This window comes from Trachypithecus francoisi, unplaced genomic scaffold (genome assembly GCF_009764315.1).
Source record: "Trachypithecus francoisi isolate TF-2019V2 unplaced genomic scaffold, Tfra_2.0 Lachesis_group18, whole genome shotgun sequence".
In the NCBI taxonomy this organism is placed as follows: domain Eukaryota; kingdom Metazoa; phylum Chordata; class Mammalia; order Primates; family Cercopithecidae; genus Trachypithecus; species Trachypithecus francoisi.
In genome coordinates this window covers 30807400-30879488 of record NW_022681463.1, presented here as the reverse complement: position 1 = coordinate 30879488, position 72089 = coordinate 30807400, and the positions used below count along the sequence as shown (strand labels likewise).

Below are 72089 nucleotides of genomic sequence, written 5' to 3'. Positions count from 1 at the left end.
CCCCACTGATCTAAAAAGAGAAAATACTGGGAAATATTTTTATTATGTCACTTGAAATTTTCTTGCTTAGTAATGGGGTCACCAGAATGCAAAAGCACGTGATCTATTGTCTTTAATAGCCTCTGTAGTCAAAACACAAAGTCATATATATAGAGATATTTTTAAAAATTATTTGATACATATATTTTTCCTTCAAAGTTCCTGAAAATTGTTATAGTTCCTTCTGCTCCTGCAGTGTAATGAAAAGGAAGAAAAGCCTCTCTCAGTTATTTAGTGCTTGCAGGCAGCCCTTTGCCCAAATCTAAGTAGTGGAGTGTGAAAATATTTAACACCTAGCTTTGCAACAGCAAAGCAACACCAAGTTTTGAAAACAGTAACTGAGGCGATAGATAGTGGCGCAAAGAAACCTTTATGCTCTAAAATTTTGTCAATTTCAAAAAAAAAAAGGCAAATTAAATTCTTATGAGAATGGATAGAGAATAGTTTAGAAACATGACAGAGAAAGAAGTAGGCCTTTGCAAGAAAAAAAATCATGTTAGAAGATTTGCATTATGATGATAATTATCACAATTTTTAATTTTACATTTTGCTATGAATAGTCGTAGGGTAAAATCAATACCACAAATTAATATAACATAATTATTTTATTCGTACATCATACAAATATAGTAAGTTGTTTCCAGGATTTTAGAATAAAAAAAATGAACATTCTCTTATATTTATCCCTGTGAGCAAGTGCAAAAATTTTCCTAGGGTAACAGTTACCAAACTTTTTGATTGGCAATTTTACAGTCTTAAAAATTATTAAGGACTGCAAAGAGATTTTGTTTGTATGGCTTACATTTATTATACTTGCCATATTAGAAACTAAATTTGAAACATTACTGAACAATTTATTTTATAATAATAATAATGACAAAATTAAACCCATTATGTTGATATGTTTTATTGAATATCACAATATCATCCAAAACAATTAGTGAGAAGAACGCCACTATTTTACATCTCAGTAGAAAAGAGCTGGGTTCACATTTCTTGTTTCTTTCTTTTTCTTTTTCTTTTTTTTTTTTGACATGGAGTTTCACGCTTATCACCCAGGCTGCAGTGCAGTGGCGCAATCTTGGCTCACTGCAACTTCCACCTCCAAGGTTCAAGTGATTCTTCTGCCTCAGCCTCCCGAGTAGCTTTCTGTATTCAATCTGTTGTGATAATGTTGTTTTGCTTGAAGCATATAAAGGAAGCTAACCTCACACATCAACGACATGAGAAAAATTGAGAAGTATTTTGGTAATACCTTTTAGATAATTGTGGCTACTTTTGATACTATATTCAAACCTGACAAGTGGTAGTTTCTTAAAGATTAGTTGCAATGTGGAATCTGATATCGTATCAATGAATTTTTCATACACTGGTATAGTAAAATTCACTAGGTTACCATGCACCTCGAATGGATATTTTATTCATGTATGATTATAACACCACACGTTATTTGGAAAATATTTGTTCATGACACATTTTATTAGCCAATATTGAAATAATAAAAACAATAAGTTGCATTTGTTAATACTGCCACATATCTCATCAGAAAAGCTTTAATTAATGAAATGTTGTAAAGCATTTAGAGATGGATGCAAGTTTCTCTAATTCTAATACTTGCTTGATACTGACTTTTTAAACTGTCATTGCATAACCATGAAGGGAATGTTACTATCTGTAAGGTTAGGTTTCTCCATCTTGATTTGTGCTAAGGCACCAGGAGTTTTAATCACTATTGTTTTGCACCAACAGTGCAAATGTCCATACAATTATTCCAGGGTAAATAATATCACGCAGAAGGATTATTTGGCACCCAGCATATTTTAGCACTCCTCATGTTTATTGCTAAGCATTTGTATAAATTATCTTCTATGATAATTAATTTGTGCTTATTCTGGACCAATACATGAAAACAGAAAGTGTAGCTACATGTTGTCAAGCATATATCCTGAACTGAGTATTTGTGTTTTCAGTTTGATATTTAATTTGAAGATTTACACATTGACATGATTTCTTTTATTAACTTTTCATTTGGCAGACGCTCACCAATGGCAAAGGTTCAAGCCTTTATCAGTTTCTCAACTATCACATACAGTTACCCAACCAATGAAATACAATTTACCGTGTATGAGATTCCACGATTTTTTCATTTCTAGTTTGAAAGATGCCAAAAAAGACTTTCAACTTTAAAAGAACTCATCCTGTTTACTTTTAAAATATCCAAATCCTTTTTTTCTTTAAACTTTGAGTGACTGCTTTCAAAAGGATGCTACATTTTAACTGACATATAATACCATTCAAAAATGTTCTATGGTATAAGACACAATGAGTCAAATTGTTAACATCACATAAAACTGAGAGAAAGATAGTCTTTGTCATATTTTCCTTTCTTAGTTACATTTGGCCCAGTTTCTTCACATTAGTTTCCTTTTTCCATGAGTCAGAATACCAACTGAAATGTCAGATTTATGTTTTTCGGCATCTATAATAACAGAGGATGAAGCTGTGAATTGAGAAAGCAGGTTGCAGTATCATCCTTACTAGGCCAACGTTCTGGCAGTAACTATAAGAAAAATATAATGTGGGCCGGTCGCGGTGGCTCAAGCCTGTAATCCCAACACTTTGGGAGGCCGAGACGGGCGGATCACGAGGTCAGGAGATCGAGACCATCCTGGCTAACACGGTGAAACCCCGTCTCTACTAAAAATACAAAAAAAAAAAAAAAAAAAAAAACTAGCCGGGCGAAGTGGCGGGCGCCTGTAGTCCCAGCTACTCCGGAGGCTGAGGCAGGAGAATGGTGTAAACTCGGGAGGCGGAGCTTGCAGTGAGCTGAGATCCGGCCACTGCACTCCAGCCCGGGCGACAGAGCAAGACTCCGTCTCAAAAAAAAAAAAAAAAAAGAAAAATATAATGTGAATAATTTTTTCTTTCATTTAAAAATAACATTTTATTATAAAATAATAACTATTTCAGAGGAAATTTAAGCATTGGGAAAACTTTTTGAGTAACGTTTAAAAAAAGACATGCAAAACAAGAATACAAAATTTACTTAGTTCTTGTTGTGTTTCCACGTATTTACATTCTCATTTATAATAATTACTCATGTATTTGGAGAAATTTCCACTTTCTGACTAGTTGCATTCTCTGTTGCTCTTTTTCTGATTCTATTTTACATTTTCTATATTGCTTTCTTTGACACGATTAAGTTATTTTGTTGTTTTATCTTCCCACTTTGTGTTAGTTTATTATTTGTTTTTATATGCTGCAAAGATTTACTCAGTTTGGGTAAAGGACACATTTGACTCCATAAAACATACTCCCTCAAGGATTTTATTTAAATACAAAGTTGAGCTTTGGGACAAAAGAACTAGAGTCCAGGCAAGCATTGGTAGGACAGAAAAGTTATGAAAGCTCTCGGGAAAGTCTTTAAGTCCCTTAGCCATATAATAAGTCTAGGTTTATGAAACCAGTTAGGCCAGTACCAAACCATCCATGGTGAGTCTGGTCACCAGATGATATTTCGACCTTAAATAGCACATTCATAAATCCTGCTCTCCTCACCTTGGCCAATAGCTAAAGACTAGACCTATCGGCATCCTCAGATAAATACAGAACCTTATTCATCCGTTTGTGAATCATCACTATCTTTCCGTATGGTTTGTTTTAATGCTTTAAAAGTTAACATAATGACTTTATCCTTCTCATTTAATAATATCAAAGTTTATTACTTTCCTCTTGAAAATATATTTTTGTTTTCATTTGAAAAATTGTATTGTAGCCTTTTTTCCCCAAAATTCAATGCTATTATTGCTCTTTTATTGGATATAATTATTAATATTTTGCTTAATATAATATTAACTATTTTACAGTATACTCATTTCAATAAATTATTTTTACAAAATTATTTTTTCTTTATTAGAAAAAATGCTGAAAACACAACCTAAAAAGCTGACACCACATGAGCAGTTGCATGCACACAACTTTCATTACCAGAAGCATGAAATTTAAAAATAATTTTAGAGAATAATGGCTAAATAAGAATGTATCTACTCTACTGTACCCTACATTACATCATTGTCTATATTAAAATGTGGTTGCAAAAAGCCATAAATGCCGTCATTTCTCCTATTAGTATATGTTGGTGGTTTCTGACTTGTAAATACCCATTCTTTTTTGCTTGATGTCAATAAACTGCCATTTAAAGATCCAAAATTACTTTTTATTTTTCCTATTTGTTAGCTTGGTTAGGAATCTGCATTCATGCTTGAAGCTTTTTACATTTCAATTAATAATATTTTCCACTTTATTGTCTTTTATTATATTTTCTGGATTGATATATATTAGTTTTATATAAAATATTTTGTTTCAGTTATTTACTCATGTATGCATCAAACTTGACTATATTTACCTCAGTCAACTAGCTACTTTTTATGTCTTTATTACTGGTTACTTATTTTTTAGGTGATTGTATAACTAAAACCACTCAGAAATTTGCATTTGAAATTTTATTTATCATAGAGAGATGGTACATAATTCAAAGTATTATGATTTTCCAAGACCAACCTTAAAGATATCAAAATTATCAAGTGGCTACAACTTTGTGCTATAAGTGCCAAAGCAGAATGCTTATGCTATCTTTCTCTACATTATTTGCAGATATCAATAAACCACAAAGCATGGCATCACCTGAAGATATCTTAGTTGGTAGTGGGATGTGGGCAGTAGACAACTTCATATATAAGCTCCCTACTTTCTCCTTTCTCAGGCTGCATTTAAGAGATAAATAGTGAATCTGTAGGGACCTATCTTGGATGGTTTAAGTGGGTCCGAACATGCAGTACTTCTCTAAAATTATATGCTCGGGTAAGTTAAATGTCAACCATTAAAATGTGTACAAAATTTAAAAATCAAGATTAATTTCACAAAATGAGTTGTTGCCTAAAACTCTGTGGAACAAAAACACATGTTGGATTGCTGATTAGTCTAAAGACTGAAGTGACACTAAAAACTGGAAATTGGAGAGAACATTTGATACTAGCTGTATGAAAAGTATAGATCATGGTAGGATAAGAATCTAGACTTAGTTTCTTTTTAAAATCTTTGGACAATATCAATCACAAGGTATTTTGACTTTTCAAGTTATGGAATACACTGACTATGTATGATTAATTTAACAAATATGTATTATTCAGCTCTGAGTCAGGTCAAGTTTTATAGTTAATACTGAAGTGAATGCAAATATAATTTATTTTTCTAAAAATAAACTTGAAACATTATTTCATGCCCCTAGTCTACAGAACCCAGTGATACAATTTAATCACTTGAAAAAATATTCATGAATTCACTAATTTTTTCAGTCATATGCTGTTGTATCCTAATACATCCAAGGTTCTATATAGCTTTCATAAATTGTCTTCCATGTGGCTTCTCAGTTCCAGGTGACATAGTGTCTTATGTAGCATCCAGATTTCAGTAGGTAATAGATAATAGGAAATTATTTGCCCTATTCATCTGTAAACATTTTCAAAAACCTACTTCATCTTGTATTGCTATTCAATGCAAGTTTCTGCATTTGTTGCATCTGATGAGAAGTCCTTAGATTTACCAATCTTCTAGTCACCTAGTTAATTTAGATTATTTCTAGTACTCTAGTAGTGTGCATTTTTCTGAACTGCTTGCATCTTATCAGATATTTCTTTACATATAGATAGAGCTGAAGGGATAATTCAAACTGAAATGTTATCCAAATTTCTTTCTTATGCTGATCCTAAGAGACTTAGTAAGGGAAGGTTCTTAGTCTTTAAGCTGAGACCTATTCATACCAACATTTCTATGCTTAAGCTGCTTTGCCATTCTCAAATGGTGGATTTCTTTATGTGTTTCAATGAGCTTAACCCCATCAAAGGCAAACACACTGGGTTGTCTTATCTAAGGTCTTGGGGCAGGTAGTGCGGTTCTTCTCTGTCCCTGTTCCCATCACTTCTTTACGGCAAACATATTAAGCTTGACTTCCTTCAAAGCCTAGTCTTTGACTCTTTAAAGCAGCAGACTCTTGAAAATGAAAAGCCTTTCATTTCAAGGTTATTGTCCCTGCTTTCAGCATAAAAATCTAATTTGGAACACAAAACCAATCATTCTCTTCTATTTGAATAAATTTTGGACTTTACTTCATGTTCTGAAAGCAATGAATATTGTTGATCCAATTGCAGGAGATGGAAGGTGGAGGAGGGAAATAAATACATTTTTGAGTGAAAACTTGGTTTATAGGCCTAAATTTTAATACAACACACCATTATTTGCACAATTCTGTATCTCTCTCTCTCTCTCTCTCTCTCTCTCTCTCTCTCTGTCTCTCTCTCTGTGATTAAAACATAATCACATGCAGAGAGCTTTGCAAATTTAGGGGCAGGCATTATTAAACAATTGAGAAAACGGAACATATCCAGCATGCCAAAATCTGCCTGCATGCTCAAAGTTATGTCCAACTATGATGATTTCTAATGGATTAGTCCACAGAGTAGTGTTGCTTTTATACACATTTTAAATTTAAAATTTTTTAAAATATAGATTTAGGGGATACAAGTGCAGATTTCTCACATGCAATTGCATAATAGTGAAATCTGAGCTTCTAGTGTACCCATCAGCTGAATAGTGAACATTATACCCAACAGGAAACTTTTCAGTCCTCACCCCTCTTCCAAGCTCCCACCTTTTACGTTTCCAGTGTCTGTTATTGCACTCTGTATGTCTCTTTGTACTCACTGCTTAGCTCCCACTTATAAATGAGAACATTTGGTATTTGACTCTGTTTCTGAGGTATTTCACTTAGGATAATGGCCTCCAGCTCCACCAATGTTGCTGTAAAAGACATCATTTCATTCATTTTTATGGCTGAATAGTATTCCATGGTATGTGTGTATCATATATATATATATATACACACACACACACATATACACATTTTCTTTTTCTAATCTTCCACTGATGGATGCTAACATTGATTCAATATATTTGCTATTGTGAATAGTATGGTAATAAACACACAAGTACAGATATCTTTGTGATAGAATGATTTCCTTCTCTTTGGGTTATATACTCAGTAGTGGTATTGCTGAATCTAAGGATATTTCAATGTTTAGTTCTTTGAGAAATCTCCCTACTGTTTTCCATAAGGTTGTATTAATTCACATTCTCATCAACAGTGCATATGTATTCCTGTTTCTCTGAATCCTTGCCAACACTGTTGTGTTTTGACTGTTTAGTCAAACTGTTTAGGGTGAAAGGTGGTATCACTTTGTGCTTGTATCTGCATTTTTCTGAGATTAGTGATATTGAGTATTTTTCTTACATTTCTTGGCCTCTTGTCTGTTGTTCTTTTCACACTTTTTAATGGGGCTATTTTGTGGTTGTTGTTATTTGAGTTCCTTATAGATTGTGGATATTAGTCCTTTGTTGGATGCATAGTTCGCAAATTGTTTTTTGCCATGGTGTAGGTTATCTGTTTACACTCTTGTTTCTTTTGCTGTGCAGAAACATTTATTTTTCTAGTTCCATTTGTCTATTTTTGTTTTCACTGGCATTTGCTTTTAAAGACTTGGTCATAAGTTTCTTGCCTAGGCAAATATCCAGAAGAGTATTTCCTGAAACATTTATAGTTTCATGTTTTTTATTTACATTTTTAATCCATCTTTTGTTAATTTTTGTATATTGAGAGAGGTGTACCTGCAGTTTTATTCTTCTGCATGTATCTATCCAATTTTTCCAGCACCGTTAATTGTTGTTTCCACAGTATATATTTTTTGTTGACTTTGTCAATGATTAGTTGGCTATTGGTATGTGGCTTTATTTCTGGGTTCTCTATTCTGTTCTATTGATCTTTGTGTCTATCTTTATACCAGTACCATGTTGTTTTTGGCTACTATAGTCTTATAGTATAATTTGAAGTCAGGCAACGTGAAGCCTTTGGCTTTTTAATTTTTGCTTAGGATTGCTTTGACTTTTAGGCTCCTTTTTTAGTTCCATATGAATTTTACAACTTTTTTTCTAATTCTGTGAAAAATGGCATCGATAATTTGGTAGAAATTCCACTGAACCTGTAGTATCATGATTTCAATGATATCGATTCTTCCCATCCATGAGTATCTCAAGATGTTCTTTTATTTGTTTGTGTCATCTACAATTCCTTTCATCTTGTTTTGTAGTTCTCCTTATAAAGATTTTTCACCTCCATAGTTAAGTATATTTCTAGTGTTTTTATTTTGCTTTGTTTTGTTTTGTTTTGTAGCATTGTTCATGGGATCTTCTTGATTTGGTACTCAGCAAGATCATTATTTGTATACAAAAATTCTAACTTTTGTACATCAATTTTGTATCCTGAAACTTTCCTGAATGCATTTATCAAATCTAAGATTTTTTTTTTCAATGGAGTCTTTGGAGTTTTCTAGGTATAAGATCTTATCATCAGTAAACAAGAATAATTGAATTTCTAGTTTTCCATTTTGAAGCCTTTCATTTTGTCCTCTTACCTGATTGTTCTGGCAAAGACTTCAGTACTCTTATAGGTTGAGTAGGAGTGCAAAAGTGGGCATCCTTGTCTTGTGCCTGTTCTTAGAGGGAATTTCACACCAATGAATTATATTAAATGTAGCCTTTCGGGTTTTGCTTCATTTGTTCAACATTATGTTTGTAAGATTTGTAAGATTCACTTATGTTGGTGACTGTAGCTCTAGTTATGCCATTTTGATTTCTGTACATTATTCTGTTGAGGAAACATACCCTGATTAACAACTTTGGACCAATATTTCAGCTTCTGGGTTTGAATCTTTTACAAATAATGTTGCTATCAATATTGTCATATATATCTCTTGCTACGTATGTGCATACAATTTGATTTGGAAATTGTTTCATTTTTATTTTTATTTTTTTAGAGTTGTTGTTTCACTCTGTCACCCAGACTGGAGTGCAGTGGTATGATCATAGGTCACTGCACCTCTACCTCCTGGGCTCAAGTTATCCTCCCACTCAGCCTCTGGATTAGTTAGGGCTGAATTCCCATGCCACCATACCTAGCTTTCTTGTTTTCAATGCACCAAATGATTCCAAACAATTTCCCAAAAAGGCTGTACCAATTTACTCCTCCTCAATAAATGTGCAACTACTACATCCTTGCCGACATTTGATATTGCCAGATTTTGTTTTGTTTTTTTGATAGCCATTCTTGGACGGAATCTTCTTCAAATAGATGAAAAGCAACTGTGAAACTCTTACAACTAACACTCTATTTAGTAGTACAGTACTGAATATTTTCCACCTAAGATCAGGGTACAATCAAGGATTTCAGTATGCCATTTCTCTTCAACATTTTACAGAAGCAATATTTAGCAAGGGCAGTAAGTCAAAGAAAATAAATGAAAGACATTATGAGAAAAGAAAAATTGTCCTATTTTGTAGAAAAGATTATAGAATTTATCAAAAAAGCTACCAGAATTAAGTGAGGTTAGCAATCTCGCAGGAAATAAGGTCAATATCCAAAAATGCCTAGGGGTTCATGGGGCTCACCTACATTCTCTCTCTCGCTCTTTCGCTCTTTTTTTTTTTAATTCTTAGAGATTGTATCTCACTCTGTTTTCCAGGCTGGAGTGCAGTGGTACAATCAGGGCTCACTGCAGCCATGAGCCCCTGGCCTCAAGCAATCCTCCCTCCTCAGTCTCCCAAGTAGCTAGGACTACAGGCACATGCAATGATCCTTGGGTACTTTTTAATATTTTTTAGAGATGAGCCTTCACTGTGTTGCCAAGGCAAGTGTCAAACTCCAGGCTTAAAGAAATTCTTCCACGTCATGCTCCCAAAGTGTTGGGATTATAGGCAGGAGCCACTGCAAACGATAGACTTTCTTTCTTTAAAGAGTACTTTTACAGAGCATAGAATTTTAAATTGACACGAATTATTCATCAGTTCTATGAAACTGTGGGGAGAGTGAAAATAGTTAACTCAGGCAGGAAGACATGTTTTATCATTGACAATTTTTAGAATTTCCAGGGTATGGTGATAATAAAAAGCAGACTGGCTTTTATTCAGTTTTGTGATAGCTTTAAATTCATTACAGACAGTGAACACAGTTATTGCCTGTACTTGGGCAGACTGTCCTCACCACCTTCTCTTGGCATTCTATTACTATGAATTTATCATTCAATCACCTTCAGCTTCCAAAAGTTTTGTGTAACACTCAACTCTCATTCTCAATTATAAAATGTGATTGTTTCTTTGAATATAAACTATATGCCTTCTCCCATCTTGCTGGCTAGTTTATAAAACACTCTTTGTTTTTGTTTCATAATACATGTGAATTCAATTTTATATTTGTATTTTCCTGAGGTTTGAGGGGATTTTGAATATGTGTAATTTATGTAGTTCATAATTTTAAAACAATTATCAGTAGTTATCTGTTTAAATAACACCACAGTCCCATTCTCTTTTTATTCTGATTTAAATAGATTTTAGGTGTTTTCTCATCTTTATTTTTTATTCCTTCTCCCCTGTCTTCAATTCACCAATTTCTCATTACTTATCTAATCTGGTGTTTCATCTACTCATTGAGTTGTAAACTGTAATACTTGTACTTTTCAGTTCTAGAATTTGAATGTAGTTATTTTTCAGACCTGGCATGCAATATTTGATTATTTCTTATTCCCACTTGAGGTATTCAATCTTGTATTTTCTTTCCTCCATCATATAAATCTTAATTATTTAAAAAATATGAGTCTTGCAGTAACACAACTGACCTAGAGAAGCCTCTGAGAGTCTTGGGAAGAGTTTTTTCTCCTTGCAAAGGGCAGGGAGCCCTGGAATGGGTTTGCCCTGAAAGGGGTCTGTGAAAAAGTATATGTATGTATATATATATATACACACTTACATATAAAAATGTCTCTGTATGTCTTTTTTTTTTTTTCTTTCTTGAGACGGAGTCTCGCTCTGTCGCCCAGGCTGGAGTGCAGTGGCCAAATCTCGGCTCACTGTAAGCTCCGCCTCCCGGGTTCCCGGAGTTCAGCCATTCTCCTGCCTCAGCCTCCCAAGTAGCTGGGACTACAGGTTCCTGCCACCTCACCCGGCTAGTTTTTTGTATTTTTTAGTAGAGACGGGGTTTCACCGGGTTAGCCAGTATGGTCTCGATCTCCCGACCTGGTGATCTGCTCTTCTCGGCCTCCCAAAGTGCTGGGATTACAGGCTTGAGCCACCGTGCTTGGCCTGTAAGTCCTCTTGTGTTTATTAGTTGTAATATCTCGTTCTCAAGCATGTATGCACACACACACATACCTATATTATACCATTATATGAATGAAAACAAAAATGATTATATTAAAAAAATACATTGAGAGCACTCTTATTAAGAAACAAGGTAAATGTAGTTAACATTAACTAGAGGACCGAGAAAGCATATTGAATGGTGCAGAATTTAATATACAGCCTTTTAGAATGTGTTTAATTTCAATAAAATCTTAAACAAAGGTTATGGTAGCTGAAGTAAACAGTTAAATAAAACACAGAGGGAGAGCTGTTGCATGGAGACCTGGGAAAAAGATTTTTAATTTAAAAGATTGAGAATCTGTGGAAGGGTCTCGTTTCTTTCTTAAACTTTGCTTTGTAGCAGGTTTCTATCTCTTTATAGAGGAACAAAGTGAAATCCTTTCTTCTCTTTTAGCGAGACTGAGCCTGACACTGAGAGTACTCTAAGGTAGTTGTCAAGCTGCCAACTCTCAAGGTGGCCGATTAGGACAAAAGCCAAACTGAAAATAACAATCAAGTCATGATGCAAATACTGCAATAATGCAGGCAAAAGGCAAAGAGAAAGAAAAGTGTCGTTCTCTAATGTTTTATTTTTTCTAATGGAAAGATATCAGGCTAGAGTCAGTCAGGTAACATTTGATAAAGGTGGGAAAGCATCTCACTAAGCAGCAGTGAACAAGAAGCTCCTGTCATCTTATGGAGACCTGTGGGGCCAAGGAGAGGGAATGGGTACAAGGTAGGAGCAAACTCAGTCAAAGCAGAGGGCAAGCTCTTGGTCACTATAGTTTTCTACTCCTCTTGTCATAGGAGATTCTCAAATGGGGCGCCAGATAAGGCATACAGAAGGAGAATCCTGGGCTAGGGATGAAAATATATGTATGGACATGGCCAGTCAAGGTGGGAGTAGAGTGGGACAGTGGGGAGGGAGAAAAGAGAAAGTGATATCTTTGGCTGCTTACCCCTTTGAGACTGCAAGTCTGGTGTTGGGAAGACAGCTCTCTCCCACGAGGACTGACAAGTAAAGCCTTTGTCACTGCCTATGGTCAGGCCTGAAAGATCACACAGGATTTTGGCCCCTAGATAAGCCCCTATATACTGTAGGGGCTGCATGGCCATCCACATCCTCAATTTCGTAGAAAGGCACTCTCCATGCAGAGAGAGTTGTGGTCATGGGTGTGGTTTATTACAGTAAAATGATACACAGTAGAGTCATCAAAGGAAAAGACACATCAGACGGAATATGGAGAAATCCAGGTGCAGACTTCCAAAATTCACCCTCTCATGAGGGATGAGGGAGTGGACTTGCACAAAATGCTCTCCATTTCCAGGCAGTGAAATGCAGCAACATGTTTCCAGTGCTTCTGCTGAGGGGGACTCACTTGAAATTCAAAGTCCAGGTGTTTTTTTTGTTTGTTTTTGAGGAACTGATTACATAGGGATTGTTTTCTGCACATATATGAATGGTTATCAAAATTCCAGACCCCCAAAATAAAATCAGATTGTGTGTGTTAAATTGTGTCCTACGAAAAGACCTCTTACCTTCCTAACTGCAGGTATCTCAGATTGTGAACTTGTATTGGAATAGGGTCGTTGCAGACTAAGTTCAGTTAAGTTCAGGTGAAGTTAAGTTCAGATGAAGTGGTATTGTAGTGAAGTGGGTCTAATCTAATATGATTTGTGTCCTAAAAAGAAGAAAGATATTTGAACACAGATGGAGAGAGAAGATGACTATGTGAACAGAGGTAGGGTTTGGAGTTAAACTGCCAGGAACCAAAGAAAACCCAGGACCACCAAAAGCCAGATGAGACATGGAGGGTTCCTCCCTTCTAGGAGGAAATGGGTAATTGCCAATTCAATTTCACACTTCTAGCCTCGGGAACTGTAAGATAATACATTTCTATTGGTTTAAGCAGCATGTGTGTTATGATAGCCCCAAGACATAAATAGATTTTGCTGATGGGATTGGGGTGTTGCTACAATGAATTAAATAATGTGACAATGGCTCTGGAATTGGGTAATGGGTAAAGGCTGGGTTTTGAGGCTCTTGATTTAAAAAAGAAAATATGCATAGATGCACTTGAAGAGATTGTTGGCAGAAATAATGCTCATTAAAGAACATTCTAGTGAAAAATCAGAGATAAGTTAGGAGAACTACATAGAAATTTCTTATCATGTTAGAAAGTATTACCATAAATATGAACAGTAAGGCTACTTCTGGTGAGGTCTGAGGTGAACATGAGGAACATAATATTAGAAACTGAAGAAAAGGCAATCCTTTTTATAAAGTGACAGACGACTTTGCTGAATTATTTTGTACTATTTTGAGGAAGGTAAATTTGTAAATGATAAACTTCAATATTTAGTGAGGATATATCTGAGCAAAGTGTGGAAGATAGGGTCTTTTTTTTGTTGTTTTTTTTTTGTTTGTTTGTTTGCTGCTTATAGTAAAATGCAAGAGGAAATGTACAAGTTGAAGAATACACTGTTAAACAAAAAGGAAACAGTACTTGATGACTTGGAAACTTCTCATCCTATCCTGATAGCAGGGTATAGAAACAGGACCAAGAGTCTGCCTAGACAACCATGTGCTGAAGAAATTGAGTACATCACTGTGATGGTTAATATTAAGTCTCAACTCGATTGGATTGAATGATGCAAAGTATGGTTTCTGGGTGTGTCTGCGAGGGTGTTGCCAGAGGATATTAACGTTGTGAATCAGTGAACTGGGAGAGGAAGACCCAGCCTCAATGTGGGCGAGCACCTCCAATCTGCCGCCAGCCTGGCTAGAAGCAGCAGGTGGAAGAAAGTGGAATAAGCTGGCTTACTGAGTCTCCCAGCCTCTGTCTTTCTCCTGTGCTGGATGCCTTTTGCCCTCAAACATCCAACTCCAATTCCAGCCTTTGGACTCTTGGACTTACACCAGTGGTTTTCCATGGGTTCTCAGGCCTTTGGCCACAAACCGATGGCTGCACTGTCAGCTTCCCTACTTTTGAAGCTTTGGGACTTGGACTGAGCCGCTGCTGATTTCCTTGCTCCTTGGCTTGCAGAGGGTCTATCATGGGACCTTACTTTGTCATTGTGTTAATCAGTTATCCTCAATAAACTCCCTTTCCTATATACATATATTCTATTATTTCTGTCCCTCTGTAGAATTCTGATTAGTACAATTACTCATGTATCCAACCAAATCACTCAGCAAGATAGAAGAAAAGAGATGTGATTTTCCAGAAAGGATATATAGATCTTCTTGATTAATATTTAGATTCCCGTGAATTACTCAGGAGACTGTAAAGGTTCTTTAGGAATTATACCAGCAGAAACATTCCCAGCTTGTGAAGCAGGGTATTTGCCTGACCCCTTTGCTGGACTCACAACAGCAGTGTCTTGTTTACTCAGCCTGCTGCTCTCAACCCTTGATGGGAGAGAACACACAAGCAAATGAGGCAGGAACTGGAGTACATGAACACTGGAACTAGCTGCCCATTTTGGTGCCTGTGGGATCAAACTCTACTCATTCGGACTGCTGCATTCCACCCCTTGCAGGAGGGAGCATGCAGGTGAGTGGGTGCAGGAGCCCGAGCGAGCACTTTTGGGCACTGACAGGAGCAAACTCCATGCAGGCCCTGTTCAGGCAGCGTGCCTGTGACTCCCAAAGCCCCAGAGGGTGTGTTACAGTACTCTTTTAGCTCTGCCATCCATGAACGGTTTAAGTGTTAACATCTCAGTGGGTCCTTTGCATCTATGCTCATGACTACCAAGCTCTTGTCTGATGTCCAGGAAAAATGAGACTGCTCAAACGAATTGAATAATGGTAAATGTGGGAGATTTTATTGCCAATGAAAGTGATTCTCAGCTGGAAGGGGAGCTGAAAAGGGGATGGGGCAGAAAGGTAATCTTTCCCTGAAGCCCAGCCTTCTCTAGCTGGATCCTTCTCCAAAGTTATGCTGTCAAGCTGTCCCTCTGAAGTCAAGCTGCTTTTCTCCAATGTCCAACCGTAGTCCCTACATCCAGCTGCTTTTCTTCTTTACTGACTGAGTCTGGGGTCTTTATAAACACAGGATGAGGTGAGACAGGGCCATGAGTGGTTTAGGAAAAGGCAACATTCAAGCAGGAAAACAGGGATATAAGTTCTCACTTTGGGCTGCAGTTTCAGGCTTTTCAGCTTGAGGGTGGGGTTTTCACCAAGGACCCATCTCTTTTCTGCCTAAAATTCATCTGGCTCCTGTCCCTATCATTTGGACTGAGGGTGATAGAGATGGGATGAAATTAATGAAGAATGATTCTGATGGCAGGGCCATGGATGCAGAAGCCTGAACTGATAGAACATCCTTGGGCAGGAGGCTACAGTTGCCTCTCAGGTGGCCCAAGAGGGACAAGGGGACAAAGCACTGGGCCACAGAGGCTTAGTCTGAAGCCTTGGAATTTAATGAAGTTTGCCCTGCTGGTTTTTGGACTTGCTTGGGACGTGAGACCCCTTTTTCTTCTATTTTTCAATTATGAAATGGGAAGGTCCATCCTATGACTTTGCCACCATTGCATTGTGTAAGCATATTACTTGTTTTCTGATTACACAGACCCACAGCTTTAAAAGATTGTTGCTGCAGGATAAACCATAACCAAAGTCTCACCTATAACTGATTTAGATGATTCGATGATAAGATTTGGGACTTTTTTAGCTGATTATACGTAAGTGATATTTGGACTTAGAGTTGATGCTGGAGTGGGTTAAAACTTTTGGGGATGTCAAGATGGGGTGAACATATTTTCCATGTGGGAAGGACATGAATTTTGTGGGGCCAGAGAGCGGACTGTTATGGATTAAATTATGTTCCCATAAAAGATATATTGAAACCCTAAGATTAAAATACACTCATGTACAAGCAGAAAGTCTGGCACAATTACTCTCTGCAAAATTGTTGTTTATAAATTTTAAAATATTTGACTACCAGGCATAGTAAGTGACAAAGCAGAATTTGTTTTCTAATATGAATCTAATTGGTACAGAAAATTGTTCATGTCATTCTGTTTATAAAATATTTTCCTCCCACAATAATCAGTGATTATAATAAGGTAATATCATTAATTAAGATGATTTATTGAAATAAATATAATTTATTAAAATATTAACATAGTTTATTAATATAACTATTAATATAACTAACATTATTTGTTAACATAACTATTAATTTTGATCATCACAGCAAATATACATTAGTTGAAATTTTAAAACAATTATAATTAGAAGGACAGTTTTACTCAAAACCACTGAGATGTTTCTGGCATGTGTTCCATCTGCAAAAATTATAATTCAAACAAATCTGCAAAGGTGGGTATAGGCAGAAACCAAAGCCTTAAAGTCTATTTGAATATTTAGCAATGGAGTTCATCCAGTTACCTCCTTGAAATGGATGTGAATGTATTTTTACTATTGTCCATTTTATGGATGGCCAAAATTCTCTGCCAAATGGCAACTATATTAATAGAGAAAATGAAACAAAATAAATCAAACAAACAAACAAAAACAACAATCACCATTCTAGGCTTTGTATTTTCAACTTAGGCTGTTATCAACACCTTTATCCAGAGATAGAAATACCCATTTTACAGAGAGATTTCAGTCCAATAGCTGTTCATGATACTGCTCAGTATCCAGAACTCTATTACATTCACCATACTCTATCAAACATGGAAAATAAAATGATAAACAAAGGTTGAAAAATTACTTGAAGGGTTAACTGTCATGACCTAGATATTATCCTTTGCTGCCTTGGCTATCAGAAATTCACTTCCTGGAAATCAAAGGTTATCATTCTATAAGCCGTTAGCCAGTGAGGCTAACATTTACACCTCCAGTAACCGATTGTCATCTCAGGTTTATTGCAATATACAAAACAAAAAGTTTGTAACCAACAGACCCAGGCAGTTTTACCAAAGGAAAACCACAGAAACAACATTGGAAGCAACCTACAAATGCTCTTGAACCTAACTGTAATTAACTATATTAGTTACTACTAATTTCATATTTATGTCTAAAAGCACAGATTTCTGCATTTACCTTTTGAAATTCATAAAGCATCACACTCCCATGACTTCAGTGTACTAAATGGAGATATAAAACTGAGACTCTTATAATTCTTTAGAAGCAGACAGCATTATAAAGAATTCAGTGTTTCCAAGAAACTTGGATCAAATATCAGATTTTTTAGACTTCTGAGATTTCCAGACCTAGAGGCTGAATGCCAGGAGTCACTGATTATTTCATCCTTTGTTATCTCTTTCTTCTCTCTTTTCTTCCCATCCTTTTAAAATTGCCATCTTTAGTCATTTTCTAAATATTATAATACATTTTTAATTACCAAAAATGAAAAAAAGAGACATTTATCCTTGTTTCCATTGTTTTTGTTTCTAAAAGCTAATCCTTGTTAATAAGATAAAACAGAAAGATAAGTAAACTTGGAAACTGGCCACTGTGCCACTTTGCAAATTGAGAAGTTGAGATGGAAGGTTTTTTTCAGGCTAGAGTTAAAAAAAGTCAGTGTTGGTGAAGAGAATACATCAAGGCCTATTAATAATCTACTTCTTGTGTTTCTTGACATTACAGTTCTACATTGTATCTTGTCTAGAGTCAAAGTGCTTCTATATAGCCACTACCTAACGAATGAATTTACCAGAAAACAAAACAAAGTAAAGCAAAAGTCACCAGAAACTGATGATCCACCTGAAACTCAAGGATTTCCTATAATCATGGACCTATTTTGATTTGGAAACCTGGATAAAGATGATAATTTGAACTCTTGACATTAGGCATGGTGATATTTTCACAGAGGTGAATTCTGGTAAAGAGCAATGAATGTAAAACACCCTGAAAGACTAAAAATATTTCACTGTGACCCTTGAAAAATTGTCTCCAACTCTTCCTCCTCACCAAAACTTTGCGAAACCTAAGTTGATCAACCAATAGCTGATACACTGCTATTGTATCATTTTTCTACTCTAACATCCTGCTGTGTAATTAATGTAACATGTATCCAAAGTTTACCAGAAAATTTCCTTAGTGAACATTATTGGAAGAAAACTAAATGTTGACTTATTTTCTATCTGTCACATAATAAAATTAAGCATACTTCTCTCATTAACATTCATTTCAAAATTTTTTCTCATTTTGCAACATTTTAACATAAGCTTGAGCAAATGATTTAACTTGTTTTTCTTCTTCCACAATATGTAATGGACATTTAAGTTGGTCACCAGGAAACAAATATTTAAATGAACAAGAAACAAGAATGTGATGTATACAACAAGCAAACATATCATTGCCAATTTTCCAAAGAAGATACTCTAATAATAAGTAAGTCCAAAGAGCACTGTCTGTTTCTTTAAGTTTAACAGGGTAATCAAACATATGTACACTTAAGCAAAAGTAAGAGAGTTCATTGAGTCATTTGAGGTTTACCATACCTAACTTGTGTCAGGAGTTTGGGTTTGGTTGGTGTAAGGGTGGCAAAATATATACTTGTATTAATTTATTTACAGATCAAAACAATGAGAAAATATAATGGTAGATAAAATACTAATAGAAAAATATAGTGATGTTAAGGATTATAAATTTTATCTCATAGTCAGTTGAACACACTAAGCTTTTTTAAGGGATAAAACTTAACTAACTTCTGTTATAGATATAATTTTAGAAAGAATGTAAATGATGGTTTGGAAATATATTGGAAGAAGACAGTTTAAGGAATGATGAGGGGCACACACTTAGGGTAGTGTTTCAATGAACTGAAAGTTTCTTTTACTCTAAATGTGGGAGCTAATAAAAGTCAGAAAACAAGTTCCCCAGAATCATGGATAGAAATAGTCCATTTCCTTTACAAGACAGCTTACTTCTGTTAAGAAATACAATGAAGTTCTCATTTCAGAGAGTATTTGTTGGGTTTCTTGGGTAAAATGCAATTCCAGCCCTCATCCTCACACTATGTAGACTTTTTTTTTTTTTTTTTGAGACGGAGTCTTGCTCTGTCGCCCAGGCTGGAGTGCAATGGCCGGATCTCAGCTCACTGCAACCTCCGCCTCCCGGGTTCACGCCATTCTCCTGCCTCAGCCTCCCGAGCAGCTGGGACTACAGGCGCCCGCCACCTCGCCCGGCTAGTTTTTTGTATTTTTCAGTAGAGACGGGGTTTCACCGTGTTAGCCAGGATGGTCTCGATCTCCTGACCTCGTGATCCGCCCGTCTCGGCCTCCCAAAGTGCTGGGATTACAGGCTTGAGCCACCGCGCCCGGCCACACTATGTAGACTTATAGAGGGGTTTTTTCAGAACATGTCAAGGAATCAGAAGTGAATTTTGGCTTTGGGCAATTCTTTACTACATATCCAACTGGAAAACTGGAAAATGTATTTCTATTTTAGCACTTATTGTCACTTCTTTCTCCCAAATTTCTACTCTGTTTAGTCGCCCTCTTTAGGTTCACCATGGCCTTCCACTACTGCTTCATTGACTGAGGTCCATCAGTCTTCAGCAATGCCTGTTTAGCGAGCGTCTGTGGCTTAAAACTGTTCCTCCTCTTTTTTTCTTCTTTCTATTGAAACAGATCCTACTTGTGATTTATTTCCTGGGTGTTATACATGACTTAAGATAGAATATGGAATATAGTTTGTCTGAAAAAAATCTGTTTTATTTGTTAATGTACTAGCTTTTAGAAAATACTTAAGTCTAACTTCAAAGCACTACTTCTTAATCATGTGTAGGTTATGCATGCAACAGTCAGCTTTAGTTTTTGTTCTAGGATTACACATGCTACCTTTGAGATCAGAGTCAGTGAGTGGCTAATATACCTGAGTTGGTTTCATCATTTATAAAATGGGAAAGATATGATATGTGTGTATTCATGTGCTTTATGTAAATGTGGTTATAGATGCTAAAGTAATGTTTAAATGATTTACTATGTATTTTAATATGTCTATCATGCTCACTTAAAGAAAGCATTAGAACTAAGATATGAAAGTACTATGATCTCTAAATGGAGAAAAATCCATGTGTTCAGCTTTGAGGAATTTTTTTTATTATATCCTATATTGGAATTAGAAACAAGAGATTACTCATATTAAGAAAAGAATAAGTGTATTAACATTTGTTCAAACTACTCTTTAAATACAAATTTTTAATTTGGATTTGGAGGGTTTTTTAAATTTAGGGTATATTCTATCTTCATATGCATAACATTTTTACAATATCAATTTTATACATATGCAGCCACCATCTGTATTTTTCTCAGTTCTCAAAATATTACTGACATATGTTTCAAAGTCACTATCTTCATGACTACTTGAAAATACATTCTGCTTCTTTCTGCCTTTAGTTATTGTTTTACACACAAAACACCCACTGAAAAATTGAGGTCTTAGTGCTCTGCACTGATTCTCTATGAATTTCATCCTGTAATACTGTCTTTATAGGTAAGCCAGGCACAGTGGCTCACACCTGTAATCCCAGCACTTTGAGAAGCCTAGGCTGGCGAATCACCTGAGGTAGGGAGTTTGAAACCAGCCTGATCAACATGGAGAAACCCCATCTCTACTAAACATACAAAAAAAAAAAAAAAAATTAACCGGGCATGGTAGTGCATGCCTGTAATGCCAGCTACTAGGGAGACTGAGGCAGGAGAATTGCTTGAACCTGGGAGGCAGAGGTTGCGGTGAGCCAAGACCACACCATTGCACTCCAACCTGGGCAACAAGAGTGAAACTCCGTCTCAAAATAAATAAATAAATAAAAATAAATAAATTGTAGTTAAAACACATGATAAAAATGCTAACAGCAATGAGCCATTAATTTATTCAAGAAGGATCATACTTAAACAGAATAATAAAAGGAAAACATTATTAACCTGGATCACATTATTTAAATGAAGTTTTATACACATAAAAAAGAACATAACATGTCCATGCATTGTTTAATGAATAATCATAATGTGAACACCTGTTTAAATACTGCCCTGATCAAGAAATAACAAAGTATCACCTGTAACTTATAGTCCTTTCCCACATCTCATGTTTTCCCCAGTCACAAGCTTCTCTATTGTAATCATCACTATACTGACTTCCATGATATTTGTTTTCTTACTATTTTGTATTTTTATGTACACATTTGTAAACACTATAATTTAGTTTTGTCTGATATTGAACATTACACATATAGAAAGTCTTTTTTCAGGGGAAGAAGCCAAGATAGCTGACTAGAAGCAGCTGCCGCTGGCAGCTCCCATTGAGAAGAACAAAAATGGCAAGTGAATCCTGTACCTCCAGCCAAGGTATCCAGGTTCTAGGCACTTGGAGCAACCCAAGAAAGACAAGGAAAAATAGGGTAGAGCGAAAGCCCACCAGGGAGTGACATGGGGCAAGGGGAGCTACCACCACCAACCAAGAGAGGCAGTGAGTGATTGTGCCACCCTGCCCAGGAAACCATGTTTTCTCCACACATCTGTGCAACCTGTGAATCAGTAGATTCCCTTGTGAGCCCAAGCCACCAGGGCCATGGATCCCAAGTGCAGAGCTGTGAGACTTGGCAGCTGCTCAGGTTGCAACCAGTAGCAGAAGACTGGAGACTGTCTAAGATGACCATGTTCCTGGGAGGAGAAGCAGCTGCCATCACTGTGGCTCCAGTTGGCCATTTTCCCCTGCCAGTGCTGGGGAGACAAGGCAGTATGGACAGGGAGGGATTTCTCTTAGTGCAGCACAGTGGCTGTGGCAGAGTATGGCCAGACTGCTTCTTAGATGTGACCTAGATCTATTCCCCCTCACAGAGCGGGGCTGGAGCAACTCCAGTGAGGGGTTTATGGACAGAACTCTTAACTCCCTGGGACAGAGCCCCACTACTCAGCAAACTTAGTCTTAGTCTTTCCTGCCTGTTGGCCCTAAAGAGACCAGGCAGTCCAGATGAGTGGGATTCCCCACAGTTCAGTGCACATGCTCCACCAAGGGGCAGTCAGAGTACTTTGTTAAGTGGGTCCCTGAGGCTGTGCCTCTTAACTAGGTGAGACCCTTCCAACAGGGGTTGCCAAACACCTTGTACAGGAGCATTTCCACCAGTATCTGGCCAGGGCCTCTCTGGGATGGAGCTCACAGAAGAACGAGCAGGCAGACATCTTTGCTGTTCTGCAGCCTCCTCTGGTGACACCTCCAGCTGCAATAGAAACCCAGGCAAATAGGGTCTGGAGTGGACCCCAGCAAACTGCAGCATCCTTACAGAAGAAGGTCCTAACTGTTAAAAGAAAAACCAACAGAAAGCAACAACAAAGACCCTACATCATACCCACCCAAATGTCAACAGCTTCAAAGATTGAAGCTCACAAAGATGAGAAAGAATCAGCACAAAAATGGTGAAAACTCAAAAAGCCAGGGTGCCTCTCCTCCAAATGATTGCAACACCTCTCTAGCAAGGGCATAGAACTGAGCTGAGGCTGAGATGGATTAAGTAACAGCAGTAGGTTTCAGAAGGTGAGTAATAATGAACTCCACTGATCCAATGCAAAGAAACTAAGAATCATGATAAAACCTTACAGGAGTGGTTAACCAGAATAACTAATTTGGAGAGGAATACAAATAACCTGATGGAGCTGAAAAACACAACACAAGAGCTTAACAATGCAACCACAAGTATCAATAGCTGAATAGCCCAAACAGAGAAAGAAATCTGAGAGCTTGAAGCTATCTTGCTGAAATATAAGACAGACAGATAAGATTGGAGAAAAAACAAAACAAAAAAACGAATGAACAAAACCTCTGATAACTATGGGATTATGCAAAAACAAAAACAAAAACAAAAAACAAAGCTACAACTGATGAGGGGCATCCAAAATAGATGGGGAGCATGGAGTCAAGTTGGAAAACATACTTCAGGATATTATCCAGGAGAACTTCTACACTCTAGCAAGACAGGCAAACATTCAAATTCAGGAAATTCAGAGAACCCCAGTAAAATACTCTATGAGAAGATCAACCCAAAGACACATTATTATCAGATTCTCTAAAGTCGAGATGAAGGAAAAAAATATTAAGGGCAGCTATGGAGAAAGGCCAGGTCACCTACAAAGGGAAGCCCATCAGACTAACAGCGGATCTCTCAGCAGAGGCCCTTCAATCCAGAAGAGATTGGGGACCAATATTCAGCATTCTTAAAGAAAATAATTTCCAACCTAGAATTTCATATTTGCAAAACTACACTTCATAAGCAAAGGAGAAATACATTTTTTTCAGATAAGCAAATGTTGAGAGAATTCATTACCACCAGGCCTGCCTTGCAAGAGCTCCTGAAAGAAGCATTAAAATGGAAAGAAAAAACTTACCAGCCACCACAAAAACACACTGAAGTATACAGACCAATGACACTATGAAGCAACGACATTAACAAGTCTGCAAAATAACCAGCTAACATCCTGATGACAGGATCAAATTCACACACAATATCACCCTTAAATGTAAATGGGCTAAATGTCCCCATCAAAACACAGAACAGGGCCAGGCGAGGTGGCTCATGCCTGTAATCTCAGCACATTGGGAGACTGAGGAGGGTGGATCATGAAGTCAGGAGATCGAGACCATTCTGGCCAATATGGTGAAATCCCATCTCTATTAAAAAATATATATATATATATAAAATTAGCTGGGTGAGGTGGCGCATGCCTGTAGTCCCAGCTACTCAGGAGGCTGAGGGAGGGGAATTGCTTGAATTCCAGAGGTGGAGGTTTCAGTGAGCCGAGATCACGCCATTGCACTGCAGCCTGGTGACAGAGTAAGGCTCCATCTCAAGGGGAAAAAAAAAAAGATAAGACACAGGACAGCAAGCTGGATAACGAATCAAGACCCATTGGTATGCTGTATTAAAGAGACCCATCTCATGTGCAAAGACACACATAGGCTTAAAATAAAGGGATGGAGGAAAATTTACTAAGCAAATGGAAAGCAGGGGTTGCAATCAACGTTTATGACAACAGACTTTAAATCAACTAAGATCAAAAAATACAAAGAAGGCCATTACATAATGGTAAAATTCAGTTCAACAAGAAGAGCTAGCTATCCTAAATATGCACCTAATACAGGAGCACCCAGATTCATGAAAGAAGTTCTTAGAGACCTACGAAGAAACTTAGACTTCCACATAATAATATTGGGAGACTTTAACGCCCCACTGTCAATATTATATAGATTATCAAGACAGAAAATTAACAAAGATATTAAGGATCTGATCTCAGCTGTGGATCAAGTGGACCTGATAGATATTTACAAAACTGTCCACCCAAAAACAACAGGATATAAATTCTTATTGGTGCCACATGGTATTTACTCCAAACTGATCACATAATTGGAAGTAATACGCTCTTCAACAAAAACAAAAGAACTGAAATCATAGCAAACAGTCTCTCAGACCACAGCACAATAAAATTAGAACTCAAGATTAAGAAACTCACTCAAAACCACACAACTACATGGAAATTGAACAACCTGCTTCTGAAGAACTCCTGGGTAAATAATGAAATTAAGGCAGAAATCAATAAGTTCTTTGAAACTAATGAGAATGAAGAGACAATGTGCCAGAATCTCTGGGACACAGCTAACGTCATGTTAAGAGGGAAATTTATAACAGTAAATGTACACATCTAAAAGGTAGGAAGATCACAAATCAACATCCTAACATCTCAACTAAAAGAACTAGAAAACCAAGAGCAAAAAAATCCCCAGAGCTAGCAAAAGACAAGAAATAACCAAGATCAGAGCAGAACTGAAGGAGATTAAAGACATGAAAAACCCTTAAATAAATCAACATATCCAGAGCTGTTTTTTGAAAAAAATAATAAAATAAATAGACTACTAGCTGGACAAATAAAGAAGAAAAGAGAGAAGAATCAAATAGACAATTAAAAATGATAAAGGGGATATCACCACTTACCTCACTGATACACAAACAACCATCAGAGAATACTATGAACACCAAAAATAGACTAGAAAATCTAGAAGCAATGGATAAATTCCTGACACATACACCTTCCCAAGACTGAACCAGAAAGAAGGTGAATCCCTGAATAGACCAATAATGAATTCTGAAATCGAGGCAGTAATAAATAGCCTACCAATCAACCAAAAAAAAAAAAAAAATCCCAGAATCAGAAGGATTTACAGATTAATTCTACTAGAGGTACAAAGAGTAGCTAGTACCATTTCTTCTGAAACTATTCCAATCAATTTAAAAGGAGGGATTCCTCCCTAACTCATATTATGAGGCCAGCATCATCCCGATGCCAAAATCTGAAAGAGATACAACAAAAAAAGAAAACTTCAGGCCACAAACTCTCATGAATATCGATGTAAAAATCCTCAATTAAATACTGGCAAACTGAAGCCAGCAGTGTATCCAAAAGCTTATCCACCACAATCAAGTTGGCTTCATCCCCAGGTTGCAAGGTTGCTTCAATATTTGCAAGTCAATAAAGGTAATTCATTACATAAACAGAACTGAAGACAAAACCACAATTATCTCAATAGACATACAAAAAGCCTTCAATAAAATTCAACATACTTTCATGTGAAAAACTCTTAATAAAGTAGGTACTGAAGCAACACAGCCTTAAAATAATAAGAGCCATATATGACAAACCTACAGTCAATAACATACTAAATGGGCAAAAGCTGGAAAACATTCGGCTTGAAAACTGGCACAAGGATGCCCTCTCTGACCACTCCTATTCAACATAGTATCAGAAGTACTGACTGGGGCAATCAGGCAAGAGAAAGAAAGAAAGGACATTCAAATAGGAAGAGAGGAAGCCAAATTGTCTTTGTTTGCAGATGACATGATCGTATATTTAGAAAACCCCATTGTCTCAGCCCAAAAGTTTTGTAAGCTGATAAGCACCTTCAGCAAAGTTTCAGAATACAAAATCGATGTTCAAAAATCACAAGCATTCCTATACACCAACAACAGAGAAGCAGAGAACCAAATCATGAATTAACTCCTATTCACAATTGCTACAAAGAGAATAAAATACCTAGGAATACAGCTAACAAGGGAAGTGAAGGACCTCTTCAAGGGGAGCTACAAACCACTGCCCAAGGACATCAGGAAGGACACAGACAAATGGGAAAACATTCCATCCTCATGTATAGAAATAATCAATATTATGAAAATGGCCATATTGCCCAAAGTAATTTATAGATTCAATGCTATTACCATGAAACTACTATTGACATTCTTCACAGAATTCAGAAATCTATCTAAAAATTCATATGGAACCAAAAAAGAGCCCAAATAGCCAAGACAATCTTAAGCACAAAGAACAAAGCTGAAGGCATCAGACTACTGGACTTCAAACTATAATACAAGACTACAGTAACCAAAACAGCATGGTATTGGTACAAAACAGACACATAGACCAATGGAACAGAATAGAGAACTCATAAATAAGACCACACATCTCAGCCATCTGATCTTTGACGAAAACAAGCAATGGAGGAAGGATTCTCTATATGATTAATGGTGCTGGGAGAACTAGCTAGCCACATGCAGAAAATTGAAACTATACTCTTTCCTTACAACTTAAACAAAAATTAACTCAAGATGGATTAAAGACTTAAATGTAAGACTCAAAACTATAAAAATCCTAGAAGAAAATCTAGGCAATACCATTCAGGTCATAGGCATAGGCAAAGATTTCATGATGAAAATGTCAATAGGAATTGCAACAAAAGCAAAACTTGACAAATATGATCTATTTTAACTAAAGAGCTTCTGTACATCAAAAGAAACTATCATCAGAGTGAACAGACAACCTACAGAATGGGAGAAAATTTTTGCAATCTGTCCATGTGGCAAAGATCGAACATCCACAATCTACAAGGAACTTAAATTTACAAGAAAAAACTAACAAGCCCAATAAAAAGTGGGCAAAGGACATAAACAGACACTTCTTAAAACAAGACATTTATGTGACCAACAGAAATTTTTTTAAAAAAGCTCAACATCACTGATCATTAGAGAAATGTAAATCAAAACCACAAAGAGGTACCATCTCACCCCAGTTAAGAATGGGGATTATTGACTGGGTGCAGTGGCTCAAGCACTGTGGGAGGTTGAGGTGAGTGAATCACCTGAGTTTGGGAGTTTGAGACCAGCCTGACCAACATGGAGAAATCCCATCTCTAATAAAAATACAAAATTAGCTGGGTGTGCTGGCACATGCCTGTAATCCCAGCTACTCGGGAGGCTGAGGCAGGAGAACACTTGAACCCAGGAGGCAGAGCTTGTGGTGAGCCGAGATCATGCCATTGCACTCCAGCCTGGGCAACAAGAGTGAAACTCTGTCTCAAAAAAAAAAAAAAAAAGAATGGTGATTATTAAAAAGTTAAGAAACAACAGATATTGGTGAGGCTGTGGAGAAATAGGAACAATATTACACCGTTGGTGGGAATTTAAATTAGTTCAACCATTGTGGAAGACAGTGCGGTGATTCCTCAAAGACCTAAAACCAGAAATATCATTTGACTCAGCAGTCCCATTACTGGGTATACCCAGTATGGGTATACAAAGGAATAAAAATCATTCTATTTCTATATAATCATTCTATTATAAAGATACATACACATATATGTTCAATGCAGCACTCTTCACAATAGCAAAGACATGGGATCAACCCAAATACCCATCAATGATAGACTAGAAAAAGAAAATGTGGTATATATACACCATGGAATACCATGCAGCCATAAAAAGGAACAAGACCATGTCCTTTGCAGGGACATGGATGGAGCTGGAATCCATTATCCTCAGTAAACTAATGCAGGAACAGAAAACCAAATACCACATCTTCTCATGTATAAGTGGTAGCTGAACAATGTGAACACATAGACACAGGGTGGGGAACAACACACAATAGAGTCTGTCAGAGTGGATGAGGGGAGAGAGAGCATCAGAAAAAATATCTAATGCATGCTGGGCTTAATACCTAGGTGATGGGTTGATAGGTGCAGCAAAACACCATGGCACACATTTACCTATATAACAAAACTTGCACACCCTACACATGTACCCCAAAACTTAAAATAAAAAAGTCTTTCTTTTTTTGTTCTTTCACCTAGCAATGTGTTTTTAATCTTTTCTTGTTGTTTTCTGTAACTGTAGTTTATTTACATTAAAATATAGTATTTTGTTTTTGCTTTAATGGTCTTGATTTTTATGAATTTACCATAGTTCATTTGTTTGTTTTACTAATTTATTCTGTTATTGAGAATCCTCCACGTTTCTCATCTTGTTCTTTAAGGTGTGTTGATTAAAATTGTCCTTGCTTATTTCCATATAAATTTAGAACCAGTTTAACAACTTTCACTCATATACCCAGAAAATGTTATTTAGATTAGAAATGCTTTTTAAAAAATTTACTTTTGCCTTATGCTTTTATCTCCGAGGCTGGAAATGCTTTGAATCTATAAATAATCTGAGGAGAATGAGATATTTATAGAATTGTCTTTTATTTCATGTAACATGTCATACATCATCATCTATTTAGATCAGGTAAAGTCACAGGGTCTAGAGTTGTTCATTATTGTCTTTGCACACTTTTGATTATTCATTTATCTCTTGTAATAATTTTAGAATTTTAAGATTTTATAATATATATTTTTTTTGTTGCTACATATTTGTAGGTATTTCTCTATTAGACCTATTTTTTTTTTTTTTTTTTTTTGAGATGGAGTCTCACTTTTTCACCCAGGCTGGAGTGCAGTGGTGTAATCATGGCTCATGGCTCACTGTAACCTCTGCCTCCCAGGTTCAAGAGATTCTTCTGCCTCAGCCTTGGACTACAGGCGCACACCACCGTGCCTCACTAATCTTTTTTTTTTTATTTTTATTTTTAGTAGATACGGGGTTTCACCATGTTGGCCAGGCTGGTCTCGAACTCCCGATCTCGTGATCTGCCTCCTCAGCCTCCCAAAGTGCTGGGATTACAGGCGTGAGCCACTGTGCCCAGCCAAATTTTGAGGTATAGATCTGTCCATTTATCCTCTTGTGTTTTTATGTTTTTAGGATTCTTAGCAACATTTTCTGTTTGTTTGTTGTTTTTCTTGATCAGAAGTACCCAGGATTTATGAGATTTGTGATTTCAAAATGATCAATATTGACTTTGTTTATATGTTTCATGTTTCAATTTTATTAATAAATGCTTTTATCATTTTAAATTTTGTTGTACAGTAGTTTATTTTTCTGTTCTTTCATTGTGTTTCTTAAGATAAATATTTATCTCATTAAATTTTAGACTTTTTTCTCATTTATGATTTTCTAACTCTAGGTTTAACTGTATTCTATATCCTTTTATATATTTTGTGATTGCCATTTTTGCCTAATATTTTTCCATTTTCTCTGATATTAATACATTTATGCCATCTTTATTTTGGTTAATTTTTATGTACTATACTTCTTCCGTATTCCTAGTTTTTAACCTTTTGTATTCTTAAATATTTTGTGTGTCTCTTATTGAAAAACAAACATTTCCATCTAGTCTAACAATCAACACATTTTAACTGGAATGTTTATTCTATGACGATATGATATAGGAACTCATATATTTACCAATGTGAGACCACTTTTAAATTCACTAGGACTAAAATGCTGTATTGCTTTATTCATTTTTTGTTCCACCTTCTTGATATTCTATAATTTCTTCTTTTTCCTACATTCTCCTTCCCATTTTAACTGAGTAGTATTTATTATGTTTTATGTTACCCTCCTCCCATTTAGACATGCTTTCAAAAATTATTTCAATGATTATTCTAACCAGAATAAGATATCAAAGATTGAAGTAATGTAATATGAGTGACTTAGGATATTGTATTTTCATGTATCTTATTCTAATAGAATTACATGTTTCTGGTATGTTTTATACTTTTATATTTTTAACCACATAAAGCCTTATTATTAAAGTTCTATACAGCAGCAGTCGCAGCAGTCCCCAACCTTTTTGCCACCAGGGACCAGTTTCATGGAAGAAAATTTTCCATGCACCAGCAGGGATGCTTTGGGGTAATTCAAGCATATTACATTTGTGTGCACTTTATTTCTATTATTTTTACTTTGTAATACATAATGAAATAATTATACAACTCACCATAATATAGAATCAGTGGGAATCCTGAGCTTGTTTTCCTGCAACTAAACAGTCCCATCTGGGATTGATGAGAGACAGTAGCAGATCATCAGGCATTAGATTCTCATAAGGAGTGCGCAACCTAGATCCCTTGCATGTGAGGTTCACAATAGGGTTTGTGATCCCATGAGAATCTAATAAGGGTGCTGATCTGAGAGGATGTGGAGCTCAGGCAGTAATGCGAGTGATGAGCAGCGGCTACAAATGTAGATGAAGCTTCTCTCATTTGCCACGCTGGCCACCTCCTGCTGTGCAGCCAGGTTCCTGACAGGCAACAGACTGGTATCAGTCAGTTGGCAGTTGGGGACCGCCGCTATACCAGTCAGCATTTACTTGCATTTCTCCAAATAATACTAATATTCTCTTCTCAATCTTTAGCTTTTATTTCTGCATTTTCATCTTGGATTATTTTTCTTCTTCTAAAACATCATCATTATTATTATTATTCTTTTTGGTATGACTTGTTTGTAACAAAATGCTACCTGGAAGGATAATTGCCAGCCCTGAGAGTGGTTATTCCTGTGATGAAATAATCTAATTAGAAAAGATGGTTCAAAATTTATCCCTTAATTACTTTATCTCAAGTTATGAATTGCACCAGTTAGGTCTTTGAAAGTATTCATTTTGACTTCAAATCACTGACCAGGGTTTTTGTTTTGTTTTGTTTTGTCTTTTCAAACGAAGTCTCACATTGTCACCCAGGCTGGAGTGCAGTGGTGTGATCTCAGCCCACTGCAATCTCTTTCTCCCAGGTTCAAAGGATTATCCTGCCTCAGTCTCCCAGGTAGCTGGGATTACAAATACCAAACCAGTGTGTAGAACCGAAGAAATCTTAGATAATTTAAAAGACAATGGTCACTGCTTTGAATTAATTTTTGTTCTGAAAGAGTAAAAGGTAGAACCGGCTCTCAAAAGAAGTAAGCAAACAATGTAATCCTGAAGAATTAGGTGAAATAAATAGAAATAATAAGGAAAATAAACAAATAAACAAAAACCCTGAAAAGGCAGATCTAAGAGACACAGTGTGTGAATAAAAGGAATTCCACAAAAGAGATAAGGATAATTGAGTAACACTTCGCACAAGGATTTTAACTGGCAGCTGAATGGATTAACCCAGTCTGTGGCAAATTTAATAAAAATTAAATGCAAATATATACATTTGTCCTTTGAAATTCCCAATATAGAGAAAAATAGGAAAAAAAGTATTTCCAAACTCTGTGTGTATGTGTGTGTGCGCGCGAGTGTGTGTGCGCCACGCGCGCGCGTGTTGGAGTGGAAAGAAAAGCAGCCTTCTCTAATCAACGTAGACATTTGTAATCAAGGACGAGAGAAGGCAGTGGAACAATGTTTAAAGATAAATGTAATAGACTTTTGAGTGATCATACAAATTAAAGTCTAAAATGTACAGATTCATAGCATAGTTTAACACTCGTTTCTGATCTAAGGACGATGCTTGTAATATGCTGAACAAAAGACAATTGAAAGAGAGAAGACATTCCAGAGAGGAAAAACCAAAAACTTCCTGAAGCAGGAAACAATAGTGAGTACTGATTGTAGATGACTTTTTCTGTTAATGAGAATACACACACACATAGAAACACACACATCGGGGCACACACACGTTATTCTTGATACAACATAAGAGAATTTTTTTTGATTAACCTAAAATTAATTAAGCCTTAAAAATTATGACGATACGGCCGGACACAGTGGTTCACGCCTGTAATCTTAGCACTTTGGTAGGCTGAGGCAGACGGATCACGAGGTCAAGAGATCGAGACCACCCTGGCCAACATGGTGAAACCCTGTCTCTACTAAAAATACAAATATTAGCCGGGCGTGGCGGCACGCTCCTGTAGTCCCAGCGACTCAGGACGCTGAGGCAGAATAATCGCTTGAACTCAGGAGGCGGAGGTTTCAGTGAGCCGAGATCCTGCTACCGCAGTCCAGCCTGGTAACAGAGCAAGACTCTGTCTAAAAAAAAAAAAAAAAAACTATGATAACACAAGCTAGAATTTTATTACTAGTTAGAGTATAGGGAGAAAAAAAAATCTAAACTCTCTGGCCCAGCAACTGCTTCATAGAAGATTCCCAATAAATTATAGCTATGAAAAAAGCAATCACAATGGAGCGCCTCTGTGTGGCAAAGACAGATATCGTCTTCTGGGTAAAGTAGGTGACTAAAGTGTATAGGAAAGACAGAGGGACCGCTCTAATTTCTTTTATCTTAGGAGCAGTGGTCTCTGTGGGTATAACCTTGTGGCTTGCCCTTGGGAATGTCTGACATTTTAGATAATTTTGACAGGGATCTTCAAATTTTATGATACCCATATTGTGTAAAATAAAGTTCTAATCCCAACCATTAAGGGCAGCAAAAATATATCAATAGGCAATGAGAAATGTAGATTTTTAAAAAATCAGTTTCAGGCTGAATATTCAGAAAGGTATTTTTATAACCTATAGATAGCTAAATGTTACATTGACCAAAGTCTTGCCTTGTATATATATATATATATATATATATATACATTTATATACACATACATAGCTTACAAATCTTACAATCATATATTTATTTAGCTTACATATCTTACAATTATATATTAAATATACTATGTATTATATAATATAATATATTATAGTACAATATATATTTGTATATAGTACTATATATGTATAGTATATAAAATATATATAATCTATACTAATATATAATTATGTATATTATATTGTATATAACTAGATATAATTATATATAACATGTATATAACATAATATAATATGTTATATATAATTATATCTAGTTATATACAGTATATTATATAATAATTATATTTATAATTTATAATAGTTATAAAAATACAAATAATTATGTATAATATATAACTAGATATAATTATATAGTATATAATATATAATATATTATATATTATTATATGTATATTACATATAATAATATATAATTGTAAGATTTGTAGGCTATGTATGTGTATATACATGTATATGCAATCACACATACTACAGGTATACCCATAAATGTAGGTTTTTAGATATGATTTATAAATTAAATATAACATATAAAACTATTGAGTTTAAATATATATATATATTTACTTACATGTATTTTAATTCTACAATAAGGGTTATTCTAAATTTAATTCTAAATTAAATTTACCTAAGGTCACACAGGTAATAAGAGGCAGGATTTGAACCCTTGCATTTGGCCCCAGAGTCCCTGCTATTAACCATTGTACTGTAATGCCCCAATTATAACAATAAAAATAATATTAAACATTTATTGAGTGGTACTTATAGGTCAAGTACTATTCTAAGGATTTTTAAAGCTTATTTAATTCTTACAACACTCTCATGAAGGAGATATTGTGATTATCAACATTTTTCAATTGGGGAAATGGGGAAATTTTGGTTATATTTAAAAATTTGTGTTATTTAAGCTTTGAATTTAGATCCAGCTAGACTCATACATATCTCTATTATATGGAACCAGATCAAGGTTACTGATTAGAGTTCTGAATAATAACGTTCCAGAATAATGTCTTATTCTTGCTGGATGTGTTACTTTTACAAAATAATATGAGCAAACACACATTATAGGATAAGTAAAATGGATAAAGAAAAGAGCAGAAAATGCAACAGTCTTTTCTATGATTCAGTTTAGAGACAGAGATTCATTAGCAAATGATCAAGCCCATATCTCCCAGTAAGTACAATTCAGATACACTGTCACTAAAAACGTTCCAGCCCTATCTTTTTATTCTCATACCTAGAAATAAGCTAAAGCCTTGAATTGCTCCCCAATGGCCACTTTAGAGAAGAGCAGAGGAATCCACTTACATACTAACAGTCTCTTGAAAAGTCAGGATGTTTAATTAATCGATTTAATCTATTCTGTGATTCCTCTGAGCCCATTTTGATTAAGGTTGAATGCAAATAAATTATTATGAAAAGAAGCTCAGCTTGTTAATGCCAAATATATAGTCAGTATTATTAGGGGAAAAGTTGAAGCTGTAAATTAAAGGTAGAATTGAAAAATGCACTGAGTGACCTTGGAAAACAACATTAATCAATCACTATGCTTAGTTTCATTGAACAAAAAAAAACCAAAATGATTCTCAAGATTGTGCTTTTGGAGATCACTAATTGACAGGAGCTGGCCATGAGATTAAACCCATTTGCCATCCTGATTATATTATTGTGTCCTTGATTTGGCACTGTTTTTAAATGTGTCACTCATTATTTACTTATATACTCAACTATTGATTCATTGTAAACTTCAAAGGTACTGAGAATTAAAAGCAATGCAAAGGTGTTTCTTTTTTTTATTTAAGTGGACCATGTAAAACAAAATCTCTTAATGTTTTTATCTGCACGGTCTCTTATCCTAAATACATTTTCCCCCATTTCAGCATGCCAAAATCCAACCACTCGTTCAAAACTCTCTTTTATAGTAGAATTTCTTAAAGCTTTTTAGGCTCCTCCTGTTTTATATCACAGTGGTAGTGCTCAACTTTAGAGCTAAAACAAACTTACTCTACTTAGTCTTTGATGATGTATTTAGATTTTCATTATGCAATATCATTTATATTTCTTCATGCATTTATTTACTTATTTGTGAAACTATATATATATATATATATATATATATATATCAGACATCAGGCTTTGAGAAAAAATTTCATAAATAACTTATATTTTTATGTATCAACCTATGTTTATTATGGTGCCTTTCAAAAATAAGATGTTTATTAATATTGACTGAATGGTATAGAAACTCTTTGAAAAGAGTAAGTTTCTCCTATTGACCCACTATGTAGCTGGACTCTGTTCAGTGAAAATGTCTTGAACAATTCCTACCTAATGAACCCAGATAATGAACAAAATTTAAGGTTCAAGAGAATTCAAGTCAAATACTCAAATAATTTGTGGCAGCAACAATAGCCTTGGTATTACAATGATTCTATAGATAATGTTACAATATAGCAAAATTCAGCCAAAAATATTACTTGAGATAGTTACTGAAATTTAGTAATTAGAAGAGTATCTGATCAGTTCTGCAAATAACTGTCATTAAAAAATACTTTCATATCAGGCCCGGCACGGTGGCTCACGCCTGTAATCCCAGCACTTTGGGAGGCCGAGGCAGGTGGATCACGAGGTCAGGAGATCGAGACCATCCTGGCTAACACGGTGAAACCCCATCTCTACTAAAAATGCAAAAAATTAGCCAGGTGTGGCGGCGGGCGCCTGTAGTCCCAGCTACTTGGGAGGCTGAGGCAGGAGAATGGCGTGAACCCAGGAGGCAGAGCTTGCATGAGCGGAGATCGTGCCACTGCCCTCCAGCCTGGGCGACTGAGTGAGACTACGTCTCAAAAAAACAAACAAACCAACCCCCCCCCAAAAAAAAACCTTTCATATCAAAGTTAAGAATTAAATTAATTACTGAGATATATGCTTTAATTGTTATGTGAATATATTCTGTCATTTTCTTTGTTCAGCCGTATGTCTATGGTTTGGTTTCTGATAAATATTCACATTTTAAATAAGATGACTCTATGAAAATTTTACATTATATTTTATTCTATGTATACGTAAAATATTAAAAGCAAAAGCAAAATTGGTTAAAAATAATAAAGTCTTCATAACTGTTATCTTCCCTATAAATATAACACTTGATACACCAATAAAATTGCATTACACATATTATTATAGACATTACTTACTTTTTCAGTAAAAGCATATATATTTCTCTGCTTTCTCAATCATTTTCATCCTACCTGACCCCATTACACACTGCAACAGACCTAAGCATAAAGGGATAAAAAAATTTGTGTTGATTTGGAAAACCTATATATCCACAAGGGGACAGAATAAGTGAGGTTTCTGTAGTTTTAAATATGTTTTCTTATTGAATTTGCACCTGCTTAAAACTCTACCAAATTATGGTACATGGACCAGTTCTATTTTCCATTTTCTTTGTGAATTAAAAGTAAAATAAATGCTCAGTTGAGCCTAGACAACAGATGGTCTGCAATAGGTATAAACATATTGTACCATATGTCTGAATGGCACTTTCAGGAAGTACTTGGCACTGCTAAAATATTTCACTTGCAATACCTATGAATACGCATATAGTACTTCAATTAAACATAGAGTGACTGATTTACTCCTTACCATTTGTGAGATGTATAGTTTGGAAATAGATTGTGTACTCCATCAGGAAAACAGCCAAGTTTCACTGAAGGACCCCTGATGAGACAGAGATAAGTAAAGACAATATACAAAGATAAGTGTGTGGAAAATTTTGTCCTTGGATAGACCATAAATAAATATGCACAAATGAAGCTTGCTGTGGTTTCCAAACTGCCTCTGGGGTAGCTAGATATCTTGAGAAGAAATCTGATTGTACCTGAAGCTCTTTATACTTTTCTCCACTGTCATTGTCCTCCTTTCTATCCAATTCCCAGACACTTTTTATTCCTCACTGCAAAATGGAAAAAATAAGGACACTTTGTAATTCACAATTTAAACACTTTAACAGAGCAAAAATTCTTGCATTTTGGAAATATTACCTTGTAGCCAGGTGCAGTGGCTCACGCCTGTAATCCCAACACTTTGGGAGGCTGAGGGAGATCACTTAAGGCCAGGAGTAAGAGACCAGCCTGGACAACATGGTTGAAATCCCGCCTCTACTGAAGATACAAAAATTAACTGGGCATAGTGATGTGTGCCTGTAATCCCAGCTACTTGGGAGGCTGAGCAAGGAGAATCACTTGAGCCCTGGAGGTGGAGGTTGCAGTGAGCTGAGATCATGCACTGCACTCCAGCCTGGGTGACAGAGCGAGTGTCTCAAAAAAAAAAAGAAGAGAAAAAAATCTTCTTTTACTCATATGTCATATTACAGCAGCCTATAATTGGTCCAGGTTTTTAACTTTGTATCTGGCAAGATACAGGTGCTATGCATATACTTTTTTAGATTCATATAGCTCATCTGTATATGCGTGTTTAATTTTGTTCTTTTAGAGGATAAATGGATGTGTAGATATGGGTTTCTTCATTTTTTTGTACTTTTCCCCTCAATGAGTTTAAACCAATTAAGTAGCTTCAGATGTCACCTCTATGCAATTATCACACATCTAAGCTGCAGATTGAAACTCCAACAAACAGGTAAAATGTATGCATGATTGTTGCTTCAGCACATCTTACTAAACCAATGAAACAACACCACGTGTTTTACTACCATGGGACCCCCATCAGACTTATTCCAATTTAGGCTTCCACGGAACAGATTCTGGATTCAGTATGTGCAGAAATCACGAGTAAAATTTCCATCATCTTTGTCACTTAACCTCTTTTCCAACTGTCCTGTTCAATTTATGGCTCTTCCTTCTTATTTTATTTTATTGGCTCTCTAATATTCATATTATTTTGTACTCCCACCATCCTAATTTAGGGTATTTCCATCTCTTTCTACTCTGGAATATTGAAATAACTAAATAACTTCCTTAACATTTAGTGATTTTTTTACATCCTATTGTTTTTGATCATTTAGATTTTAATTGTTTCAAAACGGTATAAATATAACATATTTATTGATTTAAAATATAACATGATTTAAAATATAAGAAAATGTACAGTGAATCATTATTGTTTATTTTTTCAGGTCTTTTAATCATACTTGGTAGAACTAAGTAGAATCAAGTTACAACTATGTATTATGTAATGATCTTAATTAAATTATGATTATATTGTAGATATTTTTAGACTATATAATATGTTTGGAGTATGAGGTGTACATTCTTTAGTGACAAAAATATTGAACACATATTAATACAGACCTAGTTTACCTTTTTTTTAAAATAAAAGTGCTTGATCAGTGGAGCTTCTGGACATTGGTGAAGAAATCCTATTAGACCACTCATTCTACAGGTAAAACCTATACATTCCTGTAAACAAAAAGGTATCTAAATGTACCAAAAAAAAAAAAAAAAAAAAAAAAAAAAAAAAACCCAAAGCACTTAGATATTGGTAAATGGAAGAAAAGATGGAATTGAGCAGTATTACTTCCAAATTTATTTCTTAAAGTTTGATCCTAGTCTTCTCATCAGAAACAGAATAATACTAAGAACCCACAAGCTTAAATTCTTAAAAAACAGAAGACAGAGTTTACTCTGCCAGAGTCACTGACAGCGAGAGGAAAAAAAATTATTGGATAGGGTAGCACTCAAAAGGAATAGAACCAGATCTGTTTGTAAACTTTGCAAGAGTTTGTGAGCGATCCCTAAATTTTGAAGTTTTGTGGTATACCTCAACCCCAGTACCATAGATAAGGCCAGAAAGAATGAACTGATATTTGAGCTTTTGTCAACACAGCAGAGATAAAGCTGCATCTTGGGTAAATTGAATGTTTGTTTAACAACAAAATCAATATTTATAGAAAGTGCATACATGCCAGAACCTAGAGATTCCATCAAATATCAATCCCTCATTGTCCAAGATAGAAGTTAAAATTAGTCAGCGACGGAAGACAAAGGAAAATATGACTATCCAGAAAATAAGAAACCCAATAAAGACAGAATTTAGATGACCCAGTCAGAAAATTACAGCACAGTAATAGAAATTTTACAAAGAATCCAATTGCAATTTTGGAATTTAAAAAATGCAATATGTGGAAAGAAAAAAGCCAGAATTCTTCACTGCATGAATGTAATAAGAATGGAGAGAACAGAACAGAGTTTCAGTGAATTTAGCATAAGGTCAATAGAAATTTTTTTTTCCTAAAAAAAAAAAGACAGAAAAAAATATTTTGAAAAGTTAAGTAAATTCTTCTGAAGTAAACACAAGACAATATATAATGGACTGATTTTTTTCTCCTCAAAATTTGTATGTTGAATCTCTGACCCCCAATGTAACTGTAATTGAGACTAGGGGCTTTAAGAAGTAATTAAGGTTAAATGATGTCAAAAGGTTAGAGACCTAATCCATTAGGACTGGTGTACTTACAAGAAGAGGACGAATTAGCAGATCTCTTTCTCTCTGTCTGTCTCTCTCCCTCACTGCACACACAGAGGAAAGTCCATGTGAATACACCATTAGAAGAGGTATGTGCCCAAGAGCGGAAGAAAACTGTGCCAGAAAACAACTCTTCTGATTCCCTGACCCTGAACTTCCAGCCTCCAGAACCATGAGAAAATAAAATTCTGTTATTTAAACCACGCAGTCTGTGTTTTCAATTATGTCAGCCCAATTAGACTAATAAAGAATGCAATTTTTTTTATTTCAATAGTTTTGGGGGTACAGTGGTTTTTGCTACATGAATAAGTTCTTAAGAGGTGATTTCTGAGATTTTGGCACCTGTCACCTGAGCAGTGTACACTGTACTCAATATGTAGTATTTTATCCCTCACCTCCTCCTACCCTTCCCCTTGAGTCTCCAGAGTCAGTTATATCATTCTTATGCATTTACATACTCATAGCTTAGCTCCCACTTGAGAACAGATGATATTTTGCTTTCCATTCCTTAGTTACATCATATAGAATACTTTTATTTAAAAGTTTAGCAAATAAACAATTAGAATCCAAGAATTTGAGAATAAAATGTGTCAGTAAAATTACCTGAAGAAATAACATCTGAAATTTCCTTGAGATGAAAGCAAGAATTCATTGATTGAAGAAGCTCAGCAAACCCAAGCATAACTAAAAAAGAGGGTACATTATCACACTGCCAAAACCAACAATAAAAAGATCATCAAAGCAACCAGAAAAGAATAACGTTACAAATGGGGAAATAGAAATCAAGATTACCAGCTTCTCATCATCTTAAAATATGGAGACTGAACAACAGTAAAACAATATGTTAAACTGTTGACTAGAAAAACAAACAAAAAATTGCCAACCAACAATTCTATATTCAGCAAAAAAATTATTCAAGACCACACGAATAAACACATTTTTATATTTGTAAATAAATGAACACTAAAATAATTCATCTTCAGCATACCTGTACTATAGGAAATGTTATATAGGAAATGCTAAAGGCAGCTTTTCCGTATGATTTGAAATAAATCCAATGGAACCACATAACTTCTGGGAAAAAACATGAACAGGAAAAACAACATCAGAGAAAAAATGTGAATAAAGAGACTAATATATGTATATTATATATATTTTACGACATAAAAAACATGCAAATATAAAACATAATTTTGCACTGTAAGAATTATTAAATAGATTTAATACACATGAAAACAAAATGATTAGGGAGGAAGAAATTTGACCTATAGTTTTATAATTTTTCTACATTTTTTATGTTGTGAACAATGTTATCTTCAAATCGACTCTGAAAATGTACTTGAGTGTAGTGTAATCCTTAGAGAAAATTAATGCAAATAAATATAGCTAAAAACCAATAAACAAATTAAGATTCTAAAAAGCATTCAATTAATGAAAAAGAAGTCAGGAGGGTAGCAAAGGGAAGAAAATGTATAGGAACAAAGAAATCTAAAATATAATTTGATAGGTAGACATATATTCCGATATAATAAAAAATACATGAAATGTTGATAAATTAAGAGCTCCAAATGAAAGAATCAGAAAACAGCAAAATACAATGATTAAACTATATTTTATTTGGAAAATATACAATTTAAATATAAGGAAATAAGTAAGTTGAAAGCGTATGGATGAAAATTGAAATACTATGCAAACGGTAGACATATAAAAGTCATATTGGTTACATTCATATTAGTTTAAATAGAATTTAAACAGGGTGTTATAAAAGATAAAGAAAGAAAGTTTATTATATTAGAAATGGCAATTAATCAAGACTAGATAAAATTGTGAATGTGTAAAAATCAAATAACAGACCTTCAGAAGTTAAAGAAAAACTGATATTACTGAAAAGAAAGACACACTACAATTTACAGTTGATGATTTCACCAGTTTTCCTTTAGTAGTTAATAAAACATATAGACACAGAATCAATAATGATACAGAAGTCGTGATCAACATTCAATCAAATGGACTTACATGACACTTGTAGACACAACAACAACAAATTAAGAGCCCTTGCTGCACACTGCCAAAGACTCACACCCTGAGTCTTTCCCATTATCTAGACATCAAACAGTTCTTAATGCACTTTAAATGGTTGAAATAATTAAGAGTACATTCTTGGGTCACAATCAAATTTAATTTAAAATATATAACAGAAGATATCTAGAAGTATTGCAAATATTTGAAAAGTAAAATTAAAAAGAAAAAGACTACTCTGTTTTTCAACTTCACTATTGAGAAATTCCAGGATAATCTTAAAGATAATTAAAAATTTTGGAGAAATTAACAAAATCTAAAAGTAAGCCTTAAACGTGAATAGCTTATGCCTGATACAGAGGAAAGTATATATAAGATCCAGGTTTTTAAAAATTATTATTGATAATTGAGAAGTCACACAATTCCATGTGATTTTGGCAAAAATATTGGAAGTTTAAAATGTGTGAGATGTCATATTGACTAAAAAGAGGGAATACATCATTCTGTTTCCTTTAATTTGCAAAAGCTGCAACTCAGGAGCTAGGCTATATGGAGAAGCTATATGGCCATGTGCAGTTCCAGAAACTAATGATCTAGTCCAACAGAGCAAAATAACCAAAACTAATCCTTACAAAGTGTTAGATTAATCTAATGTGTGAAAGACCTCAACAACTTTTCCAACTTAAGTATCCACCTTTCAATCCAATCTAAATGATAGATTTATCAAAGACTGTGAAAATATTCTCCAGATGTGTAACCATAAGATTGTGTAGAAGAATAAAGCAGAAAACATACAATTTAAATAATTTTAGACACCAGATAACAAGATACATAATGAAAGCTGCTTTGTCAGACCTTGTTAAGCAAAATTTCTTTCAATATAATATAATGAAATAAAATTCACTAAGAAAGCCTTAACAATCTGATTCCAATTAATAAGAAACCAGTATAGCTCTTAAGGTTGATGTCAGTTTGATTTTCAGAGCTGATGATTTATTATCACCAATACAATTACGTTCATAATTTAATATTATGACATTGATGTAAGCAAACTTTCTTGTACTGACATTTATCATTGCTATTGTAGAACTTAATCATAAATTTGTTTGTTTCATTTTTAAGTATTCATAATCCCTCTGCAAATGTGTCATTCAGTAAATGTAATACAAGAAAAAAAAGTTTTGGGAATTTTATTTTATTTTATTTTTTTAGAGATGATAGTGTACAATGTGGTAAATGGCATTTAAAAAATAACAACTCAGAAAAAAGGGAAAATATTAAGACAAGGTTACAAATAACATGAAAATGAAGATAAACAAATATGAACAAACACACATACTTCACACACGCATATGTGTGTAGATGAAAATATTAGTGAAATAGTTTTGTTAGTTTACTACAAATTATTTCCCAGATAATTTCAATTTGTATAATCTATGAAAAGTGGAGAGATATCCCCCAAGTTAGATGTAAGTCATAAAATATCCCAATTTTAAAAAGAAACAGTAGAATTATAAGTAAAAGAAGAAAATAAACATAAACCAGACTGGATGAATAATAAATGGATAGATGGATGAACAGATGAATGGATGGATAAAGAAACAGAAATACACAAATAATGAAAACAAGTTAGCAAAGTGTATTTATAATGCTTCCCATTCAATGTTTCTGAAACATTGAAATTATCTATTTGGATCAAGTAAAGTTACTTATTGTGGATAAGTTAAAATTTATTTTTCTCCCATACCTAATTATCCCAATGATTTTTCTTTCAAATGTCCATATGATACAATTCACTTGACATGTCCCAAGCAAGATCTAATTAATTGTAATTAATTTTATTTTTGTCTCTTTCAATTTCTTATGCATTATATTATTTATATTATTACCTTTTAGGGGTTTCTTCTTTAAAAATGTCTTACTATATGTGTTAGTGAAATATTTCTTTCATGAGCCTTACTAGCCCCTGACACAGGTTCCAGGTGCATGGCCTGTTGTAAACACTATAAGAAAATCTTATTTTCTTCGATAAAAGTGACAACGTTTTTAGAGTATCAAACTAAACTTTCCAGAAGACCTAACTCAAATATCTACTTGCACTGAGGTACTGAGTATAATTTCCTTGTCCTCATTTCCCTCATTATGCATTTAGAAGGCTGGTATAGATCTCGAACTCTAACTAAAGCTACCAGTAAATCTATATGCATCACTGAGAAAACAGACCCACCCTCTCTGTATATAGATAGTAGGAATACTTTTTGCTAGAAAAATAAAGACAATTTCAATTTTTGTTAAAAGGAAGATTTCAGCATGCATGTCTTAATCATTACAATATTTGCGTGAAGTGTTGATTAGTGTAATAACATACTGGTTTTAACCTAACAGTAAATTTTGGTAAATTTTTTTTCAAAAACTATTTTGTAATTACTTTCTTCTTGTGAGTAAATTTACATTCTAGGTTTTCTTAAATAAATAACATGGTTTTAATTGTTGACAGCGGTAATATGGTAGTGGTATTATTATTTTTGCATTATGTATAAGTTTGCTTATGAGAGACACAAGTAGGATAGACTTCGGGGAGATGATTTTATAGCTTAAAAACATCATCAAAAATCTAGCTTCTTTTACTCTTTGCATGGTCAGCCACAGTGTACATTGATGTCTGGCTTCTTATTTATTTACAACATGTTGCCATCAAGACCTGGGGCAGGATGACACTTCACACTTACTCAGCAAAACTGGGAGTTTGTGTTCTTGTGAATTTCTTATAAGAGCTAAAAATGTTCTGTTCTCAGAATCCATCTTCAGACTTTGCCTGTTCCTTAATTGGTTGAACTTTTGTCTTAGGTGTACAATTCCCAAGTAATTATAATTATTTTAGGGCAACCAGATCATGTGTAATATGTAAATGTGAAAGGGTCAATCAAAATGTTTTCTATATAAGCCATTACAAAATATTGCTGCTAATTATGTTAGTTCCTCTTTCTAGCTAAAGCAGACATATAACTATTCCCTGTCTTGGTTTCTTTTATAATGTCTAGAGCTTTGGTTGCTGCAGGTAAACAACATCTCTTAATTTACCTTCGAAAACAATTCTGACATATTTTTGAAAGATAAATATATCATTATTTTCCAAAAGATCTTGTTATAATATTATCTGTTTCTTTATGTGATATGTTTAGGGCATTACTGTAAATTTACTTTCAGCTCTCTAAACATATTCTGGCTGTCTCCTGGCTTTGTTTTGGATATAGAAAAATCACATTTCTTATGGACATGTAAGATCACTATTAATCAGAATACAGAGGTGTTTTTCACTAGGCTATGTTTTATAAATATTTGCATTTAAAATTTTATTTGTTATCTACTATGCCAAAGTGACTGGGAGAGCCAGACAAGAAAATCTTTAAGTGTGATAAGACACATATAATTTTTTCATACAGTAGTTAATACATGTGCACAGATAAATATACTAAAACTTGAAAGAAAAACACTAAAACCTAAGTACTTGTATAGAAACAATAGAATAGTACAGTTTTATATTGTACTGGATGATCGCCTCAGATATTTCTAACCTGTGAAAATGTTTTGCCCTTTATAAATAACTCATACTTATTTTTTAAATTTTAACCCCATAAATTGGTGATTTCTTTTAGGTTTTGTTATTTTCTATGTTTTTATATGTATAAAATAATTTCCATATTGATAGTAAGGTCAATGAACAGACTTTGCACTCATTGACTGATTGACTTAACTGTTGCATTCTGATTTATGTAGTACAGTAATTGATTTTCTTGATGAATATGGCAGTTTTTTTATGGGCTTATTTGTCTAATTATGTTGATAAAGTCTGCAATATCTTTAGTTCAGTGACAAAGAATATGAAAGTTCTATATTGTGAATTCAGCGAGAGAGAATATGCAGATCTATAAGATCTATTGTAGATAAACAACATCGCTGAACCCTCAAGTGGAATAGTGGCATTCATATGCAGGATAGTCTCCATGCACTTTCTGTGTGCAACTGAACCACCTTTGAGTTTATGAAAAAATAGCAGGATAGATGAGTGAAGCAAGGCAGACTTAATCATATTTTGATAAAATACTTACTTTTATTAATAGGTATATTTTTCAGCTTTCTAAGTGAGGTTTGTGATAGTTGAGAGGACCCTCTTCTCATAAGGTACTAACAAAGGATGAATATGTTCATTTTCTACCTATAGAATTGATCATAAAAGCATGTGACCTTGAAGGTCTAAACAAAATACCATTATTCCCAGGACTTAGAAAGGTCGATAAAAAGCAAAGATGATAATCTGTGGCTGTATCTATATCTATCTATCTATCTATCTATCTATCTCTTCTCTCTCTCATATATATATGAGATATATATTATATATGTACGTATGTGTATATATATAAATACATACATATATATATATATATATATGTGAGATACGAGAGTGGGGCAGGGAAGTGCTGGGTAGAGAAGAAGGTGGGATCCCCAACAAGAGCTCCACCCTTGGGGCCTATGCTCTTGGACCTAAATGAGGAGAGGCATTTCTGTTTTCTGGCCCAAAAAGTTGCCTTTTGGCCCGCCCTGTCCCCCACCCTGTGCCCAGATAAACCTGAGAGACCTTAGTGGGGACACACAAGTAGCTGGATGTTGAGTGGAGCAGAAGAACACGCCAACAGACACCAGGAGACACTGGCAGGCCATCTACGGTGGAACGCTGCAGACACAGATGGAAATTTGACTGGTGGGGGTCGGAGGAGGGTCTGGCCACTGGGTGGCCAGACTGCAGGGGAAGACCACCTTTCCACTCCATCTTCCTCCTGGCTCCCCATCCACCTCCTGAGAGCTACTTCCACCACTCGACAAAATCTTGCAATCATTCTCCAAGCAAAAGTGTGATCCAGTAATTCTGGTACACTAGGGCAAGGACCTGGGATACAGAAAGCCATCTGTCCTTGCAATAAGCCAGAGGGTCTAACTGAGCTGATTAACACAAGCTACCTACAGACAGCAAAACTGACAGAGCACACTGTAACATGTCCACTGGGGCTTCAAGAGCTGTAAAAACTCAACCCTAGACACTGCCGTGGGGTCGGAGCCCAAAAAATCATCCCCATGACCTGCCCATCTGCATGCTACCCTGAAGGGTTTAAGCATCAGGTCACCAAAGAAGCAAACCACAACCCTGTTGCATGCCCTGTGAGGAGAATAAGGGAAGTCCTCCCATTTCATATATATCTGTCTACATCTGCATCTCTATTTCTATGTGTACCTCCCGTCTTTTTGTCTGTCTGTAGTCTATGATCTATCTATTTATACTTACATTATTTTCATGTTGAAAGTAGTTTGCAGACATGGTGACCTGTTAGTCTGGATAAGTTAATGTCTATTATTTATGAAAAAAGGCATCAAATATTACAACTAGGAAATTAACTTGGAAATAATACTAATGATGACCTGCAGACCCTATTTAAATTTCACCAGTTGTTTCAATCTTGTCCTTCATAGTAAAGGGATCCAATATAACATTGCATATTACATTTATTTACAAACTCTTTTGACTCATTCACTCAAGTCTAGTATTTTAGTCTTTCCATTATTATCATGACTTTGACTGATATTTCATCACGACTACATTCCATTTAGCACTTGTAGCAAGAATATCACAGATATGATGTGTGTTCTCCTTCCACTTTATCAGCTGATGTAGGATAGCAATTTGCCCTATTATGATGTTCACTTTGATCAATAAATTTTGGTGATGTATTCTAGGTGTCCTCACTGTTAATTTATTCATTGTCTTTTTTCAAATTAAAAGTATTTTGTGGAGAGATAATCTGTAACTACATAAAAATTCTGCTCTTCACATTTTCACCCATTACTTTGGGCATCCATAGATACTTTTCCATATCAGTTGTTGCTACATAGGTTACCAAACTGTGATTTTTTTTTTTTTGAGACGGAGTCTCGCTCTGTCGCCCAGGCTGGAGTGCAGTGGCCAGATCTCAGCTCACTGCAAGCTCCGCCTCCCGGGTTCACGCCATTCTCCTGCCTCAGCCTCCCGAGTAGCTGGGACTACAGGCGCCCACCACCTCGCCCGGCTAGTTTTTTTGTATTTTTTAGTAGAGACGGGGTTTCACCGTGTTAGTCAGAATGGTCTCGATCTCCTGACCTCGTGATCCGCCCGTCTCGGCCTCCCAAAGTGCTGGGATTACAGGCTTGAGCCACCGCGCCCGGCCGTGATTTTCTAATTTCATAGTGCCTATATCTTTACTATTCGGCATGGAAAAGGATTTTTTTTTTTCTTCTCTCATGTCCTTTGACATGTGTCTCTCATTCTTTGACAATTTGATTATTTTCTGACACAGAATAATATTGTAGGCTTCTCTTATTTCTTATTTGGCCATTTCTCCAAATAATCTGTATTTCTTATGGTAGAAAAAATATTTAGAAATGCAGGATCTGAGCACTAGATTTTTTCATTTTTACTAGGTTGTTACTACTTCCAGACTTTCTTAGTGGACAGACCAAGGAGGTATATTACACACACACACATACGCACACACACACACACATTAGTGTTTTTCTGTCTGCACTTATCTACATATATTGAAAACCATTACTTCACGCCAGTAGCTCCTACTTTATTCCAGAACCATATAGGCCATTTGTTCTGATTCTTTATTTGTAACTCCCTTCTCTGACAGTGAGAAACTTTACCTCTGTTTTTTTTCCAAGTCTTTATATTTTTGCTCAATCCTCCTCTACCTGCCAACCCTGCCAGGCTATTTCTTCACCCAGCTCTAACAGTCAGGCTGTCCTTTACTTTACTGCATTTCTTGTTCCGTTACGAACATTGCTGGGCTCTTGACTGTTGCCTCGTGGCTATGATTTAGAAGGCCATCTTCAAAAACAGATCATGGAAGGAGAAGGGCTGTAATGTCTTTGCCTCCCTTTATGTTTTTCTCTTTGTAGCTATTATTTTTGATATGATTCTTAAAGTTTGCCTCATCTTTATTGTGTTGATCTTAGTTTTATGGAGAAATACTAGAAAAATTGCTAGCAAAATAGGAAAGTTCAATCTCTAACAAGGCATAAACAATGTTGTAGGAAATTGAAACATATTCATTTACTTCTTCAGTGAACATATGTATATATATTATAGATATATTTATATAAAATGTATGTACATAATATAAAATATAGGGTGACCTATAAGTGTATATGTATGTGTATATGTATATCGTACTATATAGCTTAGATTTATATGTATATACTATATATGTACACACACAGAGAGAGATTAAAAAAGACAGAGATAGAGGCATTCAAAGAGAGACAAAGAGATCAACAGAGACATACAGACCATCTTCTATTTACCAGGAACTAAGACATAAAATGACACATAACTTCTCTAAAATCAAGTAGCTAAAGAAAATTGCTTTTAGATATCAATGTCGTTGCCATACTTTTAACTACTATCTTATAATAATTGATAGTTTATATATTTATCTTAACAAAATTAATTCTTAATTGCCTTAAAACTTCATATAAAATTAATTCACTACTCAAAATGTATTTCATTTATTATGTCCTTAGTCAAAAAGGAGACCAAAATAGGGATAGAATACTGTCTACTGTTGAGACAAAGTAAAATAATAGTGATAATGATAATCATCATGATAATAACAATTAAAATAAAAACTTCAACTAAACAGATTGTCTATGTATAATTGAATTGACCAGACTCCTCTTGAGAAGAAAGCTACTGAGTATCTTTGTGTAGGAACACACATAAAAATAGCTTATTGCCTTTCTGATTGTTCATTTCCTTTTTGAATAGGCAGAAAATTATTATCAATATAGAACTCTGTCTTTGAAGGTAATTTTAATCACCAATCACACATATAGTTTGTAAATTACCCTGAAGTACAATTCCACAGTACATAAGAATTTAATAGACTTACTAAGACAGGTCCTTAGTGTCAGATAAAATACAATATTTTCAGATGAAATTACTTTTCAGGCCATAGTTGAGGAAAGGCTAAGCAATTTCCTACAAACAGTTATTATTGACCACTCTGATGGTAGCATGTGCTAAAAAGAAATTTATTAGTCTATTTTAAGCCTCTGGATTTTCAGTGTATAGTCTAACACCATCCCTATATCTGATTTCTATTAAGCTAGGAGATGAAGTAGATTGAATATTTTCAGAGACCATTAAATAGGCATTTAGATTTTGTTGTTAATTCAGACTTGACATACTGCAATACTAATACTACAAAAGGTGACTTGTTTAGAATGCTTATTGCACTTTTTTATATTTTGTTTTTAATTTTGGGATAATTCTGTTTTTCCTGTTATAAGTGTGACATAATTATGTAACTCCCATGTTAATGAAATGATTATGATGATGCCATAAAGTAACTAGATATTATAGTCTATTTTTTCATAAAACTTTGAAATTTGCAGATTGGAAGACTGAACAGCGAATGATATTTAGTCACTGTTTATGTAAGTCATATTTTACAATTGTAGCTTTTATTTGCAAGGTACATAATAAAAATGTAATAATAACCGGCAATAATTTTGTCAAATTGATGAGTAACATATGTTTATTATTTTCAATGTGCAAGAACTTTTCCACCCCTTTTGATAACTATTCTGCCTATTGTATAATAAAGCAATCTCAAATACACAGGTGGTAAATAACTCATGTAAGGTCAAAAACTAAATTTAGAGAGATGGAATTACAAAATAATAGGTCATCATGATTAAACATTACTCAACATAGAGTTATTCAGCATTAAGTAAATGTATATTTTTGATATAATGTAGTTATTATTGCTCAAGATAATGCTTATTTATGTTCCTGTTCTATACAGAAATTACATTTCTAAAACCTTATTCTCATCAACTATCAGTATTAGTTACCTATTGCTATGAAAAATTAACACAAAATTAGTGGCTTATATAATGCAAATTTATTTATATTATCTTTCAAATTTATCTTATGGTCTGGAGGACAAAACTTTTCAATAGTTTTCATTGGAATAAAATCTGGAGCTGTGTTCCCTTGAGAGGGTGCACTAGAAAAGTCTGTTCCCTTGTGTTTTCTGGCTTCTAGAGATGACCTGTATTCCTTGGCTCCTGGGCCCCTTTCTCAGTCTTCAGTCACATAAGTAGGACCCTGCTTCCATGGTCACATCTCCTTCTCTGACTCTGACTTTTCTGCTTCTTTCTTATCTGAACACTTGGGATTACATTGGGTGCACCTGGATAATCCAGGATCGTCTCTTCATCTCAGTATCCTTAATTTATATGCAAAGTTCGACATTTTCAGTAAAGGGAGGGAAACAAGTGAACACATTTTCATATGTGGACGCAGAGTATAAGATACAAATATCTAGGATAGATTTGATATACTTTCTAAATGTTCACAGATTATAAGTTTGTTCTTTGAAAACATGAGCCAAGCAAATAAATGATAAAATACTTATTTTTTTCTTAAAAGACGAAAAGTAGCTTTATTCTCATAGAATTTTGTTTATTCCTATAGAATTTAGAAATAAGATTTTCCTTCTAAAAAAGACTGAGGATTTTGAGAATCCCCACAATATGTGCCAAATCACTTAAAGAACACAGAATGTCTCCCTGACAAGAATCAGTCTTACTAAATGAATGCATGTTATTTAACGAAGAATATGCTAATAGGAGAGGAAGATGTTGAAGGATAATTAAGTGTAAAATACATAAAATAAGTACTGCATATTACCTCAGGGAGGTAAAATGGCAGATTATTTCACTATTTCTGGTATTAAGTGTCTCTCTATTGAGAAGAGTTCTTACAGCTGATCCACACAAAGAGCTTTCTAATGAAATCGAATTCCAAGGGGTGAATAACTTAGGTGAGATTATTCTGTACTGCATAGTTATCACATTGTTCATTGTAAATATTTACATTTGAATTCTAATTTATAGAATATAGAATAAATATAAATCTAGTTTATATGATGGCATGTCAAGCATAAGTTATAAATGATATAGGTATTCTCAATATATCAGGAAATTAAAGTCTTTAATCCTCCAACCTTAGGGCTAGACTTTAAAAATTGGTGAATTCATGACGATAAAAGTCACTTCGAAGATGTAAAAAATTACATCTAGGATATGAATTCTCCTGACATCATCTTAATTTCACCAGATATGTATTGTCAAAAGTCTATAATCTTTACGTTTACAAAGACAACAAATGAGAAAATACTGCTCATACTAACACTAGGTAGTCTCTGATTTTCTGTTGTATTTACTGAAAATTAATATTTGTTAGTTGATATATATGATTGATATTTAATGTCATTTATTAATATCTATTATCAATCATTATCCATTCATTAATCATTAGAATACACACATAGATGCACATGTATGAATAAAAATGACCAAGGGAAGTAATATTTTCATTGTAGGCCATTTTTCAGGAGAAAGACATTTTCTTCTTTTGAAACATACAAAAAAAAATTGCAAATTTAGATTGACCAGGCATGGTGGCCCAGCACTTTGGGAGGCCTAGACAGGGGCATCACTTGAGGTCAGGAGTTCGAAACCCCATCTCTACTAAAAATACAAAAATTAGCTGGGTGGTGCACACCTGTAATCCCAGCTACTCAGGAGGCTGAGGCAGGAGAATTGCTTGAACCAAGTAAGTGGAGGTTGCAGTGAACCAAGATCACGCCACTGCACTCCAGCCTGGGCAACAGAGGGGACTCTGTCTCAACAACAACAACAACAAATTTAGATAAATCTCTTATTGTCTTCAAATGTTCAAAATTCACCTAAGTCTTTAATTTTAGCTTATATATAAATTTAAGACATTTATATTTATTTTAAAGTCTTCTGGGTTAATGTAAATATAAGGCGGATATATTGATATGAAAATCTTTAATGTGCTGTCAGCAGCATTTGGCTTCACAGGTAGGTCTCATTGATGCTTTGGAATTATCAAATTAGGAATAGGATTCCTTTTGAAACTTCTGCTATATGTCCTAGAATTAAAGACCTGAAAACTTCAAATTGCCTTTAGACAACTATAGTACCAATCAGATTCCACTCTACTAGGCTATTTTAGGAAGATATGGTCTATAGCTAACACTTCAGATCTGAACTTCTATGCATAATTTATTTGAAAACAAAGATTTTGATGTTTTATCAATTATATCACCATCTTTTAGGATTTACCTCAGATAAAAGTCAATGCACAGGACAAAGAACAGCTAACTCAGGCACATAAACGTATGCATGCTTTAGCAGCATTTATCAAAAGGACTTAGCATGCAACCTATGGAGAACATTTTTGTCTGGCTGCCTCCCAGTCCCTTCTTACTCACTGAACTTCACATCAATCTTCCTCCTTGATTGCTGGCTTTACCTTTTATATCCCAACTCAAAATACTCCTGGAGTTTGGATATGCTATTCCCTGTAGCTCAGCCCTACAGCTTACCTGGATCCTGCTTCTAAGTTATTGATAAAGCTGGATGCTGATCGTATTCAAGTACTACAGGTACTAGAAAACAAGCAAACCCAATATATTAGTTTGTCTGCAGGGATAGCATTTTGAGATACTAAAGCAATGTGATAAAATAATACTGTAATATTTGTGCATTATAGATGTTTGTTTTTGACGTGCAATAAAAATTTTAACACAAAAGATATTCAGTAGCAGTAACGTTAATTTTAATATTTTCACATGTAAAATAAAAAGCATTATAAACAATGATTTATATATTCCAAATAAAAATTCTTATAAAATAAATGACTTTAAACCTTTTTACAGTTTGACATTTGGTGAAGAGATGTAAAGATATTTGACCTATACTTCTGTAGTAGCACTGATGTTCACTGATTCCTGTATATTGTTTTTCACTTAATATACAGGAATTATTAAAACATGTTTAATTAGAAAATTTTATGACATCCAAGAATGATGGAGATATTAATTATTTTGGTGTCATTGAGTAACATATTATATGCTGGTCATACTCATCAGATTATTTAATATTTACAAAGTAATGCAAAATGAAGCTGAAGAAAACATATTAAAATGACACATTTTAAATTAATTATGATAACTCATTTGTGATATTTTATTTTAATCAAAATATAACAATATAATCATGACATTCAGGAACACTGATGTATTGTCACTAAAGCCTAACCTACATTTAGAGAAATTGTTATTTTTAAAATACTTCTAAAATATGTACAAACATAGGCAATTTGAAAAAAATTAGTAAACCATTTTGAGGAAACAAAAACTCCAAAAAAAAAAAAAATTACAATGATCTTCAAAATAATTCACAGTACTTAAAGAGGTTATAATTTTGAAAACACTTAGAATATTTGAGAAAGTCATTGAAAGAAGACAAAAGAATTCTCAACATCTACTCGATCAAGAGTCAATAAAGCATTAGGAAATCCGGCTTTATTGTAGTCCGTTTCCCACTAACAAAGCAATTTGTAGGCTGCAAATGATTTGTAGTGCATTGGCTGCCTAAACAAATTGCAGAGGCAATAATCCAAGGTTCACATTTGAAGATATTGGCACTTTTTCTGAAGTTAAATGCAGTGAAGCCTATTACATTTGTGTCTTATTAACCAGCTTCAAACAGTGCTATGAAGCACTTTGTTCTCACTTTACAAAAAGCCCTAGAGGCATTATTTTGCTGCTAAAAGATTTGTCTATTCCACATTGTTTGGTAAATTTCCATTTTCTACAATGAATAATATAAGTAGGATTTTAAAATGAAAGAAAGCAATTGCATAGTGCTTTTTTTCCCTAATCAGACAATGAGAAATGGCTCAAAACCTAAATGTTACATGCCTATACCCCCCGTGGAGATTTGAGGAGTTAAAGTGGACAGTTGGGATTAAAATTAGAACTGAACTAATTTTAGATAATGAATTTGCTTTTAATATTGGTAAACAAATTTTAAAAATGAAGTAGACAATATTATTCCTATGGTTGTCTGTAAAATGATGTAGAAATAATAATACCTTTAGAATTTTGCAATTTTAAAGGGTGTATTTAATTGATTCTTATAAATCAAGATTACAAAGCACTCATTTTATTGCTCACTAAACATAAAACCTCATTGCAAAGCTTGCTATTAATTCCTAGGAAAACTAAAGAAATAACTTAGATGTCATAAACTGAAGTTTAGAAAGCAAAAACTTCCTTTTATTAGTTGCTTTAGGTTTCATGCAGGAAGCTGTAATGTGTTACAGGTATCGTAGTAAGTTTTCCTTGCTACAGAGACATACTGATGTATTCAAGAGATGAATTTTGAGATCAGAATTACCTGGCAGAAACTTCAAATTCAACATCTTCTTGAATATAACGTATAAAAATAATTCACTTTTTCTGAATCTCAGAAATTCTTATGGGATAAATAGCCCTAATCCTTGCTTTAGAAAGCTACTGAGAGAGTTGAGATATAAAGTTATTACATTTGATGCTACATTGTAACTTATCTCCACAGAAGGTATTCAGGGACATCTTTTTCTCTTTCTGTGCAATATGTTGAGTCGTAACTAGTGCTGTTTCCAAAGCATCTCAAATTTGGGAGCCATGCTGTATGCATTTTTCTAGCCCTAATAATAATGTAGACATTTTCATTAATTATACATTGAATGAACAAGTAAATGGATACATTGAATGAATGAGTGTTTAAAATGAAAGGCACTTAGATCTTTATAATAAAATACAAAAGATCTTAGAAGTAATTGATGTAGTAATTATTACACTTATCTTTGCCTCCCATTAATCCTTCTAACAATAACAAAAGAAATACAACTGGCATCTGATATGACAAAAAGTGCATTTTGTGTTGAATATGTTTGTATTTCTATAGACATCCAAATAATGCTTACTAACTTTTCAAAAAATGCTGATATCCATTCTATATTATTTATTTGTTCCAAAAATATGAAGACAGCTAAGCCAAGTTCTCCTCATTTAGCAGCTGAAGCTTTTATGATCAAGATAATTTAATTCCCTTTCCTTTATTCAGACAGGTAATTAATGGCAGAGCCAGAGACTGGTCCCCAGCCTCTTGGAACGTAATCCTTCATTGCATTATTCTTTAGAGTACTCTACTTCCCTATTTGGAGCATTCTTCTCAGTAAGAGCACATACAAAGATGAAGAATGAATGGATTTGGGTACACTGATTGTCAAAGCTTCAGTGAATAACCCATGTGTTCAAAGCTTTCAGAACTGTTCTGGTGAATGAACATTCTCTGAAAGTTAATGACATGTTATTTTGTTTCCTTATAAATTATCAAAATGCCAGCATACGACACTTAAGAGCTTAGACACAAAGGCATTATGTAGACACAGCTATAATAAGACAACACAATTTTAACTGAGGGGGCTTAGTGTGCCCAGTTTAAAAAAGAAATACAGAGAAAAAGTAGTGTTGTTGAGTATTTGTTTTTAAAATTCTAGATATTATGAAAGCAAAAAAGAAACAATGTAAGAAAAACATAAAAAACAAAATTACTATGAACTTTATAAGTAAAAGATGTTTCAGAGACCAAATGGTAAAAAATAAAAATAAAAATGAAACTTTGATAGAATTTGCATTATTTATTGCATAATAAAAAGGCAAAATAATAGTTATGTATTCAAAGAGTTTGCCATTTAGAGGTGAGAATAAATATGTGATAGTCTTTAACATATTTGTCAGAGATTGCTATGTGTTTGGTAATGATATGAAGTGTTTTGTAAACATTACAGCCTTTAATCATTACGACAAATAAGTAGCTGTCATTATTTTCAGAGAATCTGACAAATAGAGAGGTCAAGTAAGTTGTCCAGGTACCCTAGATAATCTCTCACTTTGGTAAGGTTCAAAGTGGTTGGTTTGACTTCCGAGTAGTAGTGTCTAATCATTCATGCTCAACTGCCTCTGAACCACTATGCTATCCTCTGATAAGCTATAAAGCAATTATGATAGAAACTATGATAGAACACAAACACAAATAAAATAATAAAGGGATGCAGGAAAGCATCAGCTCTTTCCAACTGGCCATAGTGATAGCTCAACAAAACTAGTGGAACTTATAATTGGCTTAGAAAATCCACAGGTAGGAAAGAGCGAGAGAAAACAAATCTTGCATGAACAAATGCACAAGGAAAAATTATTCATAAAATGCCTCCATCTACATGGTAGCGACAGAAATATCTTGCTAAACATTATTTTCTAAACTTAGCATTTAGATATATTGCTTGCTATTTTTTCTATAACCTACATGATTCAATATAACTACCGAAGTATTCCTTTATATACTCATCACAGACATTGAGACTTATATGTTGCAAGCTTCATTCCTAAGTGAGTAGGAAACAGAAATCAAGGATGCAATTCTTACCCTCATAAAGTTTAAAGTTTTGTGGGGGATTCAGACAAATAAAACTGTACATGTAATTTATATGTGATTTGGTAGTAGTCCAGGATTTTTGAAAGTTTAGAAGAATCAAAACAAATGCAACAAAGGATCAGGAAAATATTTCTGGAGAAAAAGATCCTGAAGCAAATACTGAAAGGAAACTAGGTGTAAGAAAGTAAACTTTTTCTAAATTTCAACTTTAATTTTAGATGTAGGGGATACATGTGCAGGTTTGTTACATGGGAATATTGCCTGGTGCTGAGGTTTGGCGTATCGATCTTCTTAGGTAGTGAGCATAGTACCCAATAGGGTACTAACCTACACCCCCTCCCTCCCACCTCTGGTAGACCACTGCATCTACTATTATCATGTTTATATCCACACGTGCTCAAAATTTAACTTCCACTTATAAGTGAGAGATGTAGTATTTGCTTTTCTGCTCCTGTGTTAGTTCACTTAGGATTATGGTATCCAACTGCACCCATGTTGCTGCAAAAAACATTATTTCATTATTTTCCATGGCTGCATAGTATTTGGTTCATCAAATTTTCTTTATCTCATCTACCACTGATAAGGATCTGGGTTGATCCCAAGTCTTTGATATTGTGAATAATGCAGCAATGAACATACAAGTGCATTTGTTTTTTTGGTAGAATGATTTATTTTCTTTTGAGTATATATTCAGTAATAAGATTGTTGGCTCGAATGATGGTTGTTTCAAGTTCTTTGAGAAATCTCCAGACTGATTTCCACAGCAGTTAATTTACATTACCAACAACAGAGTGCAAGGATTCTCCTTTCTCCACAGCTTTGCCAGTATATGTTGATTTTTTGATTTTTTAATATTAGCCACTCTGAATGGTGTGAGATAGTATCTCATTGTGGTTTTGGTTTGCATCTCTGATAATTAGCAATGCTGAAAATATTTTCATGTGTTTGTTGGCCACTTATATGTCTTTTTCTGAGAAGTGTCTGTTCATGTCATTTGTCCACTTTTTAATGGGGTTATTTGATTTTACTTGTCAAGTGGTTTAAGTTTTTTATAGATTCTGGGTATTAGACATGTACTGGATGCAGAGTTTGTGAATATCTTCTCCCGTCCTGTAGATTTTCTGTTTACTCTGTTGATAGTTTCTTTTCCTCAGCAGAAGTTCTTTAGTTTAATTACATTCCACTTTTCTACTTTAGTTTTGATTGCAAATGCTTTTGGGTACTTAGCCAAAATTTCTTTGCCAAGGCTAATTCATGTGGTTTGACTGTGTCTCTACCCAAATCTCATCTCAAATTGTAATCCCCACATGTTGAGGGAGGGACCTGGTGGCGTGTGATTGGATCATGGGGGTGATTTTCCCTATGCTGTTCTCGTGACAGTGAGGGAGCTCTCAGGAGACCTGATGGTTTTAAAAGTGGCAGTTTTTCTTGAATGTTCTCTCTCCTGCCACCTTGCGAAAAAGGTGCCTGCTTCCTCTTCACCTTTTGCCATGATTGCAAATTTCCTGAGGCCTCCCCAGCTATGCAGAACTGTGAATCAATTAAACCTCTTTCCTTTATAAATTACCCAGTCTCAGGTAGTTTCTTTATAGTAGTGTGAAAACAGCCTAATGCATTGATGTCGAAAAGAGTAATTCTTAGGTTGTCCTCTACAATTTTTATAGTTTGAGGTCTTCCATTTAAATCGTTCATGCCTTTGTATTATTTTTTGTTTACGCTGAAAGGTAGGGTCCAGCTTTAATCTTCTGCATATGGCTAGCCAGCTATCCTAGCACCATTTATTGAAAAGAGAGTTCCTTCCCCATTGCTTTTTTGTTGGCCTTGTCAAAAATCAGACGGCTGTAGGTGTGCGGCTTTATTTTTGAGTTTTCTATTCTGTTAATTGGCCTATGTGTCTGTTTTTGTACCGGTACCATGCTGTTTTCGTTACCGTAGTCCCTTTTCCAGGCACCCTTTGGACCCTGGCACCAGCTCTAATGTTCAGTCACCCCATGCAGAGTTCTTAGCTTCATCCTGCTTCAGCTTCAGCATGTGAGTCTTTTCCATGTCAACATTTGGCATTTTCTGTCTGAAGATATGTTCAAATTATGTTGGTTTAATCTAAATCCCGGTGTGTTTTGGTGGCAGCAGCACTTCCTAGTGGCACTAGTCAGCCATCTTGAAACTCCACCAGCTTTTCAAAAAGCAAAACCATTATAAGTGAAGGGAGCAAATATGAAGAGTTAAGGAAGACAGAGATCATCACCATTTTCCAAAACATATGATCACCTGAAACATTCCAAGTTCTCCCTGTTTGTGACACAAAGATTTCACAGAATATAGCATCAAGTTCTACTAATAATTGAGTCTTTCGCTTGGTAATTCTTCTTATTTACAACTTATAATGAGACATGAGTTCTGCAAGAAATATCAACATGGCTCACGAGTGACTGCCACACTCCATTTTAAATGTTGTATGTAAATGCTACATGCTAATGTGGTACAGATTTTGTTGTTACTACTTTAATATTAATTGTTACATTCCATCATTTTCCAACAAAAGGGTCTACATTGTTGCATGATAGTAGATATTATCATCCTGCCTGTAGAGTGGCGTTTAATTCACACACTGAACAACAAGTAATGAGGCCTTTCCCATAAGAGTCGTAAGGTTCTAGGAACATAGGGAATTAGACTGACAAAGCTTTGTCATTATACAACATATGTTCTAGTTCAGAATGTGTCAGGAATTAGGCTCCTGTCACTCCAAAATTTTACCTTTATATTTTCCTTTTTTATGCTTGGGCTAAGATTCTTCAAATCACTTTTTTTTTTTCTTTTTCAGCTACTTCTGATATTTTCATTCAAATGAATGTACTATAGGAAGTTAAGGAGCACAGGTAAGTGTAATTTTTCTTTCTTCTTTATTTTTCCATTGAGTGCCACTGTATTATTGACTCTTCACCCTGGAAGCAGCACTTGGTTCTATCTTTTAGCACTCAAAACCAACCTTGTTATACTTTCTCAGAACTATCATTACCATCCAGACTTTAGACCCCGCTCAGAACCCAGTTGTGAACTCGGAGCTCCTTCCTCTTCCTCTTCTTTTTTTTTCTTTTATATATATATAAATGGGTCTCACTCTTTTATATATATATATATGTCTCACTCTATCATCCTGGTTGGAGAGCAGTGGCACAATCATAGCTCACTCCAACCTTTGCCTCCCAGGCTGGAGCTATCCTCCCACCTCAGCCTCCTGAGTAGCTGGCACCACAAGGTGTTCGCCACCATACCCGGCTACTTTTTGTATTTTTTGTAGAGATGGGGTTTCACCATACTGCCCAGACTCGTCTTGAACTCCTGGGCTCAGGGGATCTGCCAGCCTCCCAAAGTGCTGGGATTACAGGTATGAGACACTGTGCCCAGCCAGGGCCCCTTCTTAGCTTTTGATGTACCAACAAAACCACAAAGCATGCCCTCCTCAAGGTATGAACTTGGGATGATAGTATATAACTATAGATTATATAATACTTGTATTTTACTTAAATGTTTTCATTTGTGTTTCTAGACATCTACCACCTATTTAATATCCTCTTTCCAATGATCTCTATTGAAATACCTAATGTGGTTTCATCTCCTCTGATTTGTCTCTACTTGGCATTAGATACCCTACTTAATGATCCCAGAAATTATTAAAAAAAAAAAAGAATGTCAAAAATGGTATTATGAAATTTTGATTATTCTTTGTCCTGAAAACTGTAATAATCTCCTTGATCATAGGATGCCCTGAATATAAAATGCATTCAATTGCAAGCTGTCACTGATTGTGAAACAATGCTTACTGAAAAGTAAATGTTTTTGGAGGCAGGGGGACTAGCTGTTGTATATAACTGTTAAATTTGTAATGATGACTACAGGATCTATGGGGTGAAATATCTGATTGTAAATGCACTAAAAGACTTACAGGAAAAAAAATTACAAGCTTACAGCTTTTCATTCTCACATTCTCAGCCCAAACAGTCAGAGAAACAGAGCTTCTATGGCAAACTTAAAAACAATCTCCTAACAATCTCTTATTTCTTCTAGCTATAGGACAAGGCCCACTGTAAGTCAGACACAAATGTAATTATGTAGGTTGCAGAAGGACAACAAACACTGAGTTCCTTGACTCACCAAGTCTCCTACGTCAAGGTTAGGACATTGATTTACAGGCAGTAGGACTCTAAGATTTTAGGAATAAAAACAGAATCAGATAAAGTTGAGAATACTGAATTCCCATATCTCTGCAAGTTATCTCTGCTAGCAGAAGGATGTCTGCTATGTCTAAGGAGACCTCTGTCACACAATATCTAAGGAAACAAGTCTTGCCTTCCTTTAAGACCCTTGTTTACCTCACCATGGGTGGCCCATTTGCAAAGGTGTGCTTATTGCTTATTCTTGCTAAAATTGACCTGTTCTTTCACGATATCCTCTAGTCAAATAACCAAATGTATATATTAGAAACATAAATACATTATGTGACTCAGGTTAACCTACCAAATAACTTCCAGATTAGTTTGCTATATAATCTAAGACACATATGAATATGTTTAGGAATGAATTTGAATGGGAATAGACCAAGGGCATGGAATAAAACTCTAGAATATGCCACCTTTATATAAGGGCACTTACCGATACAAATTTATGATGCTAGTTTGTACAGATGGATTGGCTCTTAAGAGTTGACCTGATTGTTTGAAACTTGGACATGTTGGTGTCCTACATCCAATAAATTTGGGCTTAGAGAATTAGACGTTTTGTAGTGCATTTATCATAAGTTATGTTATGTCACCCACTCATTCACCATATGAGCCCATCACAGCGCTAAGTAATACATTTGTGAGCAGATTGCTAGAATACAGAAAATCTCTGTGGTAATTGTTTTCGGAAGGCTGGATATGATGGAGGAAGATGGTGTCCTTAAGACAAACTTAACGATTGCAATGGCATCAGAGAGAGCACCTCACAATGAGGATGTTGAATGGCAACACTGAATGGCAAGAGGCAAGGTGGCCTAATTTCTTTAATGAGCAGTTAGGACAAATCAGTAAATATATTTGATGGTAGAGGTAATATCATATTTCTTAGAACACTGCCAAAATTACTGTCACTATCATATACTTGAAAATTCAGTATTGGTGATTTCTATATAACATCTCCATTTAACTCACCTGTTTGGCCTGTGAAGAGGCAGATGGATCTGAGAAAATGAAAGTGAAGTTTAGCTGTTTTTCAGAGCTGTGTTTACTAGAAAAAATCTACACAATTATTGATCAAATGCATTATTTAATTTTCTCAACATATAAGGTTCAACAGAAGTGGTACTCTTGCTTAGCAAGCACAACAGTATACATTTTTAAATTTCATACAGCATTTCAAGGCTATATCAATCCTATATCAATAATCTAGCCTGCAGGAATATTACCAGTATTGACATCCCACAGAATGATTTACGCTGTTTCACTACATTAATGACAGTTGGTTTGCTGAATATAATACACAGGAAGAATCAACGGCCAAAAAAACAAAATCACAGTAAGAAAAATGTAAACCAGAGATTAGAGTCAAACCTCGCAGGGCTTAAGGGCCTTGTCACCTTGTTAAATTTTATTTGGTACAATATAATCATTCTGATGCCTAACATGGATTGATACACATTGCATCATATACCTCAAAAACAATATGTTACACATGTTTTATGTAACACATAAGACTCTGAATGTTGAGGCCAAGAGCAAGGGAAAGCTTAGGAGTCCAGTGTGCAATGAAAGCTATGTTGTCATATAAACTTCCTTACAGCAGTTACATTGATATATAAAATGTATGTGACAAATCTGGTGAAGTCTAGTAAGACACAGGAGACTCCTTGTGTTTTGAAGCAACAGCTTTCCCTTTTTCACAGATAATATCCTTTCTTATTTCCTTATGAGAAACACTTTCTGCCTTGCTATTGGGCCCTATATAAATTTAAAAACTTGATTATAAGACATCAAGAGATCATGTGGCTTGACCAAACTATTTGAATTGAGTGTTTTTTTACCAACCAAATTATAAGGCAGGGCATGCCCAAAAGCCGTAAAATCATCACTGCAGATGATGCATAAGAGATCAAGCTCAGGCAGGTAAATAAAACACAAGTAAATTGAATGAGCAGGTGGCTCAGATTCCTTTGATACCATCTCTTGATGCATTGCCATTCCTCCTCCTATGACCTTTTTTGCACAGTACCTTATAACAAATTGACAGAAGAAGAAATATCCTAGGTCTTTTGTCAATATGATAAATCCGACTTACAAGGGACTACTGTAGCATTAGATGCTCAATCAGAAGTGTGTCCTTGAAAGACAAGTGTGAATGAAAATTATCCCAGTGAGTCAAACATCAAGCAATCCATTTTGGATTTCTTAGTCTGTTTTGAGAGATAGATAGATAGATAGATAGATAGATAGATAGATAGATAGATAGATTAATCTCGGGCAGTGGCTAATGATTTGGCTGTATAATCAGAAACCTGGAAAATGACTGTATTACAGAATTGAAAAAATGGAAAAAGTGAGTTCAAAGGAATATATTGGTAGTCTTACTGAAAGGAGAAGAGTATGAATTGAATGCTCTTACCTGTGCTCTTACCTGTGCTCCTTAACTTCCTATAGTACATTCATTTGAATGAAAATATCAGAAGTAGCTGAAAAAGAAAAAAAAAAAAAGTGATTTGAAGAATCTTAGCCCAAGCATAAAAAAGGAAAATATAAAGGTAAAATTTTGGAGTGACAGGAGCCTAATTCCTGACACATTCTGAACTAGAACATATGTTGTATAATGACAAATGTTTATCTGTTTCAGAGAAAACTTTCAATAATCATCTGGACAACATGACCTGCCCATTGAACATCAGTTAGCCTCTTTCTCCAGCCACCTTGCTTTTGTTTGTTTGTTTTGAGACAGAGTCTCACTCTGCTGCCCAGGCTGGAGTGTAGTGCTGTGATCTCGGCTCACTGCAACCTCTGCCTCCCAGGTTCAGGCAATTCTCCTGCCTCAGCTTCCCGAGTAGCTGGGACTACAGGCGCATGCCACCGTGCCCGGCAACTTTTTGTATTTTAGTTGAGATGGGGTTTCACCATGTTGCCCAGGCTGGTCACGAACTCTCCAGCCACCTTTTTGCTTGAGCAATGGGCTTATTTATAAATAGCCACAAAAGAATAGATGAAGGCTCTGCACAGGCTGAACAATGTGGAACATCACACAACTCACTTTGCTGTCTTAATTACTCAGTGTCTAACTTGCCATCATCTAGAACAATGTTGAAGGCCTAATATCACACCTTGGCCAGGGAGGATTTCATGGGATTTCTTTTTTTATTTTTTATTTTTTATTTTTTATTTTTTATTTTTTATTATACTTTAAGTTCTAGGGTACATGTGCATGACGTTTATATCATGTATAACTCCCCAATGCAATCCCTCCCTCCTCCCCCCTCCCCATGATAGGCCCCAGTGTGTGATGTTCCCCTTCCCGAGTCCAAGTGATCTCATTGTTCAGTTCCCACCTATGAGTGAGAACATGCGGTGTTTGGTTTTCTCTTCTTGTGATAGTTTGCTAAGAATGATGGTTTCCAGCTGCATCCATGTCCCTACAAAGGATGCAAACTCATCCTTTTTGATGGCTGCATAGTATTCCATGGTGTATATGTGCCACATTTTCTTAATCCAGTCTGTCACAGATGGACATTTGGGTTGATTCCAAGTCTTTGCTATTGTGAATAGTGCCGCAATAAACATACGTGTGCATGTGTCTTTGTAGTAGAGTAATTTGTAATCCTTTGGGTATATACCCAGAAGTGGGATGGCTGGGTCATATGGTACATCTAGTTCTAGATCCTTGAGGAATCGCCATACTGTTTTCCATAATGGTTGAACTAGTTTACAATCCCACCAACAGTGTAAAAGTGTTCCTATTTCTCCACATCCTCTCCAACACCTGTTGTTTCCTGACTTCTTAATGATTGCCATTCTAACTGGTGTGAGATGGTATCTCATTGTAGTTTTGATTTGCATTTCTCTGATGGCGAGTGATGATGAGCATTTTTTCATGTGTCTGTTGGCTGTATGGATGTCTTCTTTTGAGAAATGTCTGTTCATATCCTTTGCCCACTTTTTGATGGGGTTGTTTGTTTTTTTCTTGTATATTTGTTTGAGTTCTTTGTAGATTCTGGATATTAGCCCTTTGTCAGATGAGTAGGTTGCAAAAATTTTTTCCCATTCTGTAGGTTGCCTGTTCACTCTGATGGTAGTTTCTTTAGCTGTGCAAAAGCTCTTTAGTTTAATTAGATCCCATGTGTCAATTTTTGCTTTTGCTGCCGTTGCTTTTGGTGTTTTAGACATGAAGTCCTTGCCCATGCCTATGTCCTGAATGGTACTACCTAGATTTTCTTCTAGGGTTCTTATGGTATTAGGTCTAACATTTAAGTCTCTAATCCATCTTGAATTAATTTTCGTATAAGGGGTAAGGAAAGGATCCAGTTTCAGCTTTCTACTTATGGCTAGCCAATTTTCCCAGCACCATTTATTAAATAGGGAATCCTTTCCCCATTTCTTGTTTCTCTTCATCTTTGGGGAAGAGCAATGATTTGTCCTCACTAGTTTAGAAAGATACTGTATTTATGAAATTGACATTCTTGCACATAATGCTTTTGTTAGCACCCTATATATGTACTTGTGATTTCTGTATAAGAGATTTATTCTGTAGCAAATAAGTGTGGAAATAGGCATATGCCATAGAATTCTTTATCATGCCAAGTAGCTTCTCTGATAGAAAGAAGGAATGACTGACTGAAGACTCAGTTATAGTGCTAGCTGAGAAATAATACACTAAAAGTATGATGTTCTGTCTTGAAAGAGGTGATCTATGCTTTAAGTTAACTTTCAACATAAGGATTATTTATATTTTTTTGTTGTCAGAAAACATAGATCATGCAATCAAGAGTGAAATGAGGAGGACTAAATTACTCTTTCACTAGTTTTCAATTATTGCCCTAACAAGTTATCACAAACTTAATCGTTCACTTAAAACAGCATATATATCTTGTCTCACAGTTCTGTAGGTCAGAACTTTGGTGGGCTTGGTTAACTTATTTGCTTAGAGTCTAACAAAGCAGAAATTAAAGTTTCAGCAAGTTGCCAAATTTTTTTCTGCAGCTTTGAAGAATAATCCCCCTCTAAGCTAGCCCAGATTATTGTCCCAATTCAGTTCTGTGTGACCGTAGGACTTTTTCCCATCTCCTTGCTGGCTGTCAGTCAGATGTTCTTCCCATCTTCTACAGGCCATCAACAGATCTTGCCTCATGGCCTTGTGACTTCATCTTCACAAACACCAATGGTGAATGGTGTTCTTCTTCTTCTTTAAATCTCTTTTTACATCCACTCTGCTTCCTCTTTCCTGTGCTACTTCCTCTGCAGCCTCAGTCTCACAGTTGATTGACTCTCCCTGCCTTAATCTTCTGTTTTTAAGAGCCCATGTGATTACACAATACCCACCTAGATCATCTAGGATAATATCCTTAACCCAAAGCCAGGTTATGAATAGCCTTACTTTCAATGTCAAACTCCCTTCAAAGAAGTAAATAGATTAATGTTTGTTGAATAACCAGGGGATGGAAATTGTGGTGGGAGTAAATACATGTAGAATTCTGCCAATTATACTATTACAACTAATAATCCATCTAGAAAGTATTTTTTGCTTCTATACCATAAACGTTGGGTTCTGCTTTTTTCTACTGAGGCACAGAAAAAAATGATTGAATTGGAGGTTGAGGTCATCACCTGGCCATTTCAATTCCCTCACTCCACTGAACTGACAAAAAATAAATTAGTTATAGTCTGACATGATTTATTATGATGCTTACGAGATAGGTGTGTTGCTGACATACATTGGTGACAAGGAGGAGTAAAATCCACAGTGACTAAGTACTAATCACTTAGTACTTCATGTGTAATAGCAAATGTTAATGGAAAACTACAACAACTCTTAAACGTCATATTACTCAAATATTACAGCTTTTAGAAATAATGTTGAGTCAATTCCTAAGGCAAAAAAACACAATCTGCTGAGAACAAGTAATTGGTAATTGAACAGAGAAGTTAAAATATCAACTGTAGACTCATTATTGGAGGAAAAAATATTGTAGCAGATATGCATATTCTCTTCCTTATTTTTTACACCTAAACACATGCACACAGGTGGATATATTATTCAATTTCTGTTTCCTGCCTCTTGTTTTCATTATTATACAAAAGAGAAATTGTTTGTAAGTGGTTAACTTTACACATAACCTTCAGATTCACATGGGGACCATAACACAATTAGTAGACTAATTACAATAATTCAGAAATAGATATCATCACATTTGTTTAGAGTTAGAAAAAAATAGAGTACCTTGTGTTCTGTTTTGAAGAGAGGGTAATGAAAATAGTTGAATTTTTGTAGGCAAAAGGAAAACATTACAATTGATATTATATTGTAATTCACTATGGCAAGTGTTTGTATAGATACAGGCTAACCAAAGGAAAGCTGTACGCTGATAATCAACCAATTGTCTTCCTTGTCTCAATTCACCATTCTATTTTCTGCTCTGTGGTGCGGGGACTGAGAATTCACAAAACAATATTTATCTTTTATCTACTGTATTTTAAACAGAAAGTTCTGACAGAAGGGGTTACTAGAGATTGCTTATGAATGAGGAATAGTGAAGACTGGACTTTCTCATTTTTTGTTGTTTGTTTTGCTTTGCTACTTTTTCCCCCATTAATGTTAATATTAGAGTCATTCAAAAAAGGGCTACATGTTGCAGCATGTGATTTACTCTCCAGTTTCTTTAGCATTGCCCGGAGAGCATCCCATGCTTACTAGTCTGAACCTCATTTCCATGAGCCAAAAGTTCTACCACTACCCAGTCAGTATCTTCTCAGAAGTTTGAGCCTACCTTCGCAAGGCTCTTCATTTCTCAGGTTCTGGTAATCCCCACATATTCCATTTTCCCCCTCAGCTACGTGAGTTAAGAACTGATGCCTACAGTTGCAATGCCTTTGTTGCTTCTGGGTTGCCTTTTTGCCTTCCGAACACTTTTCAAGGTAATTTTCTATATTAAATTCCCTGTCAAATACCTACTACGGTTTCTGTTTTTACAAAAGTATTCTCTAAGATAGAGGGAAACAAAAAATAAGCAAAATGATATAAACATAAATATAAATGAATGGGATTAGATAGAGTGAATTAGAGAGAGACAGCCAGAAGGGAGAGGAGAAAGAGAGAGAGAGAGAGAATGACATATAGTGGAATTATGGGAGAAGAAAACAAGAAAATTGAATGGCAGTTGAATGGAGTAAATAGTGGCATTTTGTATCAGATCATTTGTGAAAGGCTGAAAATGGGAAGCTTTAGAGTATATAGCTTACAAATGAAAATAATTTAGGAATAAGAAAGCAAGGAGAAGAATTTTTTTTTTTTGAGAGAGGGAGCTATATGTGTAAAGCGATCTAAGCAAGAATATAATTGGCATTTTAAAAGTGTTTGGGCACTCACAGGGCAAAGAAATGGATGAAGTAAAACAATGTAGAGGATAAATTTGAAGAAGTATGCAGGGGGTGGCTCATCAGATCACACTAGGAGTCTCTCGTAAGAAGCATTTTTTTTTTTTTAAATCTAAATTTTGGGACAGAGGGAGACACATGCAAGCCAAAAGAGGTTTTAAATTAAAAACAACTTAATATAAAATAGAATGTTTGTTCCAAATATAATGAAAATGCAGACAATGTATACTAATTTCACTTTTAAAATTATGATTATTATCTACTCTGACATGATACTATTGTTTACATCAATCAGCTATTTAATTCAACATCACCTTAAACCAACAAACATAAAATACAATTTAAGAGAAGAGACTGTTTTTCAAATACATTTATGCTTTGCAAAATAAATGCTTAAGAATTGTGTGTCAGGCTTAATTTCATCGTTTAACATTCAGGATTGAAATTCATACCCAGAATTTGTAAGCGCATTTGACGCCAGATAGATAAATATGATCCCTAGTTATTTAATAAAGGACTTGAATAACAGTAAAGAAAAATACTAACTCAAAACTCATGTTCCCTGCTGTCTAGATCATGCCTCTAACCACAAATCTAGTAACAAGGAAATATAATCTACTTGCTTATGACAGAAATGCTTGAACAAGTAATGTCTGTTTCAGTAGAGGACAGAATATCCTGGGTGCAATACTGATATATGTGATGGTGATTTTATCATCAGTTTAATTCCCCATTCCAAATTTTGAGGACTAAATGTTGAAATCCAGGTAGCTGATTTAAAGCATATGACAAAGAAAATATGTGGAATGTTCCTAAGGTATTGGACCATAATTGAAGCAGTGTCTGATTTTTTATTTGCAAAGTATGCAATTCTTAGTGATACACTATTTTTTTTTTTTTTTTTTGCTTAAATGTAACAAGACTGAAAAACATTTCTTAGTGGGACAAGGGGACTTAAGAATGAAAGAGAACTTTTGAAGAATTAAGAAATTGGTAAATGGTTTTCCCAAGACAAGAAGAACAAAAAACGGTGGAAAAAAACATGGAGACCTTGAGTAAAAGTAATTAAATTTCTTCCAATATGGATGCCATGAAAAGAATTTATTCTGTCTAGCTTAATTTTGCAGTGCATATTATTCCATGCAGTGTTGTGGTGTCTATGATATATATAGTTAGTTGTATCAGTTACAAACATTGCATTTTTGAGTGGTAAAAATGAAAATATTATAGATTAATCATTCACTAATGAGATAAGCAGCAGCAAAGAGGGGCAAACATTTTAACTGTCAGAGAGACAAAAAAATTTCTACCTGTTTTAAAACATATGAATGGAGGTTATCGTCTTGGAAAAACAACAGGTGAAAACAATGAGAAATACACTGAAAGTTGTATACTTACCTATAAGAAACTGAATGGCATTTTAATGGCTATTAATTTTTTCCAATATGAAAGTAACATAATCACTATAACATTGAATCTATTGTTGTATAGTACATTAAGACAAGGAAAAATCTTAATTGATCTATAAGGTAATTACTTTTGGCCCATCAGTCAGATCATGTTACGGATGATAAAAATGAAGAATACATAACAAACTGTATCTCCCAAAAATAATTTTTCTGGGAAATAACAAAAGACACTTTTACCAGGCAGAAAATAATTTAGTCTTCATATAAAAATGTCTTATGTGTATTACTTTATACTTAACATAAATTGATTCAACTTTCTAGTCATATGTAAATTTCTGCTAACACTTACATAATATCAGTTTATGTTTTTTACACCATTTAACAGCATGCTAAACTAAATTGAATTTATGTTTCTCAACATGTTTTGAGCCCCTAAATTGTATATGTGTTATGCTAGGCATAAAGATACAAAGATAAATCATTATCCTTAAGTTTCTCACATCCAGTAAGTGAGAATCCTAAAAAATGCAATTATGATATAAAACAATAATTCAGAAAATAAAAGTATAAAAAGCACCTCATGAGCATAAAGAAACTTGGCTCTGATTGTAGAACACACATTTTCTGTTCTTTTTTAAAAAAAAATTTGTTGAATTGTCTGTCAAAAAGGTGGTAAGTTAAAAAAAAGTGTTATGTGCTAAGTGAGAAAAAAGTTCCAGATATGCATAATTCAACTTACATAAGATCTATATATTTACTGTATGTGTTTGTTTTCCAGGAATCTGTAATTACAAAAATTTTACAGAAGTCATCTCTCATGCTCCCATCTGTTCCTAACACTGGACATACTGATTCTCAGAAGGGCTCTAGAGCTACACTGGACTAGATCTTGATTAGTCTAAATCCAGGCAAGGAGAGATAACGCCGTACTAATTATTTTAACAGGGAGATATATTAGGAGAAATTGATTAAGTAGACAGTGAAAGACTACAAAAAAGTAAAAGTAAAAACCAAAATGGTAGAAATATAAACTACGGGGAACAGCTGTATCCATGATGTTGGGGAAATAAAGAGGACTGGCTGTACTTGGCAGAACCTGGAAGCTTGGAGGAGGAGCCCGCAGGGCTGCTGCCTGGGCCCATCAGGAAGATTTTGCCCACTTGTGTTGGTATTCAGAGAGGGTGCCATAAAGCTCATTCTGGGGATTTGAGAAGCAGCTGGAAACCAGAACCAGTGGCTCCTTGCAAAGTGAGAACGAACAGCATTAACAACGAAAGGAGCAATTCCCTTCATCCATCCTTCTTCGCCTGGCAGCCTCCCTGGAATACCCACTATTGTCAAAACCTAACCTAACAGAAAAATCAACTGGTCACAAAGAAATGCACTATGAAGTGTTCCAGTTCTACAATGAAAGTGGAAAGAAGAGCGGGTTTGGATCCAATCAAGAGAAAAATGTTTCTTAACTCCCTAAAAGTCTTTAAATAGTCTTTAAAAATTGTTCACCTCTCATGTGAATCTCTCCACCAATTATAAAAGTTAACTTGAAAATTTTGTGATTTCTACTACTCATCAGAGAAGGAAATTACTGGTGGGCTACAAAGTAACTAGAAGAACTGTTAATATTCTTTAAATATTTATTCATTAAATAGTTACATAGTGTTCATTATTTAAACAACATGACAAAAGATGTTGAAAATTACATTAATCTTTTCTTAAATATAGAGGTAGCCTTTATAATACTAATATCTATAATTTTTCAGGGAATATAATATGTCTCACAAAATAGCAGAGAGGTATTGTTTACCTGAATTAAGATAGGTCTTGCAATAAACTAATTTGGGTTATACTTACAGTAATGTTTCTTTCTTTTTTTTTTAACCCTCGTTTTCCTGGATTAATTGTACTATCAGTTGCCAAACTTTTCACATAAAATAAGACCTGACGACTTGAATCATTTAATGCATATGTTCTCCTTATCTGTAGAGCATAATAGGGCAAGACACTGTAAAAGTAAAAAACAAGGCCAAGCGCGGTGGTTCACGCCTTGGCCTTGGGAGGCCAA

At 34.8% G+C, this 72089-nt stretch overlaps 2 long non-coding RNA genes across 2 annotated transcripts; both read right to left on the bottom strand.

Annotated features, from left to right (window-relative positions):
* Nucleotides 1-15148: 15148 nt before the first annotated feature.
* On the bottom strand, nucleotides 15149-37122 carry LOC117063405. The gene is made up of 4 exons (XR_004428909.1): nucleotides 36935-37122; nucleotides 36700-36774; nucleotides 36249-36329; nucleotides 15149-15363 (listed from the first exon to the last, which is right to left on the bottom strand). It is a non-coding gene; the product is annotated as an uncharacterized LOC117063405 (long non-coding RNA).
* Nucleotides 37123-55095: 17973 nt separating this feature from the next.
* LOC117063404 lies at nucleotides 55096-63719 on the bottom strand. Its single transcript, XR_004428908.1, has 3 exons — nucleotides 63328-63719; nucleotides 62205-62233; nucleotides 55096-55222 (listed from the first exon to the last, which is right to left on the bottom strand). It is a non-coding gene; the product is annotated as an uncharacterized LOC117063404 (long non-coding RNA).
* Between the last annotated feature and the right edge of the window lie 8370 nt (nucleotides 63720-72089).